General features: G+C 42.6%; 1 protein-coding gene and 1 pseudogene across 1 annotated transcript; both read left to right on the forward strand.

Annotated features, from left to right (window-relative positions):
• The first annotated feature begins 375 nt into the window (after positions 1–375).
• Positions 376–38073, forward strand: LOC134369386 (uncharacterized; annotated as a pseudogene).
• An 8786-nt stretch (positions 38074–46859) lies between these two features.
• Positions 46860–49298, forward strand: SP9 (Sp9 transcription factor). The gene is made up of 2 exons (XM_063078732.1): positions 46860–46880; positions 47868–49298. Exons 1-2 carry the CDS (start codon positions 46860–46862, stop codon positions 49296–49298), a joined length of 1452 nt encoding a protein of 483 aa, XP_062934802.1.
• The last annotated feature ends 5841 nt before the right edge of the window (positions 49299–55139 follow it).

The raw sequence follows: 55139 nt of genomic DNA on the forward strand, positions 1-55139 counted from the left end.
AGGTCCTTTATGGAATCCCGGTTTCGTCTCTGCCTTTCACTGTGATTTTCCATCATTAGGGACCTCTTGAATAAAAATGTAGCCCTTATTTCTGACAGAGTCCATGTTCCTTTTCTTTTCTTTCTGTGTGATTTTCCATCATTATGGTTCTTAAATTTCTTGAATAATGATGTATACTATGAACAAATGGACGGAGCAGTAATGGCTTCATCAGTGTTTTCTAAAATGTATCTGCAGCTTTGAGAGTACACACTGCCGCAGCAGAATCTACTACGTATGTAAAAGAATTTTTAAAATAGATTTTGTGGTCTGTTGTTGACAGTGCTGCGGTACATTAATAATTCACATTCCTGCTTCCAGCATCTTCTTGTTAGAATGCCAGCTCCACAGCAGCCAGGATGGAGAACGGCCTCGGGTCTGAATGCCTTTGAGAAACACAGGTACAATGCTATATCTATGTGCTTTTCTATAACATTTTCAAAGGTAGCCAATATTTTCTTGACCAGGAATGGTAAGTTGGAAATTGCACTGATTTCAAAAATGAGGTAGAGGAAGCCAAACTTTCCTAATCTGAGATATTTTGTCTGTTGGGATGATTAATTTTTTACCACTTCTGAATCAAGTAACTCCACACTGCTAGTTATAAACAGGCAAGGGGGCATGATATGTGATAGAAGAACAGGATTCATATCTAACAAGGACAATTGACTAAAGCCAAGGCAGTAACTGCCATGAAACGAGAGGGTAAAGCTGAAAATATTGGCTGTCCGATCATTGCTATAAAAAGCAAAGAAAGTAATGCTCAAATAAGACATATAAAATGTAGTGTTCACTACTGGTTAAAAACTATGCTTTCTTCATGTTCAACATACCAATTACCAACTGAAGGATTCAGAGTCAACTCAAGCAGTTTGCTCTTTGAAAATGCCCTATATAAACTATGAAAACCTGTAGACAGCTGGTATTTCAGAGAGCTTTACAAATCTATGATGCTCGAATGATTACAAAGCTAAACAAAAGAGATTTAGCAGTTTCCCTTAGATGAAAGCCAGTGTAATTTGGACATGAATCTAGAAACCAGAAAATTCCAAGTCCTCAGTTTATTCTTAATACTGTATTTCGTTAGAGTTATATTAGTTGTTTTATCAATACTTTTCATATTTTTGAATAGAAGCAAAAATGTCTAGAAAATGAATAGACATCTACATGCAAAAGAATGAAGTTGGACCCCTATTTTCTGATATACAAAAATTAATTCAAAGGGCTGACCATTTAGCTCAGTTGGTTAGAGTGTGGTACTAACACGAGGTCCAGGGTTCATCCCTGTACCAGCCAGCCACACACCCCGCCTCCCCACAATTAGTTCAAAATGGATCAAAGACCCAAGTGTAACAGTTAACACACACACACACACAAAAAAAAAACTCTTAGAAGAAAACATAGGGATAAATCTTCATGACCTTGCATTAAGCAATGGTTTCTTAGATATGGCACATAAAGCACAAGCAACCAAAGAAAAAATGGATAAATTAGTCTTCATCAAAATTAAAAACTATGGTGCTTCAAAGGACATTATCAAGGAAGTGAAAAGGCAACCCACAGAATAGGAGAAAGTATTTGCAAATCGTATATCTGATAAATGTCTAGTATCTAGAATTCATAAAGAACTCTCATAGCTCAGCAATAAAAAGGCAACCCATTTCAAAATGGGCAAAGGATTTTTTTTTTTCTTTTTTTTCTTTTTAGGGCAAAGGATTTCAATGGACATTTTTCCAAAGAAGATATGCAATGGCCAATAAGTAAGCACGTAAGTGATGCTCCCTCCACGTTATCAGTCATTAGGGATGTGCAAGTCAAAATCACAATGAGATACCACTTCACAACTACAAGGATGGCTATAATAAAGAAGATGGACAATAACAAGTGCTGACAAGGATGTAGAGAAATTGGAACCTTCATACATTGATGGTGGGAATGTAAAATAATGCAGTCATCTTGGAAAACAGTCTGGCAGTTTCTTAAATAGTTAAATATAGCATTACCATATGACCTGGCAGTTCCACTCCCAGGTATATACCTAAGAGAACTGAAAACATATTTTTTCACAAAAAACTTGTACACAAATGTTCATATAGCAGCAGTATTCATAATAGCCATGAAGTGGAAACAACCTAAATGTCCATCAACTGACAAATGGATAAACAAATTATAGTATATACGTACAATGGAATATTATTCAGCCATAAAGAGGAATGAAGTGTTAATTCATGTTAAAACATCCATGAAACTTGAAAACATTATGTTAAATGAAAGAAGCCAGGCACAAAAGACCACATATTATGTGATTCCATTTATATGAAATATCCCAGAAAAGAAAATCCACGGAGACAAAAAGTGAATTAGTGGTTGTCAGGGGCTGAGGAAACGGGAATGTGGAGTTACTGCTAATGGGTACAAGGTTTCTTCTGCAAGCGATAAAAAATGTTCTGGAATTATATAGTGGTGATGATTGCACAACATTGTGAACATTCTAAAAACCCCTGAATTACAAACTTTAGAAAGGTAAAATTTATGATATTTTCTTTGAATGTTCATTTTGAATTCTTTTGAAGAAGAAAAAGACAAGGAGGAGGAAGAGGTGGCAATGACCTGAAAAGTGTCTTTGTCAAGCAGAATATTATGAAGACTGAAGTATTCTATTAGTGTTAATAATATGGATTTTTAATTGAAGTATTGAATAGAAGTGATTGTTTAAACCTGGAAAATTTTAACAGAATTGGACACAGAATATAAATCAATATTTGAAGACTATGTGTACATTGTCACATGATGATAGCAGTGTGGGAAAAAAATTGCCGACATCTGGATTTTGGACATTACGTCTTTGACATTTTATCTGGATGTTTTGATATGTAGCCCTAAATCTCTTTTCCAACAGAATCCACTATTTGGTTTGCCTTTGAACTTACTTTTCATATACTACATATTTATTAAATATTTGTAGAGTAAGAAGTACAGACATGGTCATTGGCTCATTTACATAACATTAATCTCTAACCATCACTTAAAGCAAGAAATCCTGGGAAAATAAATTGCCTTTCTGAACCTAGAGTGTAATGATACTATGATAGCACTGATCATTGAAATATATTTCAGTTAAACTCAAAAAACAAGAAAACTCACTAAATTCTAATTAGATATGAACAAAGCTGTTTACCTGAAGTAATCATATTAGCAACTCATTTTCTGAGAATTCTTAGATCTAAATTTTGTCATAAATCAGACATAAGGAATCAGAAAGTAGCAAATGCTCCCAGTTTACAGTCCTCCTTTGAAGTCCCCAGGAATGCTTTCAATTCAATGTTACATTCCTTTCTTTCCGCTCCCAACAGACAAGGCTATCAAATTAGCAGAACAATTTCTGGTGAGCAGCTGAATTCCAGGGCTACCATCTGGGATTAACGCTCTTGGCACAAAGTGACAGATTCCTGACGGTACATCCAATGATCCTAGCAGTTAGCTCCCCCTAACACTTAGCTCATGACACCCTCCCTTACTCTGTTCCACCACCAAGTCTGAAAGCTTGAAAGTGGGTTCCATGCTGTACTGTTAACTTTACCACCCTTCTTTGTTCCCATTATGACTTATGGGTCACCGTTCTACCAACACAGATTTATCCCTTGAGGAAGCAATGTATGGGGACAGTCTGCACATTATAGTGATATACATGATGCTGCTCTTTTCATCTACCACAAAACAGCCTGCAGAAGGCCGGTAGCAGACAAATTACCATCCTGTGTGACACTTCAAAGGGGACAGAATAGTTGGGTGCAACTTCCAGAAATTCAGCTAAATTAATTCGTAGTAGTCACTAATCATCAAATGAATCTTCTGGAATCACATGCCTCCTGGATACAATCTTTGTGACAGAAGAAATAAAGAATGTGCAGGGAGCAATATATATTCATTATTATTAAAAAAATAAAAAAGCATGCTGGGATAGGAAGGGCTGTGGAACAGCTGTTTTCTCCCAGTTATACACATAAAAGAATTGTATATGTAAAACACCTGTAGAGCATGGATTATCTAATATGTTTACTACAGGTCCACTGCCTAGTATATTGCTTATCTCATCATGAGCCCAAGCAAACATTTCTAACAAATGAAAGCCTACCATTTGTAGATCTGGAATCTGACCACCACTGAATACATTTGGTAGCTCTGAAAATCCTGTCTTTTTTTCTTTGATGTTGCCCATGAGTGAATAAATGGGAGAGTGAATTAATTCTCTCCAACCAATAGAATGAAGCCAAATTGGAAACACGTTCAGGTTGGCGTATCCCGCTCTTCATAGTAATTTCCAGGGCACAAGAAAGACCTTTTTAAACTATTTAATAGTATATGTAGTTTTATCTGGACCAAGCAAGACTACTCTTTCCCTGCAAGGGACTGAACCTAGGAACTAAAGCATCTAATGAAAAAGAATAGAGAGAAAGATGACTCAGCCTTCCCCAAGGAGGCAGGCCTGAGCTTATTTTATCCGTTCTGAGGCATGAGTGAGGAGATAGTACCAAAAAAAGAACAAAATGTCTGAGTGTTTGGAGCAGAAGGTCCATGTCACTGTATGAAAGCAAGGAAGAGAAGAAAATTCATGTCTTTAATCACAGTGACCCTGCCCACAGGTAGTTGTGGTCTAATAAGTTTCTTGGTTTCTGACAAGAATACCATTTCCTCCTCCCTGGAGAAAGGGGCAGATTTCCCTTTCCCTTTTTAGAGTTTACAGAACACAAATTCCTTGTCTAAAAAACTAGCTTTCAGCCCCAGCTCTGCTTTGGCTGATACAGCCCTCTTTTCCATCCCTTGCTCCTGTCCAATCTGAGTTAGGTGCTAGGTGAAACTGCTCAGACTGCTAGCCAGAGCAAGATCTGGTCAGGTACCAACATCAGAACTGAAAGAATTCTCTATCTCTTCCAGAAACCAACTGCTGGTTCTTATCATCATAGGATTTGGGCCAAAGGCCCTAGCCGGTGCTACCAGCCATGTTGTTTCTTGAGTTCTGCCTTTTCCTAAACCCTAGAGGAGGAAGGACAGAATTCCCTCTCTGGTTTCAAAATTCCATGGAGTTCTGCATTTAAATCTTAATCCATGTTGACTTGATTTTTGTGTTTGATGTAAGAAAAGGGCTCAATTTCATTCTTTTGATGTGGATATCCAGGTTTCCTAATACTACTTGTTGAAGAGACTGTCCTTTCCCCATGGTGTATCCTTGGCACTCTTGTAAAAAAATTAATTGATTGTAGATGCATGAGACTTATTTCTGGGCTCTCTGTTCTATTCCATTAGTCTGTATATCTGTCTTTATGCCAGTACCATACTGTTATGATTACTATAGCTATGTAATATATTTTGAAATCAGGAAGTGTGATACTTCCAGCTTTGTATTTCTCACCCAAGATTGCTTTGACTATTCTTTTATGGTTCCATATGAATTTGGGATTTTATTTTCTATTTTTGTAAAAAAAAAATGCCATTGGGATTTTGATAGGGATTTTGATGAATCTGTAGATTGCTTTGATTTATGTGAACATTACAATCATAGTCATTCTTCCATTCCATGAACACAAGATGTCATTCCATTTATTTGTGTTTTCTTTAATTTCTTTCATTAATTTTTTTTAAATTTTATTTTTGGTGGCTGGCTCATAACAGGGATCAAACCCTGAACCTTGGTGTTAATACCATGCTCTAACCAACTGAGCTAACTGGCCAGTCCTCATTAATGTTTTATAGCTTCCAGTTTACAAGTATTTAATTTCCTTAGTTAAGTTTATTACTAAGTATTTTATTCTTTTGATGCTATTGTACGTGGGATTGTTCTCTTAATTTCCTTTTTGAATAGTTCATTATTAGTGTACAGAAATACAACTAATTTTTGTATGTTGATTTTGTATTTTACACCTTTACTCAATTCCTTTATTAGTTCTAACAGATTTTGGGGGAGTCTTGAGGGTTTTCTCTATATAAGATCATGTCATCTGCAAATAGAGATCATTTTACTTCTTCCTTTCAGATTTGGGTGCTGTTTGTTAATTTTTTTTTTTACCTAACTTCTCTGGCTAGGACTTCCAGTACTATTTGAATAGATGTGGTGAGAGTGGGCATCTGAAACCATAAAACTTCTAGAAGAAAACATAAGGAAAAAGCTTCTTGATATTCACCTTGGCAATGATTTCTTGGATATGACACCAAAAGCACAGGCAACAAGAGTAAAAATAGACAAATAGAATTACATCAAACTAAAAAGCATCTGCATAGCAAAGGAAACAATCAACAAAATGAAAAGGCAACATACAGAAAGGGAAAAAATGTTTGCATAGTATATATTTGATAAGGGGTTAATATCCAAAATATGAAAGGAACCCCTTCAACTCAAAAAAACCCCCAAAACTCCCCAATTTAAAACTGAGTGCTCACTCTGCTCCACCATTTTCAGTGTCATACTCTGCCAGCACTGTTGCCACAATCAAGGCTCTCACCAGATGTGAACCCTTGACTTTGGATTTCCCAGACTCAGAAACTGAACCGGCTCTGGCAGGGAAGCCCACTGGAAGCGGCCAGCAGCAGCACCACACAGAGAAACTGGGTGGCTCCATTTGGCTCCCTCATCCTGTTGCCTTGGACTGAGGCGGGGGGGTGGCTCCGGACCCTGCCCCAGTGCCCTGAAATGGCATCACGCAGGTGAGCCCCTCAGTGCCAGCCAGTGGAACCATGGCTCCACGTGGCTCCCTCATGCCACCACCTTGAACCCAGGCAAGGGGGGAGCTCCAGTCCCCGCTCCTGTGCCCTGAACCAGCTCCATGCAGGTGAGCCCACTGGGGGCAGCTGTCAGCAACACCAGCCAGTGGAAGCACGTGGCTCTATACAGCCCCTCATCCTGCCTCAGACCCAGGTGGGAGCACCAGCCTATGGTGCTGACCCACTGAATTTGGCCCAGCAGAACTCCATGCACTAGGGGCTCATTCTATGACCACAGAGTCTAGAATGGGAACCAAGGTGGTTTAACATAACCACCACCACACCTACTGTCAAGCAAAGACAATTCGCCCACCACATTAGCAACCAAGGCCACTCCACAGCCAACTTCAGTGTAACAGAAGAAGCAACCCCCCTACCAAATGACCAAGCATCAGCAAAAAAACACTAGAAGCACAAACAATCAAGAAGAAATGATGCCACTGAAAGGATATGGTAATGCCCCAAAGTCAGACTCCATGGACCAGGTAATCCTTGAAATGTCTGAAAAAGAATTTCAAGCAACGATCTTAAGAAAACTTGAAGAAATAAAGGAAGACTCAATTAGAAAACACAATGAAATAAGAAAAAACATCCAGAATATGAAGGAGGAAGTCTACAAAGAGATTAATACCATTAAAAAGGGTGTAGCAGAACTTCTAGAAGTGAAAAACTCACTCAATGAAATAAAAAACATGACTGAGAGCTTGAGCAGCAGGGTAGAGCAAGCAGAAGACAGAATTTCAGAGCTTGAAGATCATCTTTTTGAAATAAGTCAGGCAGACAAAAAAAAGGAAAAAAGAATTTAAAGTAATGAGGAAAACCTATGAGAGATAGCAGACAACCTCAAACATTCTAACATCCAAACTGTGGGTATTCCTGAAGGGCAGGAGAAAGCAAAAGGTATTGAAAACCTACTCAAGGAAATAGTAACAGAAAACTTCCCAGGTGTAGAGCAAGATACAGACCTTCAAATCCAGGAAGCTCAAAGGTTCCCAAACAGATTCAACCCAAAAAGATCCTCCCCAAGACATATTATAGTTAAATTTGCAAAGCTCAAAGACAAAGAGAGAATTCTACAAACAGCAAGAGAAAAGCATCAGGTCACTTATAGGGGAATCCCCATCAAACTAACATCACACTTCTCAACCAAAACCCTACAGGCCAGAAGAAAGTGGAATGATATATTCAAAATACTAAAAGAAAAAACTGCCAGCCAAGAATTCTTTACCCAGCAAGGCTCTCCTTCAGAAACAAGGGAGAAATAGTGTATTTCCAAGACAAACAAAAATTGTGGGAGTTCATCACCACATGATCAGCCCTGCAAGAAATTCTCCTGGGACTCGTTCATCTGGAATCTGAATAATGGTGACCATCATCACGAATACACAAGAAAGAGCAAAACCCACACTTAAAACAAAAATGCCAGCAAGAAAGAGAAAGAAGCTAAATCATTCCACCTTAAATTCCCAACTCACATTGAAGAAGAGAAATAAAAGGGGAAATAATGATCAAAAGATATATAAACCACCCAAACAAGTAGCAATTAAAAGACAGGAATTAAACAACACTTCTCAATAACTACTCTAAATGTGAATGGACTAAACTCCCCATTCAAAAGACAAAGACTAACTGACTGGATTAAAAAGCTAGACCCAAGTATATGCTGTCTTCAAGAGACCCACTTCACCTCTAAAGATACTCATAGACTAAAGGTGAAGGGATAGAAAAAGATATGCCATGCGAATGGAAACCAAAAACGAGAAGAAGTAGCTATTCTTATATCAGACAAAATAGATTTTAAGCCAAAAAACATTTAAAAAGCCAAAGAAGGCCATTATGTAAAGATGAAGGGAACTATACAGCTAGAAGACATAACAATCATAAAGATGTATGCACCCAATACCAGAGCACCCAGATATAATCAACAAACACTCTTAGACCTAAAGAAGGAGATAGGCCTAATACATTAATAGTGGGTGATCTGAATACCCCCTCTCAGTATGGGACAGAAATTTCAGGCAACAAGTCAACAAAGAAACACAGGATTTAATCTACACCCTAGACCAACTGGACTTGGCAGATTTATACAGAACATTTCACCCAACAGCTAAAGAATACACTTACTTCTCATCAGTTCACAGTATATTCTCCAGGATAGACCACATATTAGGTCACAAATCTAGTCTCGGCAAATTTTAAAAAATCAAAATCATTCCAGCAATCTTTTCAGACCACAATGAACTAAAACTGGAGATAAACAATAAACAAAATGCTGGAAGCTATACAAATACATGGAAAATAAATAACAGGCTCCTGAATGACCTATGGATCCAAGACGAAATTAAACAGGAAATCAAAAAATTTCTAGAAACTAATGAAAATAAAGATACATCATACCAAAACTTGTGGGATACTGCAAAAGCAGTACTAAGAGGCAAATTTATTGCAGTTAATGCTTATGTCCAAAAAAATGGAAAGACTCCAAATAAACGACCTATTGCTGCACCTCAAAGAACTTGAAAAACAACAACAATCCAAACCTAAAAGCAGTGGATGGAAAGAAATAATTAAGATCAGAGCAGAACTAAATGAAATAGAGACCCAAAATACAATACAAAAGATCAACAAAACTAAAAGTTGGTTTTTCCAGAAGAAAAACAAAATAGGCACACCATTAGCTAGATCAACACAAAAAAAAAAGGAGAGAGAAGACCCAAATAACAAAAATCAGAAATGAAAAGGGAAACATTACAACTGACACCACAGATATACAAAGAATCATTAGACACTATTATAAACAACTGTATTGCAACAAATTTGAAAATCTTGAAGATATGGATAAGTTTTTAGACACATGTAAATTACCAAGACTGAACCAAGAAGAGATAGAAAACCTGAACAGACTGATAACAAGCAAGGAGATTGAAGCAGTAATTAGCAATCTTCCAACAACAACAACAAAAAAGTCTCGGTCCGGATGGCTTTACAGCTGAATTCTATCAACTTGTTAAAGAGGAGTTAATACCAATTCTCACGAAACTGTTCCAAACGATTGAAACGGATGCTACTCTCCCAAACTCATCCTATGAGGCCAACATAACTCTGATACCAAAACCAGATAAAGACACAACAAAAAAAGAAAATTACAGGCCAATATCCTTGATGAACCTAGATGCTAAAATCCTCAACAAAATATTAGCAATTAGAATACAGCAACATATTTAAAAAATTATACACTATGATCAAGCGGGATTCATCCCAAGGATGCAAGGATGGTTCAACATACCAAAGTCAATAAATGTGATACATCACATCAACAAGCTCAAGGACAAAGACCATATGATCATCTCAATAGATGCTGAAAAAGCATTTGACAATGACAAAATTCAACATTCCTTCATGATAAAGACTCTCAACAAATTAGGTATAGAAGGAAAGTATCTCAACACAATAAAAGCCATTTATGACAAGCCCACTACCAGCATTATTCTGAATGGAGAAAAATTGAAGACCTTCCCTTTAAGGACAGGAATAAGACAAGGATGTCCACTCTCACCACTTCTATTCAACATAGTACTGGAGGTACCAGCTAGAGCAATCAGGCAAAAGAAAAACATAAAGGGAATCCAGATTGGAAAAGATGAAGTCAAACTTTCCCTATTTGCAGATGACATGACACTATATATAGAAAAACCTAAAGACTCTATCAAAAAACTCCTAGAGCTGGTTAATAACTTCAGTAACATTGTAGGGTACAAAATAAATGCCCCCAAATCAGTAGCACTTATACACTCAAATAATGAATTAAAAGAAAGAGAAATAAAGAAAGTAAGCCCATTTACAATTGTTGCCAGAAAAATATGATATCTAGGGATCAATTTAACCAAGGAGGTGAAAGACCTCTACAATGAGAATTACAAACCACTTCTGAAAGAAATTAAATAAGATACTAAAAGAGGGAAAAATATTCCATGCTCTTGGATTGGAAGAATTAACATTGTGACAATGTCTGTATTACCCAAAGTGATCTACAGATTCAATGCAATCCCCATCAAAATACCAATGACATTCTTCACAGAAATGGAATAAACAATCTTACCTTTCATATAGAAAAACAAAAGACCCCAAATAGCCAAAGCAATCCTGAGCAAAAAAAATAAAGCTGGAGGCATAACTCTGCCTGACTTCAAATTATACTACAAAGCTGTTATAACCAAAACAGCATGGTACTGGTATAAAAATAGACATTCAGACCAGTGGAGTAGAATTGAGAACCCAGAAATCACTCTTCAGGCTTATAGCCATCTGATATTAGACAAAGGCAACAAAAATCTACATTGAGGAAAAGATTGCCTCTTCAACAAATGGTGCTGGGAAAACTGGATATCCATATGCAGAAGAATGAAACTAGATATTCATCTCTCACCATACACTAAAATCAACTCGAAATGGATTAAAGACTTAGATATAAGACCTGAAACAGTAAAATTACTAAGGGAAAATTTAGGTGAAACACTTCAGCAGTTAGGTCTGGGCACAGGCTTTATGAACATGAGCCCGAAAGCACAAGCAGCAAAAGAAAAAATAAACAAATGGGACTATATCAAACTAAAAAGTTTCTGCACAGCAAAAGAAACAATCAGCAGAGTGAAAAGACAACCTACAGAGTGGGAGAAAATTTTTGCCAACTAGGCATCTGACAAGGGACTAATATCCAGAATATACATATAACTCAAGCAATTATACAGTAAAAAAATAAATGACCCAATTAAAAAATGGGCAAAGGAGCTGAATAGACATTTTTGAAAGGAAGACATACAAATGGCCAACAGATACATGAAACAATGCTCAACATCACTAGTCATCATGGAAAGGCAAATTAAAACCACGTTGACGGCTGGCACCGTGGCTCACTCAGGAGAGTGTGGCACTGATAGTGCCGAGACTGCAGGTTCGGATCCTATATAGGGATGGCCAGTGCGCTCACTGGCTGAGCGTGGTGTGGACCACACTGTGCCAAGGGTTGCGATCCCCTTACTGGTAAAAACAAAAAACCAAAAAACCCCACATTGAAATACCCCCTCACTCCAGTTAGACTGGCTATAATCAAAAGGACAGTGAATAACAAATGCTGGTGAGGGTGTGGAGAGAAAGGAACATTACTGTACTGTTGGTGGGACTGTAAATTAGTACAACCACTTTGGAAAGCAATTTGGAGGTTTCTCAAACAACTACAGATGGATCTTCCATATGATCCAGCAATCCCTCTTCTGGGTATATAACCAGAGGAATGGAAATCATCATGTTGAAGAGATACCTGCACTCCCATGTTTATTGCAGCTCTGTTTACAATAGCCAAGATATGGAACCAACCTAAATGTCCATCAATAGATGATTGGAAAGGAAATTGTGGTATATATACACTATGGAATACTACTCTGCCATAAAAAAGAATGAAATACTCCCATTTGCAACAACATGGATGAACCTGGAGAAACTAATGTTGAGTGAAACAAGCAAAGCACAGAGGGATAAATACCTCATGTGTTCACTCATATGTGGGAGCTAAGAGAGAAAGGAAGGCAGGAAAGAAAGAGCACAGTAGTGCCATGATCCAACAGAGGGAGGGAACATTCCTAGGGCTACAAATTGGAGTTGAGGGGAGAGGGGAAAAGGGAGGAAGGTTGGGGAATAATTTGGAGGGGACAAAGGGTACAAAAGTAATTTCTGGTAATGGATATGCTCTCAGTATGAATCTGGCCCCTACATCACGGACAGGAGGGGGGACAATCAGCTTTGTATCTCATGAATATTTGTAATAAATAAATTAATAAATTAATTTAATTTAATAAAAAAACCACAAAAAAACACCAAAACAAACCAAATTATGTATATATAATAAATCCTGATAAATGAAATAAAAATAAAAATAAAAATGAGCAAAAAACCTGAATGTATATTTCTCCAAAGAAGATATACAAATGGCTGATAGGCATATGAAAAGGTGCTAAACATCACTAATCATCAATGAAATGTAAGTCAAAATCACAATGAGCTATCACCTCACATGTTTGGATGGCTATTATTAAAAAAAATAATAATAAAAAATAACAATGCTAGTGTGATGCAGAGAAAAGGAAATCTTTGTACATTATTCGTGAGAAAGTAAATTCGGGAGGAGCTGAGGGCAGCTCGCACCACCCAGGAGCAGGCAACAGCACACTCGGGGTCCTAGGCAGGAGCTGAGGACAGCCTCCCTGCCTAAGAGCATTCCAAAAATACCACTTCCATGCAGGTGGCCAACCACATCCTCTGCCACAGCCACAACTGCTGCAAAATTGGCTCACCACCACAGTAGTATTCACAGCCACTGTGCAGGCAGCCTACCAAACACTTGACTACATTGACACAAGGAGAGTCACCAGCAGAGACCAGAAAAAGAACGGATGTCTCTCTCCTCAAAGCACACTGCAGAGTAATAGAAAAAGCAACTGCTCCACCAGATGACCAGACATCAATGTAGAGATACTAGAAATATGAAAATCCAAGAAAATACGACACCACCAAAAGAATGCAGTAATTCTCAAATACCAGACCCTGTAGAGCAAGAAACCCTTGAAATGACTGAAAAGGAATTCCAAGATACAAGAAGACTCAGTTAGACAACATAATGAAATGAGAAAAAAAATCCATGATATGAAGGAGGAAATTTACAAAAAGATTAATACCTTAAAAAAGAATATAGTAGAACTCATGGAACTGAAAGATTCACTGAACAAAATAAAAAACACAACTGAGAGCTTAAGCAGCAAGCTAGAACAAGCAGAAGAGAGAGTTTCTGATCTTGTAGATGGCCTTTTCAAAATAACCCAGGTGGACAAAACAAGGAAAAAATAATTAGAAAAAAATGAAGAAAATCTGAGAGAGCTAGCAGACAACTTTAAGTGCTCTCTTAGATTTCCTTTCTTTCAGTTCCCTGAGTTCTACTACATTCTTTTCTAAGGTATTAATCTCTTTGTAAATTTCCTCCTTCATATCATGGGTTTTTGGGTTTTTTTTTTTCTCATTTCATTATGTTGTCTAACTGAGTCTTCTTGTATCTCGGAGTCAGTTGTGGCTGTGGCAGAGGCTGTGGCGGGCCACTTGCGTGGAAGTGGTGTTTTTGGCATGCTCTTAGGTGGTGAGGACTGCCCTCAGCTCCTCCCCAATTTACTTCCTCACCAATAGTGTACAAGGAATGACTTATGGACATTCCAAAAGGGGAGGGAAAAGGAAAAGGCATGGAAAACCTATCTGACACAATAATAATGGAAAACTTCCCAGGTATAGGGAGAGACATAGACCTACAAATCCAGGAGGATCAAAGATCCCCAAACAGATTCAATCCAAAAAGATCCTCTTCAAGACACATTATAGCTAAACTGGCAAAGCTTGAAGACAAAGAGAGAATATTAAAAGCAGCAAGAAAAAAATGTCAAGTCACTTATAAGGGAGCCCCTATCTGACTATTAGCGGATTTCTCAAAATAAACTCTACAGGCTGGAAGAAAATGGGATGATACATTCAAAATACTAAAATACTGCCAACCAGGAATGCAATATCCAACAAGACTATCCTTCAGATATAAGGAGAAAATAGTGTATTTTCCAGACAAACAAAAACTGTAGGACTTCACCATTACATGACCAGTCCTGCAAGAAATCAAGGGAGTCCCGCATCTGGAATCTAAAAAACAATAATTACTACTACAAACACACATGAAAGAACAAAACCCACTGGTAGAACAAAAATGCAAATGAGAAAAAGAAAGAAACTAAGTCTTACCACCACAAAAAACCAACAAACATCAAAGACAAACAATAAAAGGGGAAGAAAAGGAAAAAAGATATTTAAAACATCCAAATGAAAATCAATAAAATGCCAGGTGTAAGACAGCACCTTTTGATAACAACCCTAAATGTAAATGGATTAAACTCCCCACTCAAAAGACACAGACTGACTGATTGGATTAAAAAGCTAGACCCAACTATATGCTGTCTTCAAGAGACTCACATCACCTGTAAAGACACACAGACTAATAGTGAAGGAATGGAAAAAGATATACCATGCAAATGGAAACCAAATGCAGGGAGGAGTAGCTATTCTTATATCGGATAAAATATACTGTAAACCAAAAACCATAAAAGGAGACAAAGAAGGCCACTATATAATAATAAAGGGATCTATCCAACAAGAAGACATAACAATCATAAATATGTATGCACCCAACACTGGAGCACAAAGATATATAAAGCAAATACTAATAGGCCTAAAGAAAGAGATAAATCCCAATATGATAGTAGTAGGGGCCTGACACCCCTCTATCAGCACTGGACAGATCATCTAGGCAACAAATCAACAGAGAAATGGATTTAAACTACACTTAAGACTAACTGAACCTGGGTGATATCTACAGAACATTTCATCCAACAACTACAGAATATATATTCTTCTCATAAGCACGAGGAACATTCTCCAGGATAGGCTATATGTTAGGTCATGAATCAAGTCTCAACAAATTTTAAAGAACTGAAATCATTTCAAGTATCTTTTTGGACCACAATGGATTGAAACTAGAAATCTAACAAGTGAAACTCAGGAAACTACACAACTACATGTAAATTAAACAACATGCTCCTTGTGAAGGTTAATTCTTGGTGCCAATGTGATTAAATTAGTGAATGCCAAGAAACCTGGTAAAGCTATCTTTTTGCGTGTGTCCATGAGGATGTCTCCAGAAGAGATTAGCATGAGAGTCTGAATGGACTGTGTAGGAAAGATCAGCCCTCAATATGGGCAGGAACTATCCAATTGGCTGAGGGCCTGTAGATTAAAAAAAAAATGGACAAAAAATGCATATCTCTCTATCTGCTAGAGCTGAGATACACTCTTCTCTCCTATTCATGGACATCAAAGCTTGAGACTTTTCAGCTGTTGGGTTCTGGGATTTACAGCAAGGATACCATCAGGTTCTCTGGTTTTGTGGCCTTCAAACTTGGACTGAGCCATGCTACCAGCATCCAGTTTGCAGACAGCCTATCAAGGACTTGAAAGAGGCATCAATATACATTCACTGTACTACCTCAGAGACATATAAACTTTCTAGCCCTATGTCACAATTTAGTTCTCGGGGATCTTGATTGCCTTTCCCTTCCACAAGACATTACACTGTCCGTTACATTGATGACATTATGCTGATTGGACTTAGTGAACAAGAGGTAGCAACCACTTTGGACTTATTGGTAAGACATGTCAGAGGATGAGAAACAAATCTGACTAAAATTCAGGGCCTTCAACCTCAGTTAAATTTCTAGGGGTCCAATGGTATGGAGCATGTCAAGATATCCCTTCTAAGGTGAATGATAAGTTGTTGCATCTGGCCCTTCCTACCACCAAGAAAGAGGCACAATGCCTAGTGGGCCTACTTGGATTTTGGAGGCAACATATTCCTCACCCGGGTGTGTTACTCTGGCCCATCTATCAAGTTACCGAAAAGGCTTCTAGTTTTGAGTGGGGCCCAGAAAAGGAGAAGGCTCTGCAATAGGTCCAGGCTGCTGTGAAAGCTGCTCTGCCCCTTGGGCCATGAGATCCAGCAGACCCAATAGTCATTGAGGTGTTTGTGGCAGATAGACATGCTGTTTGGAGCCTTTTGGCAGGCCCCTGTAGGTGAATCACAGTGGAGACCCTTAGGATTTTGGAGCAAGGTCCTGCCATCATCCTCAGATAGCTATTCTCCTTTTGAGAAACAGCTCTTGGCCTGCTACTGGGTGTAGCGGATTGAATTACGTTCCCCCAGATCTCACAGAAGCTTGAGTTGTGTCCCCCAAGTTTTATGTATTAGAATCTTGGCCCCCACTGTGACTATTAAGAGGATGGGAAATCCTATTATGGTAATTGAAAGGTGGAGCATTAAAGAGGTGATTAGATTGTAGGACCATGCCGTAGTGAATGGATTAAAAATGGTGGTCAGGGGCATGGTTCTGAGGGCTTTAAAAGCAGAGAGAGGGGAGTCTCTGCCGTCTTTGCTCTGCCATCTTGCAATGTGATACCTTGCCATTACAGTCGTCACCATGAAGGCTCTCACCAGATGTGTTCCCTGGACTTTGGACTTAGCCTCAGCCTCAGAAACTGAAAGCAATAAATTTTGTTTTCTTTGTAAAACACCCAGTTCCATGTATTTTGTTATAAGCAACAGAAATGGACTAATATGCTGAGCCTTAGTAGAAACAGAATGCTTGACTATGGGCCACCAAGTTACCATGCAACCTGAACTGCCCATCATGAACTGGGTGTTATCTGATCCAGCAAGTCATAAGGTTGTGTGTGTGCAGCAGCACTCAATCATCAAATGGAAATGTTATATATGTGATTGGGCCTAAGCAGGTCCTGAAGGCACAAATACGTTACATGAAGAAGTGGCCCAAATGCCTTTGGTTCCCTCTTCTCCTACACTGCCTTCTCTTCCCCAGCCTGCACCTATGGCCTCATGGGGGGTTATAATCAGTTGACAAAGGAAGAGAAGGCTGGGGCCTGGTTTACAGATGGTTCTGCACAATATGCAGGCACCACCCCAAAGTGGACAGCTGTGGCACTGCAGCCCCTTTCTGGGAGATCCCTGAAGGACACTGGTGAGGGGAAATCTCAATGGGCAGAACTTTGGGCAGTGCACTTTGTTGTGCAATTTTCTTGGAAGGAGAAATGGCCAGATGTGCAATTATATACTGATTCATGGACTGTAGTCGATGATTTGGCTGCTGATCAGGGACATAGAAGGAACATGATTGAAAAATTGGTGAAAAGGAAATATGGGGAAGAGGTATGTGGATGGACTTCTCTGAGTGTGCAAAGAATGTGAAGATATTTGTTTACTGCATGAATGCCTATCAAAGGGTGACCTCAGCAGAGGAGGACTTTAATAATCAGGTGGGCAGGATGACCCATTCTGTGGATACTAGTCAGCCTCCTTCTCCAGCCACCCCTGTCATTGCCCAGTGGGATCACGGGCAAAGTGGCCATGGTGGCAGGGATGGAGGCTGTCCATGGGCTCAGCAGCATAGACTTCTGCTCACCAAGGCTGATCTGTCTATGTCAACTGCTGAGTGCCCAATATGGTAGAAGAAGAGACCAACACTAAGCCACCAATGTGGAACCATTCCCCGGGGTGATCAGCCAGCCAGCTGGTGGCAGATTGGTTACACTGAACCACTTCCATCATGGAAGACAAAAGGCAGCCTTTTGTCCTTACTGGAATAGACACTCTGGATATGGATTTGCCTTCCTAGCATGAAATGCTTCTGCCAGAACTACCATCCATGATTCGTGGAATGCCTTATTCACCATCATGGTATTCCACACAGCATTGCTTCTGACCAAGGAACTCACTTCACAGCTAAAGAAGTGCAGCAATGGGCCCATGCTCATGGAATTCACTGGTCTTACCATGTTCCCCATTATCCTGAAGCAGCTGGTCTGATAGAACAGTGGAATGGCCTTTTGAAGTCACAGTTACAGTGCCAGCTAGGTGACAATATCCTGCAGGGCTGGGGCAAGGTTCTCCAGAAGGCTGTATATTCTCTAAATCAGCACTCCATATGGCACTGTCTCTCCCATAGCCAAGATTCACATGTCCAGGAATCAAGAAGTGGAAATGGAAGTGGCACCACTCACCATTACCCCTAGGGACCCACTAGCAAAACTTTTGTTTCCTGTCCTCAAGACTTTATGCTCTGCTGGTCTAGAAGTCTTAGTTCCAGAGGGAGGAATATTTCCATCGGGAGACACAAAAATGATCCCATTGAACTGGAAGTTAAGGCTGCCACCTGGCCACTTTGGGCTCCTCATGCCTCTGAGTCAACAGGCTAAGAAAAGAGTTATGGTTTTGGCTGGGATGACTGACCCAAACTACCAAGAGGAAGTTGGACTACTACTTCACAACAGAGGTAAGGAAGAGTATGTTTGGAATACAGGAGATTCCTTAGGGCGTCTCTTGGTACAACCATGCCCTACGGTTAAGGTCAATGGAAAATTACAACAACTAAATCCAGGCAAGACTACAAATGGCACAGACCCTTCAGGGACAAAGGTTTGGGTCATTCTGCCAGGTAAAGAACTACAACCAGCTGAGATGCTTGCTGAAGGCAAAGGGAATACAGAATGGGCAGTAGAAGAAGGTAGTTATAAATACCAGCTTTGACCACATGACCAATTACAGAAATGAGGATTGTAATTGTCCTCCCTAATGTGTTAAAAATATATCTCTATGTATATATACTGTACACATATTAAGCAATTATCTTTGCTTTTGTTTCTCGTATTCTTCATCATTTACCATGAGACTTAGTGACTTTATATCAGCATTTAAATATTGTTACCTTTACATCATAGTATTTGCGTTTAAGTCGTGGGATATCAAGAGAAGGGTAAATATTGACTAAGGACTTTACCTCCTCTTCTGGGAAAGAAATTTTTGCTTGTACACAGAATAGTTGCATCATGTTAGGCAAAACTATTATGTTATTGTCTCATTTGAAGATTAGTTCTAGGTGTCAACTTGATTAGATTAAGCAATGCCAAGACACCTGGTAAAGCTATCTTTTCAGGTGTGTCCATGAGGGTGTTTCCAGAAGAGATTAGCATGAGAGCCTGAGTGGAGTGGGTGGGAAAGTCCACCTTCAATATGAGCAGGAACCATCCAATCCACTGTGGGCCCAGAGAGGGAAAAAAAAAAAAAAAAAAAACAGAGAAAAAAGGTTAATCTATCTACTGGAGCTGGGATACACTCTTCTCTCCTGTCTGTGGACATCACAGTTCAAACTCTTCAGCTGTTGGGTTCCAGGACTTGGATACCATCAGCTTCCCTGGTTTTGAGGCCATTTGACTTGGACTGAGCCACTCTACCAGCAATCAGTTTGCAGATGGTCTATCATGGGACTTTTCTTCACAATTGTGTGAGCTAATTCCCCTAATAAATCCCCTCTCATATATTTATCACATATCCTATTTATTCTGTCTCTCTGGAGAACCCTGACTAATACACTCCCAAATGACCTATGGATCCAAGAAGAAATTAAACAGGAAATCATAAACTTTCTTTCTGTTCTTCTGGTTTTGTTTATTTGTTTTCTTTCTTTTGTAAAAGCAATTAACTAGTCCCAGGAAGGATCCTTCAGTTGTAAAAATTTTGTTTTATGAAATGTCATGGCTTCTTTCATATTTTATCTTGTTCTTCCAATTGGTATATAGAACTTTCAGAATTCTTGTATTTGGAAGGCTGGAAGAGTTCAGAACTTGAAACAGTGTCTTGGTTTCACTGATTTTGTTTTTGTTTTTTTAACTAAAGCTATATAAAACTTGTGGATTAAACATTAAGTTTCTAAATAAAATAAATAAATAAATTGGGGCAGCTATTATGGAAAACAGTATGGGGTTTCCTCAAAAATAAAACCAGAACCATATAATCCAAGAATCCCACTTCTGGGTATATATATCCAAAGGAATTGAAATCAGTATCTCAAAGATATGTCTGCACTTCCATGTTCATTGCAGCATTATTCACAATAGCTAAGATATTTAAGCAACTTAAGTTTCCACTGATGGAGGAATACATGAAGAAAGTGCTGTATTTACATAAGATGGAATATCACCCAATCTTAAAAAAGAAAGAAATCCTGCTATTTGCGACAATTTGGATGAGGCTGGAGGACATTATGCTAAGTGAAATAAGTCAGACACAGAAGGACAAATACTGCATGATCCCACTTATGTGAGGAATCCTGAATAGTAAAATTCATAGTAGCAGATAGTAGAGTGGTGGTTGACAGGGACTTGGGGAAGAGGATAATGGGGACGTGTTGGTCAAAGGGTACAAATTCTCAGTTACACAGCATAAGTTCTGAAGACTCGCTGTATAGCATAGTGCCCATAGTAAATAATATTGTAATGTATATAGTACTTAGAAATTTGCTAAGAGGGTAGATCTTATGTGAAGCATTCTTACCACTAAATAAATAAATAAATAAGGGGGCAAGAGGAAACTTTTGGAGATAATGGATATGTTTATGGCCTTTATTATAGTGGTGGTTTCACATATCTCCAAATTCATTAAGTTATGCATATTAAATATGTACAGTTTTTGTATGTCAAACATACCTCAATAAAGTGGTTTAAAAAAAAAATTCCTTAGAGGAATCCCGTATTGACTGACTAGTCATCTCTTCCACATTGATGATCATGAGGCTTTACCTTTGACCCCTGACCCTCTTTCTCAGTCCCTTTTGGATTTTTGGAAGCCTTTTTGCTGGTGAATTGTGAAGGCTTTTAAGGAATATTTGCTTCTCCAGCAATTTCATTCATCTTAGTTTCCATAGCGAGTGTTCCACCTTACGTCAGCATCTCAGCAGGGCAAGCAGAAGAATTTGTGACTCCTCAAGTTCAAAGTTTATGCCTCTCTGTTGGATCATCCGCTCAGTTGCTGGTTTTTATTTCTTAGAAACTTCAAACTCTGCACTCACGTGCCTGGCAAGATGAGAGGCAAGTTCTAAGCTCAATGAACGATCTCACCTTTATCTTTTCTATCAGGTCTGCCCATTACCCAGAATCTCTTTGTGACTCATCTTATCCAATAATAATAATAATGATAATGACAGGCACTTTTCTCTTTAGAGGCAACATGAGGGCTGAGAGAGTGATTATCTCACATGCACTAATAAACAAAATTAGGCAACAATATTAGGAAGATCATCATATCATAATGGAAACCAAAAAATTAGGTGACATTAAGCAACAAAGGAAAATCGAAGTCCTTGAAACTGTGATGGAGTTCAATCCCTTTAAAAAAATACGAGGGTACTTCAAAAAGTTCTTGAAAAAGTAGAGTTAAAAGGTAATACAAATCTTGGCATGAACTTTTTGAAGTACCCTCACATAAAATCAGACATCATACCAAAATTCAAGAGTGAAGACAGAAAATCTGTATGGTAGCTGAGCTCATCGAAAATGGTTCTCTGCCCAGGACATGCATCTGGCGTCAGGATAACCAGTTCGCTCCTTATGATGAGTTAAAGTGGGGGTTCAGGGAAGATTGCAGCCAGAAGAATTGCTGTAAGGCTATACAATGATAAGCTACTTCAAACGATGTGGCATCTCAGTGGAATACTGGAGAAAATCAACGATAGTACTTCTCAAGAAAAGATTCTGAGTAGAAATAAATTTTAAAGGAGAGTTATAAACAGTAACAGGGACTGTGAAAGGTGGTGGCTGCCTGTGATACTGTGAACTATACATGTCCTTCCTCCCAGTCTCCTGACATATAACTCCTGAAATCCTTAAATCTCAAAAGTGATGAGTGACTTCTTGCATGCTAATGATTGACTGATGGCTGGCAGCTCTGAGGTAGCTTCAGGATGAGGGTTGGTCACCAGAAAGACCAACGCAAGATTAGAGGGTTGGGACTTTCAGCCCCACCCCTCAACCTCTGGGGAGGGGAGATGGGCTGAAGGTTAAGTTGATGATCACCGATGGCCAATGATTTAGTTAATCATGCTAATGTAATAAAGCCTCCATGAAAACCTAGAAGGACAGGGTTCAGAGGTAACTGGAGGATGGCACACTCTGGGAGGGCATGAGAACTACCCACCCCTTCCCCCATACCTCACCCTATGCATCTCTTCATCTGAATCTTTTTAATATCCATTATAATAAACTGGCAAACATAAGTGTTTCCCGGAGTTCTGTGAGCTGCTCAGGCAAATCAATTGATTCCGAGTAGGAAGTGTGGGAACCCTGATTTATAGCTGGTGCGTCAGAATTTGCAGGGGCCTGGACTTGTGGCTGGGATCTGAAGTGGGGGCAGTCTTGGGGACTGAGCCCTTAACTTGTGGGATCTGAAGCTATCTCCAGGTAGATAGTCAGAATAGATTTTAATTAGAGGAAACCTAGTTGGTGTCACTGCAGAATTGATTGCTTACTGGTGGAAAGATATCCCCACACATTTGGTTACAGAAGTCTTCTGTATTGTTGCTGGGTAAGAGCATAGGAAAAACACATTTATGCTTTTTCTGTATTCTCAGACTGCCACACATTTTAAAAAGAAAATGTGAACAATATGTGGGAAAGAAATGCTTTGGGGCATTGCTGTTATAGAGAATGGTCACTATCTTGGGCAGAACTAGTTAGTGATTGGACCTGTTAGGGAGGCTTTTCTTCCCCATTTATCACTCAAAAAATACTGTAATACTGAGTAGCAAAGATCTGTATTTCAGTATAAGTTACATGATTCTTAAATTGAAAGTGCAGTGATAAAATGTAAAAGGATATTACATAAACCATCAGGTTGGTCTTATTTGAGTGATCAGAGCAGAACAGTCAGTTGAATTATTCTTCATCAGATGCATCCCGTTTAATAACTGTGGAAGATTGCAGTTTTGTTCTCAATTGTTCCCCACACTTCCTGTAAGAGAATTATACATTCTGTGCATTTCCATGTGACTAGAGGTGCCTTCCTATAGGAGTTCCATACTTCCCTACTCTGTTAACATTCAGTTTATACACGGGATTTGCTTTGGCCAATGAAATGTGAGGCATAGCAATGCTTACCATCTAAGTAGAAGTTTAAGAGTCATTGCATGGTTCAGCCCTTACATTCTTTTCCCTCTGCCACAATAATGAATGTCCTTAATAGGTGTTACTCCTTCAACCTGGATCCTGAAATGAACACTCACTGAGTTTAGCTGCAGCTGATATGTACCATGAGAAATAAATCTGTGTTGTTGTAAACAATTGAGATTTGGGGGTGTTTCTTATTGCAACATAAACTAAATATTCATTAATACAATAACATTGCAAATTAGTACAGGAGCTCTCCATTGACAGTACTTATCCAGTAGGCAATGTGCATATACCAGATAAAGTACCAGAGTCCAAATAGCTTAGACAAAAACATATCTCACAAAGAAATGTAATTGATATTAACCTTAATTTCCTACCTGGGACTTTTTCACTTATTTGGTAGGTTGATAACAGGCTGTAGAGTATAATATTTCTACCTTCTCCACGTTCCTTAAAAAGACTTCCATTGTACTCAAATTAAGACTGTTATCAGCCAGTGCTCTTCATTCCTTTTGGTGGTTTCATATTTCCAACTGGTATTATTTTCCTTACCTAAAAGATTTCCTTTAATATTTTTTGTAATGTGGATATGCTGGTGGTAAGTTCTTTCTGTTTTTTTTTTTATGTCAAAAAGGTCTTTATTTTGCCTCATTTTTAGAAGATACTTTAGTATAGAATTCTAGGTTGACAGCTTTTTTGAAAAAATACTTTAAAGATGTCCCACTGTTTTTTGGTTTATATTGTCTCTGACAAGAAAATGTTCTATCATCATTATCTTTGCTCCTCTGTACGTACTATGTCTTTTTTTTTCCCCTCTGGTTGCTTTTTATATTTTCTCCTGGTAACTTGTTTAAAACAATTTGATTATGATGCTGTCTTGGTGTAGTTTTCTTCATGTCACTTGTGCTTGGGGCTTGTTGAGTTACTTGGATTAGTTGATTAATGACTTTTATCAGATTTGGGAACATTGTGGCTTTTATTTCTTCAAAGATTTTTTTTTTCTGTCACCACTGGACCTTTTCTTTAAGCCTCCAATTACATATACAAGGATACTTCAAAAAGTTCATAGAAAGATCCATATCTTTAAATTCTATTTTTCCAATGGTCTGGCCAGTTAGCTTAGTTGGTTAGAGTGTGGTGCTGATAAAATCAAAGTCCAGGATTCCATCCCTGTGGGGGCCAGCTGCCAAAAAAAATTTTTTAAATTAATTTTTCCATGAAATTTTTGAAGTATCATTGTATATTAAGCCACTCAAAGTTGTCCCACAGCTCACCGATGATCTATTTCTTTCTTTCTCCCAGACTTATATTTTTGTCTGAGTTTCATTTTGTATGGTTTATATTATCATATTTTCAAGTTCACTCCTGTTTTTTCTGCAACTTCAATCTGTTGTTAAACCTATCCAGTGTATTTTTCATTTTAGTCATGTCACTTTAATATCTAGAAGGTCAATTTGTGTTTTTATTCACATCTTCCATGTCTCTACTTAACATGTTCAATTCTTCCTCTAGATCAGGGTCTCTCAACCTCACTGACAATGTAGGCTGGATAATTTTTTGTTGTGGGGGTCTGTTCTAGCATTGTAGAATGTTTAGCAGGATCCCTGGATCCCCAGGATCACCTCATGTCAGTAGCACCACTACCCCCAAGTGGTGACAACCAAACTGTCTCCAGACATTGCTAAATGGGGAATCACTCCTTTATTAATAACTGTTACTCTAGATTTTGGAATATAATTAATACAGTTATAAAAACTGTTTTAATGTTCTTGTCTACTAATTCTATCATCTATGTCCATTTTATCCAGTTTGTTTTTCTTGGCTTTTTTGTTTGTTTGTTTTTGTTTTTATTTTTGTTTTTTTGGTGGCTGGCCAGTACAGAGATCCAAATCTGTGACCATGGTGTTATAAGGCTGTGCTCTAACCAACAGAACTTACTGGCCTGCCCATTTCATCCAGTTTTGATTGATCGATTTTTCTGCTTAAAATTTTCCTGCTTCTTTGCATACCTTATAGTTTTTTCTTAGATGCCAGACATTGCAAATTTTATTTTGTTAGGTACTGGATATTTTTATATACCTATAAATATACTTGAGCTTTGTTCTGGGATGCAACTAAGTTACATGGAAAAAGTTTGATCCTTTTAGGTCTTGCTTTTAAGATTCATTAGGTGGGACCAGAACATTTAATCTAGGGCTAATTTTGCATCTCTACTGAGGCAAGACCCAGTACTCCATGAACTATGAGATTTTCAAGTCTGACTGGTGGTAATTGTTACTATGCCTGGCCCTGTGTGAGTTCCTTGTGAGTGGGTCTTTCCATGATCAAGTGCACCTTCTTCACATGCATGTGCTAATAACTACTCAGCTGAAGAGTTAAGGAAGAACCTCTGGGCATTTGGGGGATTATATCTCTCTGAGAAGAATTCTGTCTGGTATGTACTTTGTTCTGCAAACTCCAGCAGCTTTGGCCTCTCCCAGCTTCATATCTTCAAATTCCCAGCTTTGTCTTCTCAACTCAGGGAAATCCCTGAGTTCTGACTGGGGTCCCTCCTGCACCGCAGCTTGGAAACTCTCTCTAGGCATTAAGCTGGGAAAATCATTGGGCTCACTTGTTTTCCCATTTCTCAGGGGTCACTGTTCTTTCATTGTCTCCTGTCCATTGTTATAATAAAAACCATTGATTTATGTATATTGTCTGATTTTTTTTTTTTTTTTTTTTTAGTTGTTTCAGGCAGATGGTAAATCTGCTCTCTGTTACTCCATCTTGAAACGGAAACTTGAAGCTGAAAACAAGTTTGTGCCACACTTAAGTTTTTAATTTACCTGGCATTTATATGGGTGTTAAACTTTCTGAGTTATTGAATTTCTGAGAATAACTGTGTTTTCCTCTCACTCTTGATTGAAGAGTTTGAATGGAAATAAAATTCTGCACTTAACGTAGTTTTCACTCCAAACTTGAAAGGCATTTTTCCTTTGTTTTCAAGCATCTAATGTTGCTGATAGGAAGTCTGATGTTTGTTTCATTCTTGTTCCTTTGTAGATAACTTTTTTCTTTCTACAGGATTTTAGAATTATCTCTTATCTACGGTGGTCTGAAATTTCACAGTGATCTATCTAGGTGTGGGTTTTTAAAAAATAGTATCTGTGAAACCATGAGTTTGACAGACTAATTTTATAACCTACTATAAAATAAATATATGATTATTAAGATAGAAAACATTTGTCCATGCTACGTAAAATCATTTCCAGTATCACCAGTGTTAGGTCTACCACTTTTTGGGAAACTTTGGATTAAAGCATAGTGTTAAGAAAAATTGCAATAAATTATCAGGGATAATTCTGAATGGGTGAAAATTACTGGGTATCTTCTCAGTGGATGTTATCTAAGTGATCCTTTGGGGTTATCTGACTATATAGGGATCTGTGGTTTTCATCATCTTTGACTGGACAATGGAACATACAACTCTGTAAATAGTAGAAAAGTGATAGTAATGCTAATATCTTGTCCATAGACATGACAATAAATTGGGTCTGGTGAAGATGCAATTAACTACCAATCTGTGGAAAAGATGATTCCAAGTGTAATATTCTATTTCTTATAAATATCGACCAGTTTTTTAATCTGTTGCCAAATTCATTTCAGCGTTTCTGATTGCTGCTATATGTATTTGTTCTTTGGATTCTCTTTTGAACTGCTTTTAACATTTTACCGTTTCTTTCATTAATGAATGAGTTAAATAAAATCTTTGACATTATTTTTTTATATTTATATGATAATCATGATTTTGCCTTGTTTTAAAAATTATCTTTTATTAATAGCATACATCAGTCATTATAATGTACATTATTATTATAATGTTTGAGGGGATTTGGAGAACACGTCAAACTGGACTTTGGAACAAAGTGCATTTTTACTAAGCCCACACTTGTATCAAATTCTCTATGATAAATCTGGCTGGTCACCTGTTTTTGTAAATAAAGTTTTGTTGGTACATGGCTACACTCATTCATTTACATATTGTCTCTGGCTGCTTTTCTGCTACAAAAACAGAGTGGAGAGCTACAACAGAGATCATATAACCCACAAGCCTAAAATAGTTACTATCTGGCCATTTAAAGAAAAGGTTTGTTGATCCCTGCTTTATGATATATCAACCCACTTTAGCATATTACATCTTGGGAGACTAAATAGCACAGTGTAGAATATCTCCCACTGGTTTTGAACTCAGAGTTGTCTGCGTTTGAATTCATACTCTCTCAGTTATAGTTGAGAGACATTAATTAGGCCGTTTAAACTTCCTAAGCCTCAGTTAACTCATCCATAAAATAGGGATAATGACATCTCATATGGTGATTGTGAGAATTAAATGAGCTGCTGTATGTAGAGAGCTTAATATCCAGAACATAGAAATCCGTGTCATTATTGGGCATGGGTAAACTTGGGAATGCACAAAACATAACAGCTTTACCTGGTTTTGTAACCTTCAAAAGAAAATCCAATTATCTGATGCCAGTCACCCTACTTCAAGCTTCTCTCCACCATTCTAGTAAAGTTCTCCTCTTCTCCCAACTTAAGTAAAAGCTATATGTTTGTTTGGTTGGTTGGGGACACTTCAAGGGAAAACCTCATGAAAGTATCTTCAGCAAAGTCTCATCCTTATTGTGGCAGACTGACTGCAAAAAGGGCCTTGATTCGTCTCCCATCCATATCTGTGTCCTTTATGATGTCACTTTGCAGGTTCTCTCATCTAAAGATGGAGTCTATTTTCCCTACCCTTGAATCTCTACTTGTTACTTGCTTAACTGATAGAACACAGCAGAAGTGAATATGACAGTTCTGACCTGAGGCCTTAAGAAAGAAGCCTTTTGTGCCTTCAGATTGCTCTTGTAGAACGCTGCCTCCACCATGATCGCAAGCCTGAGGGTAGCCGGCTGGATAAGAGCACAGAGATGAGTCATCTCAGCCACGGCCATTCTAATCCAATCAGCTCCCAGCTGACCTGCCAACTGATCACAGATGGGTGAAAGAACCAGACGAGATCACCCAAGTCCAGATCAGATCAGCTGAACTGCCTAACCAACCCATAGACTCATGGGCAAAAATAAATATTTTTATATGCCAAAATAAATCAATGAATAAATGTCTGATCATTTCTATTATTGAATCTTGGCTAGCGAATGACTGTTATCTGGTGCTTTTTTCTTGGGGAGGGTTGCATATATGTATCCCACACATCAAAGTAATGTTCATCTGAACATGTGATCCTAACTCAGCCCTCTTGTGTCAGAACATTGCTGATATGATTGATCCAGATCCAAACTCAAGTAAAGGATTTCTCATGAAATATTTGGACAGAATTCACAGCTCTTGGCCACAAAGATCATGTAACAGTATTATGAGAACTTTCAAAGAAAAGATTGTCAATAGTTGTTTCATCTACAGGATCAATTCTTGTAATTAGGACCATTAGAACCAAAACATTTGCACGACAAAAGAAGTTTTGAATCCCCACTGGTTAGCCTCCTGTTTGAAAACTGTAGTTAGAACAAAATCTGAGAACGGATAGAGAATGCACTGTTCCTTGGGTCTGTAAATTCCTTGCAATTATATAATGGAACATTTTCCCCAAGGTAGCTAAAAAGGGAATAACAATGTGCCCAAATATCATATCGTATTTCATAAATATAAACTATTTTCATGGGTCAATTAAGAAAAATAAATTAAGAAGAAAAAAGAAAGAGAGAGTAGAATAGTTTTTACCAGGAAAAGGGAGTGGGTGGAGGAGGACAGGCAGATGGGTGCAAAGTTACAAAGTTATGGTTAGATAGGAAGAATAAGTTCTGGTGCCCTAGAGTGACAATAGCTAAAAATATTGTACTGCACATTTCAAGACAGCCAGAAAAGAGGATCTTAAATGTTATTACCACAAAGAAATGATAAATGTTTAGGTGATAGACATGCTAACTAATTTGACCGGATCATCATACAACTTGTATAATGCACGCACATATTGAAACAACAAACTATACTCCATAAACATGTACCATGAAAAAAATTAGTTTTTTTAAAAAGGGAACAACATTCTCTCTGAGTCTCTGGTATTCCCCTTGTGATTTGGAGGATGATTATGCCTTTATCTCTTCCACTGCACTGAAACTCTGCCACCCTGTGTCATTGTAAGTCAGTTGTTTAATTGGTCTGGGCCTCAGTTTTCTCATATGTAATACGAGGTTATTGGATGATATCCGAGGTCTCTTTATCCTTATGAGTCCATGCCAACTTTAGATAAATTTTTTTTCTTAATTTTTATTCCCACTCATCAGACATTTATTTCATATCTATTACGTGCCAGGCATTTTACAAGTCACTTGAGATACAACAGTGAATAATGAGACATGGCCTCTGTCCCACTATTAATAATTGATAACAGAAATGACAGCAAGCATGTCATCAACAATATCTGGTATCATACTACATTACAGATTCCGAAACACTTTCACAGACACTTTTCTATTTGACCTTCACTGCATCGCTGTTAACTGGTTAGGACAGATATTTTCATTTGCATTTTACCTATGAAGAAAATGAGACTCAGAAACATTGAGTAAATTGGCCAGTGCTACATGGAACTGATATTACCACTTGGGACTTAGAAATTTTGATGCTGATTATTTACAAAAATTATTTTCATTATGAAATATTTCAAACATACTAAAATTAATAGTTCAATTAAAAAATAAATAAAATTAAAAATAATAGTACAATAAATCCCATATACTCATAGCCTGAAATTTTAAATTATCAAGATTTTGGCTACATTTCCTTCATTCTCCCCCTTTTCTTCCTTCACAGAAGTACTTTAAGCAAATCCCAAAGATCCTGTCATTACACCCTTCCATACTCCATATAAATCTTTAAAAAGTAAGGGCTTTATCTTTTTTCTTTTTTTTTTTGTCTTTTTCGTGACCGGTATTCAGCCAGTGAGTGCACTGGCCATTCCTATATAGGATCCGAACCTGTGGCCAGAGCGTCGCTGCGCTCCCAGCGCCACACTCTCCCGAGTACGCCACGGGGTCGGCCCAGTAAGGGTTTTATCTTAACATCATCATAATGCCACTGTCGCACTTAATAACATCAGTAATAATTACTTTTTCTCATTTAGATATAATTCTTGATGTTTGTTTGGGTAGAATGAAGTTTAAAAATCATCGTGCTATTCAGTCACATACTGACTAGCCAAACGTAGTATACGTTTGTCTCACGACAACAGTTTATTGTTTTCTAGGCCATCCCTCCTTTCCCAAAGCACTAATTTTGTGTTAGGGACTATTATCTTAGTGTCTTAGTCCATTTGTGATGCTATAACAGAATATCTCACACTGGGTAATTTATACAGAACAGAAATTTATTTCTCCTAATTCCCAGGCTGAGAAGTATAAGATCAAGGCTTGGCAGCTTTGGTATCTGGTGAGGACCCCGTTCTCTGCTTCCAAGATGACGCTTTGAACACTGAATCCTCCAGAGGGAAAGACTGCTGTTCCTCACATGACAGAAGAATGGAAGAGAGAGTCCATCCCTCAAGCTCCTTTTATAGCAGCACTAATCCATTCATGAGGCAAAGCCCTCATGACCTAAACACCTCCCCTTAGGCTCCACCTCCCAACACTGTTGATTTGCAGATTAAACTTCCAACACATGAAAATGGAGGGGACAAAAAAAAATTTAAAACATAGCACTTACTAATAGAATTTTAGCTAGAAACATGACCATGAGGAATAAAGACTGTATTTTCCAGCCTTCCTTGCAACTAGATGTGGCTATGTGAGTAAATTCTAGTACATGAGATGTTAACTGAAGTGTTGAGTGGAGCTATTGGGAAGTATTTTTCTTTTTCTTTTTTTAATTGAAATGTAATTGTACTTATCTGTGGGATACAGAGTTGAATATCAACACTTATGGAGTATATGATGCTAAAATCAGGATAATTAGTATATTCATCATTACACAATGTAATCATTTTTTGTGGCCCTTGCTACCCCTCCCCCCACACCTCTGGTAACCTCATTTCCGTCCTCCTCTTTGGGAAGTGTTTTTAAGGGGAAAGAGCATGTTTTCTTTGATCTTCTTCTTCCTTGTTGACAAGAATGTAGAAACAGTAGCTGGAACTTAAGCATCTTGACTTACGAGGTTGTGTACTAAGTAAAGCAGGTGAGGTATCAAGAGAGAAGCACTTAGATCCCTGATGATCATGGAGCCACCACATCAGTTTAGAAGTAAACTATCTTTTAAACTTCACGCCAGTGTAATTTATCTTGGCTTCTAATTGTTTTGACACATGTAGCCAAACAAACCCTAACTTATACACATTTCTGTATACTTCTTCCCCCATCCCTGAATTATGGTGGAGCTAGACACACAGAAAAATGGGTTCAATCTGAGCTCATGTCATCTCATCTAGTATAACTGTTAACTGAGATGTATTCCATCAAACTTAGTGCTATAAAATGACAAATTTTCAACTTCCAAAACTCCTTGCCCTTGGGTCTGTCGTTACTATATAATCAACATCATTTCTGTCTTCTTCATCGATAGGCTACCCAAATATACCAATTGCATGGTTCTTAAAGGAAGTGTTTTGTTTATAAAGTTTGCAAAAATATTTAGAGAAGTCTGGAAAATGCATGAACTATAGAATGAGTAACAAGCATTGGATACTTAAAAAGGCCCAGCCTTGTGACCCATCTCTGATCTCTGAAAATAAATCACTGATTTCAGAGCTAGTCTGGGAGAGCTAGAGGAGCTGTCACAAGTGATGCAGTCATTATCAGAAGATCACAGTTTATGTACAGAAGTTCAAATATTGTCAACAGTTCTACATTTAAAAGGTTTCTTATGTAATTTTACAGCCAGTAAATCAACCCCTGATGACACACTGAAATAGGACCAGGATATTAAAGCATTTAAACATGGGTTTTTAATTTGTTAACCAAATATTAGGACATCTCCTCAGTTTTCTTAACATAGAAAAAGAAGGAAAAAATCCTACAGTAATAAAGAAAAGTATTAGGTTTTCTTTCAAAGATGCAGGCTGATTTCCAATATTCCAAACTTTTGGATTATTTAATCAAAGGGAAGCTAATAAAAAGAAATGCACAACTGAGAGACTGAACATTTTTTTCTAATGTCAATAATTCTCTATTGAAGCAGTCTATCAAGTTTATTTTAAAGAGATGTGAGTGATCAAGTAATTAGATCTACACTCTCAATTGCAGTGTTTTGAGCCAAATGAGAAACTCCTCTAAAGTTTGTGATTCTGTACTTACTGCTGCTCATCTGTTCATGAGAAGTTTAAAGAATTGTAATGTACTTACTAAATTGTACATGTTGGGGGGGGAGGGAAGAAGACACAACATTACAATTCCTTGAAGTTGATACCACAAGCGAACAGAAAGGAGATTGTTGGGAGGGAGCGGGGAGATGGAGGGGGAGGGAGGTTTCGGTGATGGGCCACAATAATCAACCACATTGTATATTAACAAAATAAAATTAAATTAAAAAATAAATAAATTGTACCTGTGAGAACAAAATGTTAATCAAACCACTACAAATCTCACACTTTCAAGAAATTAATGAAAAATAATTCCTAAAAAAGAAGGCGTAGGGAATATGTAAAATCCTGCTTTGTAGTTCAGTCTTTGAGGAAGGACTCTAATTTTCAGCTACCACAGACAGTAAAAACTACCTCTCAAATGTCAATTCTCTGCACTCTGTTAAAATGTTCCCTTTATACGTATATACATGTATTATTGCAGACTGTGTTTTCCCAAGTTGGTTGAAACAGTATCTCCTATCCCAACTGCTCCTTTTACAATCTGACTTTAACACTTCTCCCATGGACAGGAGGAGTTTATGCCCTTCCCCTTAAACCTGGGCAAACTTTTGTGACTGCCTCAACTGAAAGAGTACGGGAGAGTGACATTATGTAAATTTTGAGGCTAGATCACAGAAATGCCAAGTATTTCACTTTTCTCTCTTCGGACACTCACTGTAGGAATTCAGATGCATGCTGTAAGGAAGCCCAAACTAGCCCAGGCAGGGAGACCACATGGTAGGTGTCCCAGCTGAGGGCCAGCATCCTCGGCCAGATTATGTGAATGAGGACATGTCCAGATGATTCTCGTCCCCAATCACTGAGTGACCCTTAGCCTTTGAGTCATCCCCACTGAGGCTTCATATATGGTGGAGCAAAGATGAGTCCTCCACCACCATACCCTATCTGAATTCCTGAACCACAGAATCTGGGAGCACAATAAAATAGTGGTTTGGGTACTTTGTTAGTCAGCATTAGTAACTGGAACGTATATGTCACCTACAGGGCATATTAATAACGATGATACTTTCAATTTCTGTAAATCTCCCCGGATAGAACCATATAATAAATATTATGTACTTTCAAAGTAGTCTTCAAAAGTGAAATAACAATAATAGCATATGACCCTCATTTTTCCCATTAAAGGAGACTAAGACATGGAAAAGTTGCAATTCATACAACATCATGTGTTTTTTCAATGGCCCAAACTAAGACCTTCTGTCTTCCAGAATTAGGCTTTTCCACGAAAGCCATATCCTCAGCCAAAATTTTTCTTGAAATTTGTATTTTTATGAGTTCTAGGCCCTTGACTCTCAATGTCTGCTGAGCCTTTCTACATATTCTGCAAATGGAGTTGACATTCTCTCTTTCTCTTTTTCTTTTTAGTTCTCACTCTGGCTCAAAATGTAATTCTTCAAGTCAAAATGTTATACAGTACTTACATAGGACAACCTAAAATAAAACCCCAAAAGCCTTCATTCTTTGAAACTTTGTTGAGGTATTATATTGCAAAGGATGAATTCCTGTTTCAGATTTTAATTTTAATTTTTATTTTTAGGTCTTCTGCAGAATGACTGGAATAACAGTCTCCAGGATTGTTTATCCCCAATCCCAGAAGATCCATAAAGGAGGCATCTTACTAACAAGAGCAGAACCACCCAATACTTCTTTTGCCACCTTTTGATTTACCCACACAGTAGCCCCAGTCCTGAAACCAACCTTCCTTCTATTCAAAACAAAGGATTTGAATATTTTTAATTTTGCAAAATCATTTTTCTTTTCTTTTCTTTTTTTTTAAAAGAGGAAACTAGAGCTTTCTGCATTGGTGGCATGATTGTCAAGAGAATTTTGTTTAGAGGCAAGTGAATATTTTCACTAGTACTCAAAGAGTCTAGTTGCTCCAAGAAGTCCTAATGTGCACCTTTTTTCCTTGTGGATTCTTCTCTACTTTACCTCCTTGAAATGCCAACACATGGCTCATCAAATCTACAAAGCTCAATGTAATGTGCATCACTCCCTCTCTTATTCACTTTTCCCACTAACTAGCATCATTGCCCTTTTTGGCAACTGCACACCTACAAGATATTTCCAGAGAGATTCCGTAGAAAACCATTGGCTCTTCTTACTCACTTTTTTCCTCTTGCTAAGTCCCTAGGGACTGATCTAATGCCCTTTAACTGTCCCCCCTCTTTTTTCTCCCTCTTTTTTCCTTCTTTTAATAAATGAAGGCTTTAGATTTGTTTTAGTTTTTCTTCTCACCTAGAAGCTCCACTGGCATGTTGAGGCCCTAGTACGGTATCCAGTGATCAACGCTGAATCCCATCCTTACCGGTATTTGCTCCTTGGAGGTGAAAAAAATAAATGTTTTATAAAGCTCAAATTGGCCTTATCAAACAAAACATCTGCTAGATCAGTGAATGACTGGTGACAGCAGGAGACAGCAGTGTTGGCCTCTCCAATAGAAGTCACTGCAGTTAATGGGAGCTATTATGGGAAAATTCTGGCAAGAAGTTTTCTTTTTCTTTTTTTCTTTTTTTTTCTCCTCCAGACAGCTAAAAAATTTTTAAAGAAAAAAATGTATTCAGTTGCTAGGGTAACTGTGGTTTCAAAACTACAGTAACAAAAGCCAGATATCACATATCAAACTACCAAATTGTTAATTTGACTGGTATTTTAAAATAACTGCTTGAAAGAGATGTTTTCTCTTTAGCTAGCTATGGAGAATAGAGGAAAGGAGAGAACAGAAGGAAAATGGAGGAAAAGAGAGAAAAAGGAAACGGATAGATTTGTTTAAGAAAGATTTTTGCCTCACTAAATATTTGTTGGAAATAAAAATCCCTTCATGTTACAGATACATTTGCATGCAGCAATTATTTAGTCAGATTCAAAACATAAGGAGAATACTGGGTTATCGTGTTTTCAATTTCTCTTCCCGTATCTCAAATCCTGCCTGGGCTTTAAGTGAACAGTTTTCTGTGGGTACTCGGTAAAAACTGGTTACTTAGGAGAGTTCTGAAATGAATGTTCTGAAATCTTTTATGGGTGATTGTGTTTTTCCTGTGTCTTGTTTTTCATCACTTAATTTAAAGGAAATATAATAAAGTTGTTAAGTGCTTGGACTCTGGAGTTGGACATAGCTAGGACCGAATTCCTTTTCTATCCCTTACTAAATTCCTTTAACCTCTCTGAGCCTTGGTTTCTTCATTTATAAAAGGGTATCAGGACAAATGAGTAACTTATTTCAACAAATAAATTGCAGGAAAGAAAAAGAGAGAGAGACTCAATGTAAGAAATAAAAGAAAAAAGAAAAAGAGGGAAAGGAACATATTGATTAAAAGAGACCTAAGAGGCATATCAACTAAATGTCATATGTAGACATTTAGATCTGATTTGGGGAAGGAAAAAAAAAAACCCAAAACTCAACAATTGTAAAAATTTATTTGTCAGACAACTGGGGAAACTTAAACATTGATTAGGAATTTCATAATATTAAGGAATTATTTCAAATATGTTTAGGTATGTGGATCCCTGTACTGGTCAGCCACCAAACAATCAAACAAACAACAAAATAAAACAAAGCCCAAATATGTTTAGGTATGATTATAACATGGTACTGTGGGAGTTTTTTAAGAGTTATCTTTTGTTATTTTTATACATATGGGAATATTTACAAGTAAAATGATGTGATATCTGAGATTTACTTCAAAATAAGGCAGGAGGAAATGGATTGGGGTAGTTTGGCTGCAAGCTGACAATTGTTAATGCTGGGTGATGGACACAGAGGGGTTCATTATTGTCTCTACTTTTGAATGTATATTTGACATGTTCTATAATAAAAGTTAAAAAGAGAAATATCAGTAATACTCACCTGAAAAGATTATTGTGTGGATTAAATAAGATGCTGTGTTTAAAGCATTTGGCAGAGTGCCTGGCATATAATAATTGCTCATTAAATGTTAGCTGTTACTGTTAGAAACAAGGCCTCCTTCTCCTCACCTGCAGAACTATGAAAACCAGACTTTGTTGTGGACTGGAGCAGCTAGCCTTACTCCCTCCAAAGGAGCCAGCTGCTGGCTGTCATTGCATTCATTCTTCCTCATCCACCTGATTCTGTACTAGGCCCCATGCTTCCCACGCACATCCTAAAATTCTGTTTCATGGTGGCTGTTGCCTTTGCCTTTAGTTTCACAGTAAGTTTTATCTGGGAGTGCTGTTTCAGTGGAAAATGAAAGGCAAGAACTTTTTTACCTCAACTATTAGTAAGTATTGAGCACAATGCTAGGAATTTTCCTATATAGTTTTATTTAACCTTCATAACAATCCTTCGAAGTTGAAATTAATAGCTTTATTTTAAAGAGGAGGAAACCAACAAGTTTCTAGGCCTGCCCAAGGTCACAGCATGGTTAAGTGGTGGGCCTTAACTAGCACCCAGCTCCTGAGATCTTCAAAGGGCTTGTGCTCACCCAGGAGCCCTGGCTATCAGCCCTCTTGCCTTTCTTTTCCTTGCCCTAGCTTAAAAACAACCTCGACACAGAAAAGGTTAAGTTGACACTCCCAACCAAGAATCCCAAACCATATTCATCTGTCCTAAAAGGTTTGGGCAGGTTGGTAAAAGATCTGCAAATGTGATAAGACGAGTCACAGGCTTAGGAGTAGCTTGGGGCCAGCGGAGGGGAGGCTCAGAAAAGGGTCAAGGAAAGAAAAAGGTTTTCGGGATTGCACTGACATTTGTGTTTAATTTCCCTCTTGTTCCAAATGCTGTCCAACTTCTAAAGGAAAAAAGAAAGCAGGGAGAGAGAGATACCTTATAAGAGAGCCGTTCAATTCCAAAAATTAAAAACAGCCAGCCGCCATCCAATACCGTGGACCCTAATTCAAGCTCCAGCTGCAATTTAGTTTGGTGGTTGCGCAGACACCCTAAACTTGCAAATGATGAGTTGACTCTAGAATCCTGCTTATACAAAGTGGGACGATTCCATGCAAGGCGTGTATCTGGTTACAACCGGAGTTACTGGTTGTTTATATCGAACATTCCCGGGAATGCAGCAGAGAGAGAGAGGCACCAGGATAAACAGCGACAGAGTTGCCTGAAAAGTGTTAGTGCCTCAAACTTGAGGGTTAGCCTCTTGGGCCTCACTCCAGGACGTCGGGAGAAGTCGGGATCTTTCTGCGGACACCTAGAAGATTCCCCGCTAACCCTTTTCCTGCCGAGGCCCAGAGGCCCTCACTCTAGGGCCACCGCCGGAGCCAGGGTGCAGTAAGGAGTCGACACCATCCCACCGCCCTCGTCTCCAGACCTGCTCACCCCCTGCTGCGAATCCCTGATGCTCTCCATGTGTTGGGCGAAGGTCCTCTTAATTAGGAAACAATAGCTATTTAAGAAGAAGCGCAAATAATCCGTGCACGGCGCGCCCAAGAGTGGCATTCTCGGGAGCTTCCCCTGTGCAAGGAACGCGGCAGCTGCGAGCAGCCGGGGAGAGAGGCCGGCGCGCGGGGGCCGGGGCGTCGGGAGCAGGGGGCAAGGCGCCTCGGGGCCCCGCCCCCGGCCCTCCCGCCCCGCTGGGACCTGCGAGGTGGAGAACCACCTTCCTCCTCACGCCGCAGATTTGGGGGGGAAGGGTCCAGGAGAGGTAGGCAGGGGGCGTCAAGCGCCTGATTCTGTCGCTCGAAAGTCGGTGGCAGCCCCGAGTCTGGCCTCGGGTCCGAGCGCCCGCGGCGCGCTCTGCCGAGGTCGCGGGCCGCACGCTCGGTGTCACAGCCACGAAGTCCTTTTCTTGCCCTGAATGAGCCGGTCTTCGACCCCTTAGAGGGTGGAGATTCCTCTCATTCCCTCCTCCCGCTCTCCTGGGTTGGAGAAGAGATGTGTTATTAGGTTGGAGTGAATATTCGCGTGCTCTATAATTACGCATATACTGAAATCTTCACCGTTGACTTAAGTTACTTGGCGCTGCGAGGGCTGGGGCCCTGCATATTGATTAAACGCAGCCTCTATTTACCTAAACAATACATGTAGAGATTAACAACGTTCGCTTGATCACAATAATGGGGTTGACAATTAAGGAGCAATGCATCCCAGATGTAACGAAGCCTATGGAAGGCGTGTGGGGGGCGGCGGGCTTCTAGGAGAGGGGCGCTGGGGGGCTCCGGCGGCGGAGATACCGAGCAGGGTGCGGAGCAGGAAGCGGCTCCGGAGCACGGCAGGAGGCGGCGGGGAGGCCCAGCGCGCCCTGGCCGCCGGCCACCGGGTCCGGGAGGCTCGCAGCTGGTTTTGGAGGACCTTAACCCCCCTGCTACCAGGGTGGCATCTGGAGCTCGGAGCCCGCCGCCCCGCGGCCGTGTCACCTGCCTCAAGGCCGTCTCGCTTGTTGATGCCTGTCTGGGAAGAAGGATGGACGCTACTGGCATGTGCCCGGGTGAGTGTGTCTGTGTCATCAGTGTACATTCTGCATGCGGCAGCGAGGGAGGGGGGCGAGGAGGGACACACGCGTCTAAAGTGTGTGCCGAGCCTCCCTGGACGAGCCACTCAATACTCCAAGAAGCGGATCAGGGTGGACAGTATCCACTTGGACTCCGGAAGGGCATGGGTGTGACCTCTGTGGGTGTGACAGTGGAGGCCAGCCCGTCAGGGTTCAGCTCTAGAGTGGCTGAAATCAAGAAGCATGGACGTGGCGCCCCAGGGCAAACCTGTTCGGGAAGATGTCACGGGGTGCCTGACTCTTGAGGGCAATCTTATAATCCACTCCTTCTCAGCCTCTACTGAGCTATAGGGCCCTGAGAAGAGGTCCTAGGAAGGAGGGGATTAAAAGGAACTAACTCAAAGAAGAACTCAGGAGAGTGGGGCATGGGTAATAAAGGACAGATGAGAGCAGTCGTGTGTGTGTGTGTGTGTGTGTGTGTGTGTGTGTGTGTGTGTGTGTGTGTGTGTGTGTGTGTGTGTGTGTGTGTTTGAAATCACGATCCACCTAGAAGGGTTTTCAAATCCAGGGCTGCTATCCATACTGGCTGCAAAAGAAACATGCACGTTGTTTCTCTGCTTTTTCCCTCTTCCCTCTGCGCCCCATTATCAACCCGGAATGCTTCCCATTCCACATTTAGACACAAACAAAAGGATTTGTCGCAGACACCCATGAACAAGACGGGACGAAGTCTTTTCCCGCCAAACAGCTAATGTCGGGAAATAAACAGCTCCTGCCCAGGCTCTGGGCACAGGAACCCGGGAGAAGACTTGGGTGGTAAGAGGATCTAGAGGATCCGAGGGAGGAAGGAGGGAGGGAGACAGGAAGGGAGGAGAAGATTAGGAAAGAGAAAAGGGAGGAGGAAGAGGAGGGACCAGCAGGGGCAGAGTTGGACTAGGGGTTCCGTTATGATCGCCCCTTACCCTCCCAAGGTCTTTCCACCCCTTGCCCCCTCCCCCACTTCGAGAGCTAATGGCAGACTGGGGGAGGAGGAGGTTAGACAAAAGGGGTCTTTCTCTCCTGGGACGGGTGAAGTGCGTCTGTCCTCTCCTTGCAGGCTCTGGAAAAACTGGCAGGAATTTCCTTGTAAGAAGCCGGACGAGTGTCTGCGGCAGAGGAGACAGCTACAAACAGACTTTGGGCCGGGAAGGAGGGTGGGAGGAGCAGTGGGGGCGGGGGCAGCTTTGATCGCTTCAGCTCTGTTGTAATTTTGTCTTCGCCAGATAGATTAGCTGAAATAGCCCTAGCGAGGAATTCCGTTCCGCGGCGTGCCCCCCCCCCCCCCCAGTCATCTCGCGCCGGAGCCCGGTCGCCGCTCCTCCCCGAGTCTCGCCTGAAACTTCAAGGGCTAATGGTTCTGTGTTCCTGCCGTAATTAGGAGGCCACACAGCTCTCCAACACTCCGTTAAACAAATATGTAAGTCATCCTCCCCCTCTCCGGGGACAGACCCGAAGAAGGGAGGCAGCTGGGACCGCTCTGGGCGATGTCCTCCGTTAGGGGAGTGGCGTCACTGTGACCCTGGGCTGCACCTCAAGGCCTTGGTCTTTCTAAGCTCTTCCTTAAGAAGAAGAGAGAGGGGCAAAGAATATGCATCTCGCCACCCACCGGACCAGCCAGGCGAACCCGTGTCTTTGCTTGAAAAGTTTTCTAAATGAATCGCTTTGGTAGTTGGTTCTAAGCTGTGGTGAACAGAAGCTGGGCCCAACTCTTCTCCAGAACAGAGCGACCATGTGAAGGATATGGAGTCGTCCTCCTCCACGGCTTTCTTTTTCTTCCACATATAAATCAGCCATATAAATCATTCGCATTGTTTAAGGTACATTGATCAATCTAATGGCTTGTAATAGGCTCCTAATTGCCACTTGCAGAATTCTGCAGGCTCACGTTTGAACAGGGAAGGTTCTCAATTCCAGCCAAGTCCACCTTAAGCTTGAGACTGGGCAGTTAGAGAACCCAAGAAGAACACTTGGATAACCCTGTCACTCCAGCCTTGGTGCCCCAGGGGAGGGAGGAAAGAGGGTGTTACTGGGGATATTTGCCATTCATTTTTTCAAATCAGTAATTCATTGATGAGCAAAGCCCATGCTGTAATTTATTGGTTATTGTGGATTGCAGATCATTTTGTGAATATCAGACAAGAAACCTTACTATCTGCATCTCCTGTGTACTTACAGTAAAAAACAAACAAACAAAAAAAAACTTCCTTAGTCATAAACCAGTATGCTTTTGGTCATTTTTTAAAAATTTACTTATTTCTAACACAGCATCAGGAGTTGTGATAGAAAATAATATAGGGGAGGGGTGTGCTAAAGGGAAGGAGGGAAAAGCCATACTCTCTCCAGTAGAATCCTGGAGGTCTGCCTAAACTCCTGTTTAACATCTTGCAGTACTAGTGATGCCTTCTTCAAGTCCTGGATAGAGGAGGAAAGAGCTGGAAGCCTCTCCAAAAGCTGCCTATGAAAGGGTAAAACTGAGGAAATTGGCATCCTGGCTGGGAGAAGCTGATTTCAAGAAAACCTAGAATTCTCTGGGCTCTGGCTTTCCCTGATGTTAGTTCAGGGTCTATGTAAAAAGGTCACTTTAGTGTCACCAGTGATGGTTCCATTAGGGTTGGCTGAGACAACAAATGTGCATCATTCTGGTAAAGATGCTCTTAAAAAGAAGAAAGCCAACACTGGACACCATGTTTGCTAAGGTCTAACACCCTCTGTGGTGGCTGGTGAGGGAGAGAGGAAGGTAAAACCCCAAGCCGAATAGGCCCCCCATAGCTTCCAAGTAATGCAGTAAACAAATCTATGATGCTTGTTGAATAATCTTTCAATAATTGCAGTCATTAAAATCATCACAGTCTACAGTCACCTTCCTTCCTTTGACACACCAGAGTCTTTCCTTTAACTGTTAATGTGTTTGGGGCTCAGGTAACCAGATTGAGGCAAGCTTAAAGTATACGGCCCAGATACAACTAGCAGTAGAAAATTAGTTGTGTGGCAAACATTCAGATTGTACTTAATAGACCAGGGGTTTGGAATTTCTCCAGCAGAATTTACAGCGTGGCAACAAAGATTTGCATCTCCTACCACCTCTAAATAGCAGTGACACCTCTGAGATAGAGAAGAAAAAAAAAAAAAAGTCCCATTGGCCTATTGATTCTTTTTGGCTCTTTTATTTACAAGGGTTGGGCTGGAATGAGGGTAATATAGAATAAATATTAAATGAAAGCTCAACAGAAATTGAGAAACTGTGGGAGAGTTCCTCAATTTTCAATTAATTTTCTCCATCCATTTGATCTCAACACTGGTGCTTTTTAAAATATAAGTATGTGTTAACTATAAAAGATTCCCTTCTAATCAAAGGCTGCATTTCATTTTCAACCACAACTGACAAACTCCAGCCGCAGAAAGGATTCACCCGACTCCACAGGCGCTGCGGACCATACTGGGCTTCCTTCACCCTTGCTCAGGGCAGACAACGGCTGGTATACACGGGCAGCTTTTTTTTTTTTTTTTTTTTAAACTCAAGTTATTAATGTATCTCCCCAACTCCTACACCGTGCTGACCTGATAATCACTACTCTAGTGTAGATCATGCAAATGAAAAGCATAATTAATTGCGCAAATGATTCAAAAAGGGAGCGCTGTGGCTTAGCAAATAAATAAATAAAGGCAGGTGGGAGGACAGGTCAGATAAACGTTTTTTACAGCCTCTTCTCCTTCTCCCCACTCTTTGCCCCACCCCCGCCTCATGCATCCCGGTCCTGGTGGCCAAGGCTTTGACTGCAGCCAGCCCAGCCAAGGCGAGAACCTTCGGTTTCTCCTCCCCCAACGCCTCCCCTCCCGCTTGCATCCTCATCCCACCGCAGTTCTGTATATTCGCTGCTGAACTCTGCGCCTGGTCGAAGCTCCTGGGAGACTGGGCAGCCACCTAATATTTAACCAGCTACCATATCGAGTTATTCAGAATATAACCGGCCCTCCCGGTCTCCATCCTACTTCCTGTGCATCAGGGAGAAGCATTTTATCTGTGGCATAGGAGCTCCAATCCTTCCGATCAGCGCTAATGATTGAATTGTTTCCCCAGCTCTGCCTTCTAAACACAGCAACTTGAGCAGTTACTTAGATCAAAGCTCTCGGAAGAGGCAAGATGGGAGAAACAATATTTGTTCGAAGGAAGTGAACTCTTCCTTTTAATTACCCTATTTTTCTTTATTAGGATTCGTATAGAATTTTTTTTTGAAAAAAATTATGTATTTACGATGTAAATATATTCCAAGATGAAAACGTCACGGATCAATTGTAAAGGACCCGGATACATAATTTTAAAAAATCAGTTTCAGAGTATATGAGGTTCTCACCCCACTTTCGCTGCTCAGTCAGATTTGTTTATGCAGAATCGACATTTAATAGTGCTAATTGCACTCCAGTTAAATTGCCCTGATTGCAGAAAGGGAAGCAATTTTCGTGCTCTCTGTCTGGGTTTGGAAGAAATTGTTTTATATTCACCTCTTTATAAAGAAGTGGAGATAAGGCACCGGGGCCTTTGCACAAATTGCACTTAGGAGCTGACTGGCAGCATTCAGGCGCTATAATAGAGCATTATTTGGCCGTTTTGAATAATGTAAAGCGTTTGCTGAAAGCTATTCTCCTGAAAATTGCTTTAACTTTTAAAAGGGTGACGATTCACTCCAAACCAGGCCTTTGTTACATTGTCATTATTTCCCCAAATGTTTTAACAGTCAGCTCAACACTTTAGCATAACACGTTGATCTTTGTTTAAAAACTAGATTTTTTAGAGGATGAAAAAAATCCGTCAGAGGAAAAAAAACCTGGACTTCCTCGGAAAGATTCCTTTGGGGCCCCATTTTAGAGTTGAAGTGGCCCGAGTATTTGCCTGCGTTGGTTTGGAAGATTTTCCCAACTTTTATTGTGATGTGGACGCGTGTATCTAAAGGAACATCCGAGAGCACACAAGAGTCTGACAGCTGGAACTAGGTGGAGAACGGTGGGCGGGGGGGCAGGGGAGCGGGGGCGAGGGGAGGGGAGGGCTAGTAGAAGGCGGCAAGCGGGGCGCGGGGGGCCCGAGGAGCCTGCAGGAACTGTTTTAAATGGTCGGCTTGAAAGTGTCACCAGTGCTAAGTGGCTTTTCGTACTGTCTTATTTACTACTTTGTCAGGTTTCCTTAAGGCGAAGGAGTGTTGGGGGTGGGGGCGGAGGTGGACAGGGTAAACCTCGGCGCCTCTCCTCCCGGGGCTGCACAGAGTGAATTGGAAACGCCTCGCTGCCACTTAACAATCCCTCTATTAGTAAATCGACGCGGAGACTCTACAGGAAGCTGAGGACCAGTCTCCCCTTCCAGGGCAGAAGTCACCTGTTGGGAACGGCTCCCGGTTCCCCCTGCCGGGCTTTCTCGCTCTTCCAGAAGGCCTGATTTTCCCGTCAACCCTCCACCCTTCGTCCCCTGGGGACTTTTCACCCCCGACCCCCTTCCCCCGGATTTCCCCCACCACAGTCCTCCAGGGCACGGTGCTTCATTTATAGCTGCGTGGGTCTTCTCGCTCTCTTCTCTCTGCTTTCTCTTTCTCTATCACAATTTCCTTGGTGTGTTCGCCACCTTAAGCCAAAAAAAAAGCAGTCTGAGTAGAGATATTCTAACAAAAAGCAAAGAAAGCGACGACCCCCGTAGCCCTCCCCTCCCATGGAGTGCACCAGGATGCACGCAGGCTCCACGTTAGGGACGAGAGAAGCACCCCGGTGGTCGTACTTTTGGGCCAAGAGATCTCGCAAAAGAGAGAAAACATGGGAGACACAGTTCCGCATCCTCATTTGCTCCCCCTCCGCGACAACTCGTCTTTTGCACCCAAGCATTTGGGGTTGGTGGTTAAAAAAAATTATTTATTACAAAAAAACAAAAACAAAAACCATACAAAAAAACCCGGAAAGCTGTTTGTGGGTTTGGAGGGGAATGTGCTGCATTAAAACCAGGACCCAGGTTTGCCCAAGGGCGTTAGTATTTCTGGTTAAAAAGCAGACACTGGGCTACCTTGGAGAAGAAAGAGAAAAGGGAGACCAAAAAGAAAAACAAACAGCTCAAGGTTTGCAGTGGGAGTCGAGGACGCGCACACCTCTTCTCACACGGACAGGTCCTGGGAGGACTTCAGGATGCTTCCAGCCTGAAAAATGTGGAAGATCCCACGTGCGACCTCGTGCTCCGCACTCGCGGGTGAAGGTCCGGGAGAGGATCCTCCGGCAAGTCCGCTAAGGCACGAAGCCTCTCAACAGGGTGCCCTTGCCCTGCAGAGGAGTCTCTAGGCCCTGGCGGTCTGGAGTGGGGGTGGGTTGTAACTGGGGCCAAAAACCTCGACTCCAGGCTGAAACACGACATGCAAGTCTTCGCCGGGTTAAACAAACAGCAGAGCAAGCTGCAGCTTCAGCGGGGGTGGCGGTGGGGGCGGATGCCACTCGCGCCGGTCTCTGTTTCCAAAGTTGTTACAATGTGAAAATAAGCGGCTTCGTGCAGCGTGTTGTATGGGCTGATACCTCCCATCCCCACGCCAGCCCCCAGCAAAACCCGGCAGATAATCAGCACCTCCCACTGTTTAGTCATATTTGACAACTGGGTTAACCTGGTATCTAGGCTCTGGCAAAACCATACAAAGGGTGCCCTCAATTACCACCAGAAGCTCTGGCGTGAGTGGCACTTGTATTACCCCCCGGGTCAGAGGCCAGAGCGACAATTAGGAAGTCTAAGTAGACCGCTGGGGGGAAATGGTGGGATGCAGCAGGCTCCAGGCCCTCCCAACAAGTCTGTGGGTGTAGACCTGTAGGGAGAGGTCTATGTCTGTCCTTTTGGAGGAGCTGTCCATTCGCGCCCCCTCCTCAGTGTGACTCTGAGAGTAAAACTGGATCCAGCGGGAATAAGAAACTGGATAGAAGACAAGCAACAATGACAAAATCGCAAGCGAAAATGATGGATACAAGCTGAAGTTGTACGCCGCAGCCAAGAGCCTGGACACACAAAGTGAGCGTTGGCATTTCTGTCTCCACCTGGGCCCTGTTGGTGCCGCCTCCGCCTTGGTGCCCCCTCCACTCCTGCTTCCTTTCGCACAAGTAGGGAGCCCTACTCCACTGTAGGACTGTCAGCCCTAACACATCTTGGGGTGGTTGGAGGAGGAGGGCGCTTGTGGCTCGTTCTCAACGGTACTTAAACCTGGCTTGGTGCGTGAGTGTGCGTAAATTTTTAATTGCACTGTAATTTCTTCAGTCCCGAGCCCGCGCCCCCCACCCCAGCCCGCCCTTGCCAGCAGACTTGACTGGCACGCGCCGGGAGCCCGGGCTAGGGCCCCTCGGCGCGTCTGATTGGCTGCGGGGCAGCTCCCGTCTGCGCTGCCTGCGCCCTCATTGGGTGAGAGGCGCAGCCAGCGGCACTTCAAAGCGGGTGCTCCTCGCACTTAGGCTGAGTTTAGCCGGCGGGAGCCCGGAGTCCGCTCGGCGCGAGCGCGGAGACGCGGGAGCCGCGCGGGACCCGAGCAGTTTTTCTGAGCAGCCGCCAGGCTCAGCCCCGCTCCCGGCCGCGCCGCGCAATCCAGAGACCTGCTATGGCCACGTCTATACTCGGGGTAAGTCGCAAGCTCGGCAACATATTTGCTTGTTCTAACCAGAGTCATTTTTCGTCATGGCTTCTCGGGGTCCGCGGCTCCGGAGAAACTGTTGCTGCTGGACTGCAGCTTCAGCTTCTTTTAGCACTTTCAACATTTCCGGGACCGATTCTTTCCAAGTTTTGGTGACTCATGAGATGCCTTTGGGGAAAAAAAGAGAAATTTTTAACTAAGTCCCTTTTTATTCGGTTTTAAAGGAAAGCTAGAGGCTTTTTTCCTTTTGTCGTGATTTATACCCCCATCCTCCTTTACTTTGGGGATCGTTGCAATCACGCGACAGTGGTGTTTCTAGAAAACAGACAATCGTTTTGCAGTCCATGTAGTCACGCTAATAAACTACATTTCCGTAGCTCTCCAGTTCGCCCGTGACTTTGAAATCCGTCGCTGGGCCGCTTACCCTCGGAGTATTGTTTTCATAATTGGTGTGTGTGTGTGTGTAAACAGTAAAACCAACGTTTTCTATTAAAAAAGAAAAGTCAAGTCGTAGCCCTGGGGAGGAGTGTTCCAAGTTTCGTCCTCCCTGGGCTGCTGTTTCGGCCGCCTTCGCCCTCACCTGGTGTTTGTTGTCTATGTGTTTACCTTCGGGCTTCACCCCAAAGAGTGACTTCGGGTCCCGGGAGAGGAGCGGGCTTATGGCGACAATCCAAGTCCGATTCTAGGCGAGGGCTGCAGCGACTGAGAAGGGGGAACACGGAGGCATCTTTGACTTGTAGCCCCACAGAAGAAAAACTTTCCAGCGCAGGACCTTCGCCCTTGTGATCGCCTCTGCCCCGCGCCAGGCGCGGCGCACCCTCCGCTAGCGCGTGGGGAGCAGGCGCGAGCCGGGGAGTCACGGCCCCCCGGGACCAGCCGCAGGGGGATGAGGCTGCTCACGGGTGCACTTTGTCTTCCCCCCACTTCCTCCTGTCCTCCTCCTCCTCTCTCCCTCTCCCACCCCACCCACTCTAGGAAGAGCCGCGCTTTGGAACGACCCCGTTGGCCATGCTGGCGGCGACCTGCAACAAGATCGGCAACACGAGCCCGCTGACCACGCTGCCCGAGTCGAGCGCCTTCGCCAAAGGCGGCTTCCACCCCTGGAAGCGCTCCTCGTCCAGCTGCAACCTCGGCTCCAGCCTCTCCGGCTTCGCCGTGGCCACCGGCGGCCGCGGCTCAGGCGGCCTGGCGGGCGGCTCGGGCGCAGCCAACAGCGCCTTCTGCCTGGCCTCCACGTCGCCCACGTCATCCGCCTTCAGCAGCGACTACGGCGGCCTCTTCTCCAACTCGGCGGCTGCCGCGGCGGCGGCGGCCGGGGTGTCCCCGCAGGAGGCGGGCGGCCAGTCGGCCTTCATCTCCAAAGTGCACACGACGGCAGCCGACGGCCTGTACCCGCGCGTGGGCATGGCGCATCCGTACGAGTCATGGTACAAGTCGGGTTTCCACTCGACGCTCGCTGCGGGCGAGGTGACCAACGGTGCGGCGTCGTCGTGGTGGGACGTGCACAGCAGCCCGGGCTCGTGGCTGGATGTGCAGAACCCCGCTGGGGGGCTCCAGAGCTCGCTGCACTCGGGCGCCCCCCAGGCCTCGCTGCACTCGCAGCTGGGCACCTACAACCCCGACTTCAGCTCGCTCACGCACTCGGCCTTCAGTTCCACGGGTCTCGGCTCCTCGGCCGCCGCCGCCTCGCACCTGCTCTCCACCAGCCAGCACCTGCTGGCCCAGGACGGTTTCAAGCCGGTGCTGCCCTCCTATTCAGACTCAAGCGCCGCGGTGGCGGCCGCTGCCGCCAGCGCCATGATCTCGGGTGCCGCGGCCGCCGCCGCCGGGGGGAGCTCGGCCCGCTCCGCCCGCCGCTACTCCGGACGCGCCACCTGCGACTGCCCTAACTGCCAGGAGGCCGAACGACTGGGCCCGGCCGGAGCGAGCCTGCGGCGCAAGGGCCTGCACAGCTGCCACATCCCGGGCTGCGGCAAGGTGTACGGCAAGACGTCGCACCTGAAGGCGCACCTGCGCTGGCACACGGGCGAGCGGCCCTTCGTGTGCAACTGGCTCTTCTGCGGCAAACGCTTCACGCGCTCGGACGAGCTGCAGCGGCACCTGCGGACTCACACGGGCGAGAAACGCTTCGCCTGTCCAGTGTGCAACAAGCGCTTCATGCGCAGCGACCACCTGAGCAAACACATTAAGACGCACAACGGGGGCGGCGGTGGCAAAAAGGGCAGCGACAGTGACACGGACGCTAGCAACTTGGAGACGCCCCGCTCCGAGTCCCCCGACCTCATCCTGCACGACTCCGGTGTCAGTGCCGCCCGGGCGGCGGCAGCTGCTGCGGCTGCAGCGGCGGCGGCGGCGGCGGCCTCGGCGGGAGGCAAGGAAGCCGCGTCTGGCCCCAGCGACTCTTAGAGGCCTGGCGGGAGGCGCGAGCGAGCGAGTAGAGACACCGTGAACAGGCGAGAGGTTCGGTGGGCGAGTGATGGGGGGCGGGAGGGCGGGGGATCCAGCGACCCCCCCGGGGCCCGGGCTGGGAGCGAGGTGGATCGGCGCGGGGCTCCCGGTCCGCAGCGCCAAGAGCTCCCCTCAGCCGTCCGCGCCCAGACGAGAATGGAACGCGTGGTCCAGAAACAAAAGCGAACATCCTCCGACACAAACACTTTTTCAAACTGCACATACACACGTCCACGCACACCGGAGACCTGCAACCACAAGCACGCACACACGCGCACACACATACACACCACTCGCACGAACTTCTCGAGCGAAGAGCAATACACAGAAGCGCTCCCTCCTCCCCCACTATCCCCTTCCCTCCACTACCCTTCTCTTTCCTTTTCTGAAAAAACAAGCCAACACCCAGCAAAGGACTGTCCGAACGTTTGAAAACAAACGGGACCTATAAAAACAGACCCTTTGTGTGGATTATATTATATATAAAACGCTCCAAGTCCTAATTGATATCTACTTACAATGAGACTTTTTTTCTCCTAAAAAGGGAAGGATCAAAAAAAGCTTAAGGTGAGAAATTAAACTGGAAGTCTAGCGACAGTTTCTCTGTATTTCATAACATCTGTATAAATAGGGTTCAAAAGGCTGTGTTCTCTTTTATTTTCTTGTAGATGTTCATTCGAATAGTTTTTTTTTTCTTTTTTTGGTGAATTCCTGAAATTCAGGGAGTTTTAAAAAATTTTTCTGATGCACTTTGTGAAAGTCAGTATATATGTAAAAGATATTTAAAATGTTGAGTTATCATTTCACTCACAAACACGTAAGTTAAGGTCATCTAAAGAAATTAAATGCGTTTATCTGTATGAAGAAAATCTTGACACCATATTTTCATTTTGGTATTATTAAAGGACTCTGAACAATACACTTCCTTTTTTTTTTTTTTTTAATTCCTGTTTCCCCTTCAATAATCTTTACGTGGATCGACTTTTTTTGTTGGAAAAAAAAAAATCCCTTAATGTTAGTTGTAGGTAATGTAAAGTTTATGTGGGTTATAAAAGCCATACTACATATACGTTTTTGAGAAGTCAAATTATTTATTTGTATATCAACAGCATAAATTAAATTGGGTTATAAGAATGTGTAGTTGTATTACTTAATGGGAGGGCTCTCAAAAGAAGACATTTTAAACTCTGGAGTGCCTCTAAAACAGCAAAGGTCCTTGGCAGTTTTAACTGGGGAGGTGTCTACACCTTCCGGAGGGGTCAGAGAAAACTCCAGTGGGGTTGTTTGTTTTTGAAAAGGGATTTAAAAACAATCTGTGAAAGGAAAAAATCTTTTTAAAAAGAAGTCTTTTAGCTCCCAAGGCCCTCTACGTTGGGAGGCAACTCGAGGGAATAAATCGCTAGAGTCAATACCCCGGAAAAGACATTTCATGCCTAAATGAAAATCTTGTTAAATGTTATTAATTTTGACTTAGAGCACACAGCAGCCCCCTGTGCCTTGTATTCCCTTATTAGGGATTCATGTCTTATCAAATATCTAATTAATCTCCTAGACATCATTTGTTCTGGCCAACTTTATCTCAGCTGGTCCACGGGGAAAACTCCAAATATTCTCTGTGACAAAGCTCCCTTGAAGATCTTTTTAATTGTCTAAATTAACTGCACCAAATTTGCATGTCAAACGGTAAAGGGCAACCTGAGATAAAATGTAAACGTTTTAAAAGCCCCCAAACTAAGCACTTGATTTGATAACTAGGCTTTTTAATGTTATGGAAGACAACTGCTCCTTTCCTTTTCAAAGACGGCTGATCTATGCAAATAGTGAATTGGAAATGCCTAGGTCCCCGCGCCGTCAAATGGCCCTCGCAGGTTATTTGAATATCAGTGGCGCTGCTTCTGAAAAGGTTCAAGGATGCTCTCTGACTTCTTTGTGATTACTCAGTGCGGCGTCTTATTCTGAAGAAAAAAACTCAGGAATAATTAAAGGCTGGGATCAGGCCTGGGAACACATTTGGGACAGGAATCTCATTTAGACAGTCTCTTTCAAAATAAGGCACAGTTAAATTGACCAGAAGGCAATTATTGAAATGAAAATTATTTTCACTCTCTTTGTCTTCTGACCACCAACTTAACAGCCCCAGTTTAAAACAGGGAGAAGAGAGAGACGAGAAGAAAATTGGTAAATGAGATAATTTCGCAATTCGAAAAAAAATGTTAATTTGGAGAATAAAGTACATATTTACAGAATAAAAATATTTCGAAAAGGCTTTCCACACAACAGGAAATACAAGCTAATTCAGCACCAACCAAAAATTTTTTTTTCTTTTTTGATTTCTGTCCATTATGGGGACTTGGATGAAGGTTTTAATTCTGAGGAAAGAAAAAAGTCATTACAATCCACAAAATGTTTTCTCGCAAACTCTGCTCTGGAAAGCCAAGTAGCAACGTCAGCCTACAGCCGACGAAGGTGAGGCTCGGCGGCTCCTTCCCTCTCCTCGCTGCGCTCCCGCAGCCTGGGACGCCCCGCTCTTCCTCCTCGAGGTTCTCTTCACTTGGGCCGTTTTCTCTCCCCACTCAAACCGTCCCTGACCGGGGCTCCCCCCACCCCCACGTGCCTTCTGCTTCGGGTCTGGTCTCTGCGGGCTTCGGGCCGAGGCGCGGAGGTGAGGGCGTGGAGGGGGTCCCTGAGGAATGAGGGCTCCCGGGCGCCGGGCCCGAGCAGCTTTGTTTCTCGTTGATAATAAAGGCAGATCAAAGGGCCCGGCCGTGCAGGTCCCGCTGGCCGCGCGGCTCCCTCCGCAGGCCAGTGATCAAGGCCTCTGCCCCGCGGGTCAGCGGACGTCCATCACCGCGGCTCCCGGGATCGGCGGGCGGCGGCCCCGGCCGAGCATCCAGCCGGGAGACCAGAGTGCGCGGAACCCCAACCCGGAGGGAGCGGCCCATGGCTCCCGCCCCCCGGCCAAAACCCGCCGGAGAAAAGGGACCCCAGCCCCACGGCCCGCCCCTGCCCTCCCCACCTCCCCTCAGCCCTAGGAGCCCCTGGGGGGCGACCCGAGCGGGTGGAGAGAGCCCACGAGCGAGGACACGACTGCGGTCCCCAAGTGAGGTTGGGCCGTGTCTCCCCAGGGCCACCTCGGGGGCCCGGAGGCCTGGGCCTCTCAGGCGTCGGGGCCCGGAGAAGCCGGAGGCTCAGGTGAAGGCTGCGGCCTGGAGCCTGGTGTGGCGCGGGGGCCGCGGCCTGGGGGCCCCGAGTCCCGCCGAGGCCCGGGGCTGGGGAAGTGCCATTTCGTTTCGGCCAGTTTCTCCCCATTTCCCGTTCCGTAGCTTCCCGTGCACTAGAGGAGTCAACACCAAGTTTTCCTCGGCCCTGAGCCTGCCCAGCCCCGATCCACACCCTCCCCCGGCGGTTTCCTTTCCTGACGCTATTTTCCCCCCTTGGAGTGAATTGGATCCTATCTGATGAGGACAACGAAAATAAATAAATAAATAAATAAATAAAAGTAAAAAACAGGAAGATTTTCTTTCCTCAAGGAGGGAAGACAACATTATTTTGACGAGACTAGATTGTGCACCTGAACGGCGTGTCTGGACATTCCGTCAAATCGTTACAAGTCGTGTAAAATTGAATTTCTTTTTATTCAGATGGAAACTTTATTTATTTTAACTCTAATCTTATTTGCATCTATTATCTGTATTCACCAAGGCTCTCTTCCACTACAAAAATGCAGATGAAGTAAATCTCACATAAATCCCGCCCATTTGTGTAATTGGTATACTAAGTGTTTATTTTAAGTGAGAATAATTTAGCTACAAATTTTCTTAAGGAATAACATTCTTAACACATTAAAAAAACTGAAAACTCTGATTTGCTTTTATGTTTGACAGTAGCTCTTGATTCCTAAGAGGAACTTGGCGAGAGCGGTTCGCTGGCGCCATCTAGAGCTTCGAGAAGGGAAGGCAGTGCTGTTTGCCCGGCTCGCGGCTATTAGCGCGGGGAGACCGGTTTTGCCGCGAGCTGCAGCAACCCAGAGATTTAAGCAAAGAAAAGCGAGGTTTTGTGTTCCAGAGCGGAACAGGCCCCTCACTGGGGGGCACAGCTTAGCAGTGGCCCCCAGGGAAGGGGGTTGTTTTGGGAACGTGCTAACTAAAACCCAAACAAAGTAACGCCCCCCCTTGACCCTGGTCTTAGCACTGTCGCATTTAACATCCCTTTCAAGGTAACTTCCAGGTTTTCCAACGCTGAGCACTGTTGGCGGCGACGTGGACCCTGGGACGAGGAGCCAGCCGTAGGCGCTCTTCGCCCAACGACCCGGAATCCAAAGGCTCCCGAACCGTGAGACCCGCGAGGACCAAGCTGATTAAACTAGACCACCAGGCCATCCCACGTCCCTAGACCCCCTACAAAGGAGAGGGAAACGAAGGACCTGCGGCTTTCGCCAGCCCGGACCCGGGGACGGCCACAGCAGCCTTCCGCCCCGCAGCCACCCTCCCGGCTGCCACACCAGCCCGAGTTCGGCGCAGGGGGCGGCTGGACGGGTTGGGGCCTGGCGGGACGCTCAGGGCCCCCGAGGGCGGCGAGAAGCCCCCCACACCCCTCTCCCTAGGCCCTCCCGAAGGGTGAGCACACCCTCCCGGCGCAAACCGACCCCTTTAGTCCTCACCTTTTCCTTTGAAACCAAATCTAAATCGGAAAACAGTCGGGGCTGTTGGCCATTCTCTTTCCTCTCTGGGCATCGCCCACCCCCCGCCGCCCCTTTCCCTCCTCTTTCTAGACCACGACCCCACCCCCAGCCCCCATCCTCAGACGTCGTGCGGTGACTCCCTCCCCTCCTTTGTTGTCGTTCCCCCACCCAGCGCATTTATTGTATTTTAATTTTAAAGGCGACACCTTCAAACCCTGCGCCCCAGGCGGCGGAGGCGCCGTGGCCCGCAGCAGCTGGAGCCGGGCCGAGGCGCCCGGGCGCTGGGCTCTCCGAACTCGCGCCGGGGAAACGCAGCGCGCTTCCGGGAACTCGCAGCCACCTTTGCAGCGGGTAGCTCGGCTGGGTTTGTATTTGCTGTTTTAATACAAACCCCGCCGCACTGCCTATTTCAAAGATGTGCTAATTACTACTTGGATAGCAGGGCGCAAAGTCCTTGTCCATTTCCCAGTACAAAGTAGGTTGCTAGAAAATTTGAAATTGCCTTTCAGCCTAAAGCTGCCTTACCTGAATGTCATAATTACAGTAATTATGTACATCCAAATTACATGCTAATTAAATTAGAATCAAATCGTTCTAAATCGAAATCAAATGAGGTAGTGAAGAATTAATCAATGACAACATAAATAGAGAGCTTCCTTCAGAGATATTTATTGTAACGATCCAAGGAGGAATTTGATCTGAAAAAGTCACCTGTTTATTTACTTTCAAATTAGTAATCAGTTATTATCCCTTCTCCATAATTTTAACCGTTCAGTGTTATTTACCCCCCACCCTTTCCAGACGCTGGAGTTTACAGAAATATGTATGAGGTAAATACATACAGACATGCCTACCCCATATATTATTGGTATAAATATATACAGTGTGTTTGCAACTCCAGCGAAGGAGACTGTTTCAGAACGTCCGTGGGGACACGTCCCTTCAGGGCCCGTTCTCAGGCACCCCGGAAAGCATGGTACCTAAGAGGTTCCAGGTTTTCCAAGATCCTGCACTCTCTTCCTTTGGAAATTCATCCTGGGGATTTTGTATTGTTTTGCAGGCATCTAACCATTTCCGGGGGATTCTTTTATAAAAGAAAAGCAAAGTGATAGGTGTTT

The sequence above is a fragment of the Cynocephalus volans genome, chromosome 1, assembly GCF_027409185.1.
Source record: "Cynocephalus volans isolate mCynVol1 chromosome 1, mCynVol1.pri, whole genome shotgun sequence".
In the NCBI taxonomy this organism is placed as follows: Eukaryota; Metazoa; Chordata; class Mammalia; order Dermoptera; family Cynocephalidae; genus Cynocephalus; species Cynocephalus volans.

Bases quoted from the DNA above. Each gene is read 5' to 3' on its own strand.
- SP9 (XM_063078732.1), top strand. From the start codon at position 46,860: ATGGCCACGTCTATACTCGGG. The intron at 46,881-47,867 runs GTAAGTCGCAAG...CACCCACTCTAG, and splicing joins TGGCCACGTCTATACTCGGG to GAAGAGCCGCGCTTTGGAAC.